This window comes from Triticum urartu, chromosome 7A (genome assembly GCF_056163025.1).
Source record: "Triticum urartu cultivar PI428250 chromosome 7A, HENAU_Tu73, whole genome shotgun sequence".
In the NCBI taxonomy this organism is placed as follows: domain Eukaryota; kingdom Viridiplantae; phylum Streptophyta; class Magnoliopsida; order Poales; family Poaceae; genus Triticum; species Triticum urartu.
In genome coordinates, this window is record NC_141879.1 from 83,822,390 (window position 1) to 83,894,478 (window position 72,089).

At 49.2% G+C, this 72,089-nt stretch overlaps 1 protein-coding gene and 7 pseudogenes across 1 annotated transcript; 7 read left to right on the plus strand and 1 right to left on the minus strand.

Moving 5' to 3' along the window:
- Positions 1-16,829: 16,829 nt before the first annotated feature.
- Positions 16,830-18,447, plus strand: LOC125530896 (3-ketoacyl-CoA synthase 12 pseudogene; annotated as a pseudogene).
- A 3,882-nt stretch (positions 18,448-22,329) lies between these two features.
- On the minus strand, positions 22,330-31,519 carry LOC147958050 (uncharacterized). Its single transcript, XM_087531933.1, has 2 exons — positions 31,259-31,519; positions 22,330-22,773 (listed from the first exon to the last, which is right to left on the minus strand). The coding sequence occupies exons 1-2, from the start codon at positions 31,517-31,519 to the stop codon at positions 22,330-22,332; spliced, it is 705 nt and encodes a 234-aa protein (XP_087388059.1).
- A 3,274-nt stretch (positions 31,520-34,793) lies between these two features.
- On the plus strand, positions 34,794-37,312 carry LOC147958051 (uncharacterized; annotated as a pseudogene).
- A 244-nt stretch (positions 37,313-37,556) lies between these two features.
- Positions 37,557-39,173, plus strand: LOC147958052 (uncharacterized; annotated as a pseudogene).
- A 1,165-nt stretch (positions 39,174-40,338) lies between these two features.
- Positions 40,339-42,455, plus strand: LOC147958053 (uncharacterized; annotated as a pseudogene).
- A 666-nt stretch (positions 42,456-43,121) lies between these two features.
- Positions 43,122-45,403, plus strand: LOC147958054 (uncharacterized; annotated as a pseudogene).
- Positions 45,404-45,783: 380 nt separating this feature from the next.
- On the plus strand, positions 45,784-48,358 carry LOC147958055 (uncharacterized; annotated as a pseudogene).
- Positions 48,359-48,514: 156 nt separating this feature from the next.
- On the plus strand, positions 48,515-50,796 carry LOC147958056 (uncharacterized; annotated as a pseudogene).
- The last annotated feature ends 21,293 nt before the right edge of the window (positions 50,797-72,089 follow it).

Consider the following 72,089-nt stretch of genomic DNA (forward strand, 5'->3'; position numbering starts at 1 on the left):
GGAACCGGTCTCACGTAAGCGTACGTGTAAGGTTGGTCCGGGCCGCTTCATCCCACAATACCGTTGAAGCAAGATAAGACTAGTAGCGGCAAGAAAGTTTACAACATCTACGCCCACAACAAATTATGTTCTACTCGTGCAAGAGAACTATGCATAGACCTAGCTCTGATACCACTGTTGGGGAACGTTGCAGAAAACAAAAAAATTTCCTACGGTTTCACCAAGATCCATCTAGGAGTTCATCTAGCAACGAGTGATTAGATGCATCTACGTACCTTGTAGATCGCGAGCGGAAGCGTTCAAAGAACGGGGATGAGGTAGTCGTACTCGACGTGATTCGAATCACCGAAGATCTTAGCACCGAACGGACGATGTCTCCGCGTTCAACACACGTACAGAACAGCCACGTCTCCTCCTTCTTGATCCAGCAAGGGGAGAGGAGAGGTTGAGGGAGATGGCACCAGCAGCAGCACGACGGCGTGGTGATGATGGAGCTGCAGTACTCCGTCAGGGCTTCGCCAAGCGCTATGGAGGAGGAGGAGGTGTTGGAGAGGGAGAAGGAGGCAACCAAAGGCGTAGGAGAAAAGCCCTCCTTCCCTCACTATATATAGGAGGGCCAAGGGGGGGGCGCCGTCCCTAGGAGATCCAATCTCCTAGGGTGGGGCGGCGGCCAAGGGGGGTTTCCCTCCCCCCCAAGGCACCTAGGAGGTGCCTTCCCCTCCTAGGACTCTTTCCCCTTGTAACCCTAGGCGCATGGGCCTCTTTGGGGCTGGTGCCCTTGGCCCATGTAGGCCAAGGAGCACCCCCTAGAGCCCATGTGCCCCCCCGGGACAGGTGGCCCCACCCGGTGGGCCCCCGGGCCCCTTCCGGTGGTCCCGGTACAATACCGATAACCCCGAAACTTGTCCCGATGCTCGAAACAGGACTTCCCATATATAAATCTTTACCTCCGGACCATTCCGGAACTCCTCGTGACGTCCGGGATCTCATCCGGGACTCCGAACAACATTCGGGTTATTGCATATACATATCCCTACAACCCTAGCGTCACCGAACCTTAAGTGTGTAGACCCTACGGGTTCAGGAGATATGTAGACATGACCGAGACGACTCTTCGGTCAATAACCAACAGCGGGATCTGGATACCCATGTTGGCTCCCACATACTCCACGATGATCTCATCAGATGAACCACGATGTCGAGGATTTAAGCAACCCCGTATGCAATTCCCTTTGTCAATCGGTATGTTACTTGCCCGAGATTCAATCGTCGGTATCCCAATACCTTGTTCAATCTCGTTACCGGCAAGTCACTTTACTCGTACCGTAATGCATGATCCCGTGACCAGACACTTGGTCACTTTGAGCTCATTATGATGATGCATTACCGAGTGGGCCCAGTGATACCTCTCCGTCATATGGAGTGACAAATCCCAGTCTTGATCCGTGTCAACCCAACAGACACTTTCGGAGATACCTGTAGTGCACCTTTATAGTCACCCAGTTACGTTGTGACGTTTGGTACACCCAAAGCACTCCTACGGTATCCGGGAGTTACACGATCTCATGGTCAAAGGAAAAGATACTTGACATTGGAAAAGCTCTAGCAAACGAACTACACGATCTTTGTGCTATGCTTAGGATTGGGTCTTGTCCATCACATCATTCTCCTAATGATGTGATCCCGTTATCAATGACATCCAATGCCATAGCCAGGAAACCATGACTATCTGTTGATCAATGAGCTAGTCAACTAGAGGCTTACTAGGGACATGTTGGTGTCTATTATTCACACGTGTATTACGATTTCCGGATAATACAATTATAGCATGAATAAAGACAATTATCATGAACAAAGAAATATAATAATAATGCTTTTATTATTGCCTCTAGGGCATATTTCCAACAGTTATTAAATAGTTGTTATCAAGAAATGACGAACTAATTAAATAGGCCGAGATATAGTTAATAATGATTGAAATTACCTGTTGACTATCCCCTTCGCGATGGTGTAGTCACTTGCTTTCTTAAGTAGTGAGTCTAGTACTTCAACTGTTCCTTCATCAACTTTAATGATTAACAAGATCCAGTGAAATCTGCATGCACACACGTTTGCATGTCTTAATTAAGCGGGCATATTTAAGCAAAAACATGTAGCTAGCTAGTAGGCAAAAACAGAATTTGTAGTACAAGACAGTGTGACTCACTCGAAGTTGTAAGGAAGTAGTATATCTTCATTATATTTGAGGCACTTGAAGAACTCTAGCATGCTTTCCTCTACACTTTTTTCGTAATATGGATCTAATTTCCATGTGTATTCATTAATGGTATTTGGGTCAACGAACCCAATGCCATAGCGTCCACCTTTTTTCATTTCATAAATCTTCATCCTGCATAATACCACAGAAAAGAATATAGTGAGGATAATTAGAGGTAATGATTGATCAAAATGATCACTACAGTTAGCTTGAGACTTAAATTACAGAAATAAATCACTTACAGACAATAGCAACTGACGATAGATTTGTCGAGTGCGTCTTGATTGTATAGCTGAAATAGTTCTGAATACTCAACGGTCACAGCTTTCTCATGGTAGTAATGATCCTTCTTGACATTCACCATGAGGGACTCTCGATTGGAAATCTTGGTAATGTCCATGTACCATTGATGCAATTCATACATTCTCGTTGGGAGGTTCTTGACCTCGTCTGGCTCGACCAAAGGTTGGCCCCAGACATATTTCCATTTTATTTCCTCCTCTCTAGTCAGAGACATGGGCTCGATATCGAGGAGTTGTCCAACAGTGATCATGATCGTTTCAGCCTGCTCAATATGCTTCTCGGTTATTACCACATCGCCTAACCCGGGAACGTTAACGGTTTGCCCACAATAATATTGGGCGTGCCTACTCTCATGTGTTGTTGGCACAACAAGCGGGGGGATTGATTGCACCGCCTGTTCTCCCAGCTGGGGAACGGTTTTACCGCTCCTTTTGCCAGCTGATTTGCTCGAGCTCGAGCTCGCCTCTTTCTGTAGACATGCTCGATTTAACTTCTTGATGTGGCGCTCATAGTCTGTGTCAACAGGCTTGGGAGCTGGTGCTCTAGCCATACGAATGAAGTGTTCAATCTTTTCCACAGGCACTTTCTCCCTTGGCGGCGGTGGCGGTTTCGGTGCAAAATGGGCTTCCACCTCGGCCTTCGATATGGTTACGTTTTCCTCCTCGGACTTGTCGCAAGGCCTCTGTGGAAGAGGCGTGAGGCTTGGACCATATTGAAATCGCTTGCCTCCGCCTGTACCTCCAGTACTACCTCGACTTGTACTGCTACGCACCATAGCTGAGGCGGCTCTCTTCCGTGATTGCTGAGGCGGAGAAGACGGCTGACGTGGCTGAGTTGGAGGAGGAGGAGTGGCCTGAAGCTGTGCCGGGCTTGGAGGAGGAGTGGCCTGACGCTTTGCCAAACTTGGAGGAGGAGGAGTGGCCTGAAGCTGTGCCGGACTTGGAGGAGGAGTGGCCTGACGCGTTGGTGGACTTGGAGGAGCAGGAGTCTGCTGACTCGGTGGCGGACTTCGACGAGGAGTCGGATGACGCGGTGTCGGTGGCCTTCAAAAGATGATGCAATCCTTTCTCCATAGGATGATACGATGGCTGGCCTCTCCCAGTGTGTGCTCATCTTCACCTCCAGGAATGTCAAGCTCTAGCCCCGAATATTGGTCCACCACCTCATCAACCAAGACACGAGCATAGCCCGCTGGAATCGGGTTGCAATGGAAGGTTGCCTCGGGGGGATTTGTAAAAGCAAGGGCGTCCGCCACCTTCATGGATATGTTCTTCATTTTGAAGTGTAGCTCGCAGTTCGTGTTCTCCATGATGTCATCCACTGGGTAGCTATCCAGCAATGCGTCGCCCGGGGCGGAACCCACGCTGCTTCTCGGCATGGATGGGACGGTGCTATCCAATGGTGGATCATCCGCTAGCTACTGAGACCCCCTTTGCTGGCTAAGTGAGTCGATCTGCTCCTGCTGCCGCTGGAATTTGACTACCAAGTCCGCGTGCGCTGATTCTAGGCCTTGAAGGCGTTCATAGTCTAGCTTCCTCTGCTCCTCCTCCATCTTCCTCTTCTTCTCCTCCGCAATCTTCTTTCTCGCACGGGTTCTGTAGTCGGCGTTCCAGTCCGAAAACCCCTCATACCACGGAATAGCGCCCATGCCTCGTGTTCTTCCCGGGTGTTCAGGATTTCCCAGGGCACGCGTAAGCTCGTCGTTCTCTCTGTTGGGCTCGAACACCCCCGATCGAGCCTCTTCTATTGCAACAAGTAGCTTATCTTTGGCTCCGTCCAGACATGCCTTCTTCGAAACTTTGCCTGTCTTCGGGTCCAACTTCCCCCATGCGCATAGAACCAAGTCTTGCACCTAGGGGGCCAGCTCAATGTTTCTGGAGTGACACCTGCATCCTCCATCTCTTTCTCAGACTTATCCCACTTAGGCATTCCCACCGCATAGCCACCTGGCCCCAGCTTATGGAACTTATCCTTTTTTGCGGCATTGGCCTTGTTTATTCTCGACCGTTCCTTAGATAATTCCGAATCCTTGAATTTCACGAAATCGTCCCAATGAGCACTTTGCTTCTCTAGTGTTCCCTCGAATACTGGAGTCTTCCTTCCTCCCTTGACGTACTTGGCCCATTCACGAATCTTGTGGTTCTTGAATGCAACCGCCATCTTCCTAAGAGCAGCGTCCTTGACTTTCTCCACATCTGCATCTGTGAAATGATCTGGTAGGGTGAAATGTTCCATGAGCGTTTTCCAAAGCAGAAGTTTTTGTCTGTCGTCGACAAAAGTAACTCCTCGACGTGGCTTTGCTGGCTCTCTCCATTCTTGAAGGGAGATCGGGAGTTGGTCCTTCACAAGAACTCCGCACTGACGAATGAACTTGTCCGCAATCTTCTTAGGCGCTGATGGTTCGCCATTAGGTTTGATGGCCTCGATATTGTACTTTACGCCCTCCTTCAACTTTTTGTTCGGGCCTCCTTTCCTGTTGCCTGAAGATTTGCTCGATCCGGATGGCTGAAAGAAGAAAGATCGATGCGTTAATATATCTTCAAGTCATTTAAAACATGTGATGATCACCAGATGCCTGCTTTTATAAATATATATACCTCGCCGGTCTTTGTTGTTTCAAGATCAACATTTTCTTCGTCATGTTCATAGTTCATGACTTCATCAATTCAGTCGTCGCGATCGAATATCATATCACCCTCCCCGGTGTTGTTTAGATATTCGGAGCCGTCATAATCTTCTTCATTCTGATCATCATCTGGCCCGCGAGGATTGCGTATGATATTGAACATGGCCTCTTCTCCCTCTCTGCCGGTATTGTTCGCCATAGGTTTTGTTTAACTAATCCAAAAGAAATATATTCAAATTACAATGCATGGATGCAATCAATTAATAAGGAAAAACTGAATCAATCATAGTACATAATAAGCATCATCGAATATAATCTCGAATACGTCGTCTCGAATAATAGACATAATCTCGAATACATCGTCTCGAATAATATATATAATCTCGAATAAATCATCTGGAATATTATATATGGAATACATCACTGGCTAGCTAGCTAGCTAATAAAGATCGAATACTAGAGAGTAATCTAGGCGGTGGACAACCAAAGTGAAGGAACCATCACTGGATCATAGCTCAGGTGATCTCCCCAAAGAACCTGCCAGGTATTGGAGAACCTGACGTCCATAGAAGCCATGTAGCGATGGACGTGCTCGTCCTCCTCCCTGACACGGCGACGTACCACCTCCGGCGGGGCCGGCTCCCTCCGCACCGAAAGTGGCCCACGCGAACGCCATCAAAGGAGATGAGGGTCGACGACGGGACCCGGGGCCGGGTTCCTCACCAAGCATCGCACCCCTGAAGGTAGCACCTCCCAGTGCCAGCCCGGCGGAGCCCAGTCCCGGACATGGGTCCTCTGAAGCAGGACGTCGTCGCGAACGGGTCGACGGGGAGGATGCGGGCCGGGCATCATCGACAACAAATACTATATGCCGCAAAAGTAAAGTAACATTTTTAAATGATGGATTGTGATTTCATATATGCAAATTCTAAATTTTATAACTAAAAATATAAGAAACAGAAAAACATCGATCATCGTCTAACAATTTGAAATTAATCTAATTCATCTAGCTAAAACTAACATTTCCAAAATTTCTAACATTTCTATATAACTAACATTTCTATAACATTTGTATAAAAAACAGAAAAAACCTTTGACATTATATATATTATAACTAACATTTCTATATACTATTTGACATTAATCTAATCTAATTAATTAATTCATCTAAAACTTTGTATGAAAAACAGAAAAACAGAAAAAACTAAAAACTAAAAACAGAAAAATTGTGTGTGTGTGCGCGTGTAGTGTGTGTGTGTGTGTGTGTGTGTGTGTGTGTGCATGTAGTGTGTGTGTGTGCGCGCGCGTGTGTGTGCGCTACGGCCGGCGTCGGCGCGCGGTGGCTTTGATCGATTGGAGGGAGGAGAGGGGCCGGGGGAGGGGCTCACAGCGCGCGCGGGCGAGGTCGAGGCGACGGCGACGACGAGGCGAGGTGCGATCCAAGGCGACGGCGGCGAGGCGAGGGGACGGCGACGGGCCGGTGCGGCGACCGGGACAGGCCGGCGACGGGGGCGCCGCGGAGTCGACGGGGACGATGCGACGAGGACGGGGGCGTCGCGGAGTCGACGGGGACGGCGCGACAGGGACGGCGACGGCGCGGGACGGGGCGGCGGCAGAGAGAAGTGGGAGATGAGAAACTGAAATTTTTCGAAGTGTTTTCTTATATAGGGGACACCTTTAGTACTGGTTGGAGCCACCAACCGATACTAAAGGTCTGTTTTGGCCAGGCGAAGCGGTGGGAACCGCACCCCCTTTACTACCAGGTCGTGGCACCAACCGGTACTAAAGGCCCCCCCTTTAGTACCGGTTGGAGCCACGACCCGGTACTAAAGGGTGTGCGCTGCCAGGCGAGGGGCGCAGAAGTTTAGTCCCACCTCGCTAGCCGAGGGGCACTCGCACCTGCTTATAAGCCCCGCCGTCGCTGCTGTCTCGAGCTCCTCTCTTAAGCAGGCCTTCTGGGCCTACCTCTGCTGCGATGCCCTGTTGGGCCTACTGGGCTAGCGGGCCTGCATCCTGGCCCAACTAGAATTTGGTTTTCTAGTCGTATGCAGGCCGCTGTGGCCCAGTAGGTGGGCTTTTTTTCTTATTTTTTTCTTTATTTATTTTTGTTTTATTTATTTTTGAGTTGTTTTTTGCTGTATTTAGAGTTTCTTTGTGAATATTTTTGCTTTAGGTACAAAAAATTACAAACTTTCTGTTAGTACCGATATTTTACAAATTTGAATAGTTTAAATTTTTAATTATTTGAAATTTGTGTGAATCACTAGTTTGTGAATAACTTAACTTTGAAAATAGTTTTTTCAGTGATTCTTTTTTCTTATGTTTAATATTAGTGTGTTTTATTATTATATTAAATTTGGTAATGCTTAGGTTATTTATAAAATGAAATGCCTTTGTAACAGATGAGTTTTTGTCCGAAACCCTAATACTTCGAAAGAGATTATCCATTTTGTACACGAAGTGCATCCAGTTTTTGCGGTAACCCTCTCTACTTTTTTGCACATGCTATGTGGGTGAAATTATGATACCATGCCAACTTTCAACCTTTTCTGAGTTCATTTAAAATGCTTTTCAATTTCAGGGTCATTTAGCTGGAAAAAATCAGTAAATGCATGAAAGAATTTGCTTGCACATAAAATTTCTTCGCGTTTCAAATGCCAAAACACATAACTAGCTACCCTAACTATTACAGAGATTCCCTCCTGGGTGTGAAACACAGAAGAAAGTGATGATAGTGAAGCCGATCACATGCCAGATCTTTGGGTGTGAAACTTTTTCTTCGCGTGTGTCCCTTTGCGCCGTAGCCATGGAAAATTTTCATCATTTAACTGGATGCTCGGGTCAACATTCACTGTGAATGGAGCAATTTCATCAAACTTTTCATAATCTCCTGACATGTCTGTCTTGTCATCCACTCCCACGATGTTTCTCTTCCCAGAAAGAACTATGTGCCGCTTTGACTCATTGTACGATGCATTCGCTTCCTTATCTTTTCTTTTTCTCGACTTGGTAGACATGTCCTTCACATAGAAAACCTGTGCCACATCATTGGCTAGGACGAATGGTTCGTCTGCATACGCAAGATTGTTGAGATCCACTATTGTCATTCTGTACTGCGGGTCTTCCGTTACCCCGCCTCGTGTCATATTGACCCATTTGCACCGAAATAAAGGGACCTTCAAACCACGTCGATAATCAAGTTCCCATATGTCTTGTATATAACCATAATATGTTTACTTTCCCGTCTTGGTTTCTACATCAAAGCGGACACCACTGTTTTGGTTGGCACTCTTCTTATCTTGGGCGATCGTGTAAAATGTATTACCATTTATCTCGTACCCTTTGAAAGTCATTATATTTGAAGATGGTAACTAGGACAACAAGTATAGGTCATCTTCAATAGAGGCGTCATGCATGGTACGTGTCTGCAACCAGCTGGCGAAACTCCTGATTTGTTCACGTGTAATCCAGTTATCAGACCGCTCCGGGTGTTTGGAGCGTAGCGAATTCTTGTGTTCATCCATATACGGAGCCACCAAGGCGGAATTCTGTAGAACTGTGTAGTGTGCTTCAGTGAGAGAATGTCCGTCCATACATATTATTTGTTCCCCTCCTAGCGTGCCTTTTCCATCCAGTCTGCCCTTATGCCGCGATTCAGGAACACCAATCGGCTTAAGGTCAGGAATAAAATCAATACAAAACGCAATGACCTCATTTTCATGGCCCTTGGAGATGCTTCCTTCTGGACTAGCACGGTTATGAATATATTTCTTTAAGACTCCCATGAACCTCTCAAAGGGGAACATATTGTGTAGAAATACAGGACCCAAAACGTTAATCTCTTCACATAGGTGAACTAGGACGTGCGTCATGATGTTGAAGAAGGATGGTGGGAACACCAACTCGAAACTGACAAGACATTGCACCAAATCATTCTCTAACCTTAGTATGATTTCTGGATCGATTACCTTCTGAGAGATTGCATTGAGGAATGCACATAGCTTCACAATGGCTAATCGAACGTTTTCCGGTAGAAGCCCCCTCAATGCAACTGGAAGCAGTTGCGTCATAATCACGTGGCAATCATGAGACTTTAGGTTCTGGAACTTTTTATGTGCCATGTTTATTATTTCCTTTATATTCGACGAGAAGCCAGATGGTACCTTAATACTGAGCAGGCATTCAAAGAAGATTTCCTTCTCTTCTTTGGTAAGAGCGTAGCTTGCATGACCCTGATGTATGCCATCTTTTCCGTGCATACGTTGCTAGTCCTCCCGTGCCTCAGGTGTATCTTTTGTCTTCCCATACACGCCCAAGAAGCCAAGCAGGGTCACACAAAGATTCTTCGTCACGTGCATCATGTCGATTGCGGAGTGGACCTCTAGGTCTTTCCAATAGGGCAGGTCCCAAAATATAGATTTCTTCTTCCACATGGGTGCGTGTCCGTCAGCGTCATTCGGAACGGGTTGTCCACCAGGACCCTTTCTAAAGACCACCTTCAAATCCTTGACCATATCATGTACATCAGCACCAGTACGGTGGCGAGGCTTCGTCCGGTGATCCGCCTCACCTTTGAAATTCTTGCCTTCTTTCTTACGGGATGCCTGCTCGGAAGAAATCGACGATGTCCCAGGTACACATTCTTCTTACAATTAGCCAAATATATACTGTCGGTATCGTCCAAACAGTGCGTGCATGCGCGGTATCCCTTGTTCGTCTGTCCTGAAAGGTTACTAAGAGCAGGCCAATCATTGATGGTCACGAACAGCAACGCCTTTAGGTCAAATTCTTCCCCCATGTGCTCATCCCACACACGTACACCTGTTCCATTCCACAGTTGTAAGAGTTCTTCAACTAATGGCCTTAGGTACACATCAATGTCATTGCCGGGTTGCTTAGGGCCTTGGATGAGCACTGGCATCATAATGAACTTCCGCTTCATGCACAACTAAGGAGGAAGGTTATACAAACATAGAGTCACATGCCAGGTGCTATGGTTGCTGCTCTGCTCCCCAAAAGTATTAATGCCATCTGCGCTTAGACCAAACCATACGTTCCTTGCGTCATCTGCAAACTCCTTCCCGTACTTACTTTCGATTTTTCTCCACTGCGACCCGTCAGCGGGTACTCTCAACTTTCCGTCTTTCTTACGGTCTTCTCTGTGCCATCGCATCGCCTTGGCATGCTCTTTGTTTTGGAACAAACGTTTCAACCGTGGTATTATAGGAGCATACCACATCACCTTGGCAGGAATCTTCTTCCTGGGGTGCTCGCCCTCGACATCACCAGGGTCATCGCGGCTGATCTTATAGCACAATGCACCGCATACTGGGCAAGCGTTCAAATCCTCGTACTCACCGCGGTAGAGGATGCAATCATTAGGGCATGCATGTATCTTCTGCACCTCTAACCCTAGAGGGCAGACAGCCTTCTTTGCTTCATACGTACTCTCGGGCAATTCGTTGTCCTTTGGAAGCATATTCTTTATCATTACCAGCAACTTTCCAAATCCCTTGTTAGATACACCATTCTCTGCCTTCCATTGTAGCAATTCCAGTGTGGTGCCCAGCTTTTTCTTGTCACCTACGCAATTCGGGTACAACAATTTTTTGTGATCCTCTAACATGCGCTGCAACTTCTTCTTCTCCAAATCACTTCCGCGGTTTCTCTTTGCATTGGCAATGGCCCGACCTAGATCATCAACGGGCTCATCCGATGCCTCTTCTTCAGCTTCTTCCCGCATTGCCGGCTCAGCTTCTTCCCGCATTACCGGCTCAGCTTCTTCCCTCATTGTTGTATCATCGTATTCAGGGAACCCATGGCCAGGATAGCTGTCGTCGTCCTCTTCTTCTTCATTGTCTTCCATCATAACCCCTCTTTCTCCATGCTTGGTCCAAACATTATAGTGGGGCATGAAACCAGACTCAAACAGGTGGACGTGAATGGTTCTTGACGTAGAGTAATTGTGACCATTCTTACAGCCAGCACATGGACAAGGCATAAAACCATCCACCCACTTGTTTGCCTCAGCCGCAAGCAGAAAAGTACGCACGCCATTAATGAACTCGGGAGAGCATCGGTCATCGTACATCCATTGCCGGCTCATCTTCAATACACAGCACCGAAAACACCAAATTAATACAATACATAAAGATCATACAACACTTAAATGCAACAAACAAATAACTCTCTAGCTAAATAATTTAAATGCAACAACAAATGCGATCAAGATCGCAACTAAGGTAACAATTGATCCAACAGCATAATGATACCAAGCCTCACTATGAATGGCATATTTTCTAATCTTTCTAATCTTCAAGCGCATTTTCTCCATCTTAATCTTGTGATCATCGACGACATCGGCAACATGCAACTCCAATTCCATCTTCTCCCCCTCAATTCTTTTCATTTTTTCCTTCAAATCCTCGTTTTCTCTTTCAACTAAATTTAACCTCTCGACAATAGGGTCGGATGGAATTTCCGGTTCAACTACCTCCTACAAACAAATATCTATGTCAACTTGATGGGCATAATTTGTCATAAACACGAAATGCAATGAATAGTTTTAAAAGAGAACATACCACATCCGAATCATAACCCGGACGAGGGCCGACGGGGACGGATATCAAAACCATGGCACTATGTATAACAAACAACGTATGGGTAAGATAATTATACGAGTAACTATATATCCAAATCACACAAACATCAATTTTTTATATAAAACTTCATGAACAAGAGGCTCACCACAAGGTGGTGCCGGCAACGGGACGTTGCGAGCGGTCGACGGTGGTTACGACGGAGATTTAGAAGGTACTAAGTAAACCACACCTACATATGCAAACTAAGTGTTATTTTTGACCTCAAATTGCATATAAATCAAATACTAGCACATATATATAATTCCTCCCAAATTACTAAACTCAAAAATCAATCACTATATAAAGCACGAGCTAATCTAGCAATGAGAGATGAAAGGACAAAGTTGCTAACCTTTGTGATCATTTGAATGGATGGGGGCCTTCAAATCTTGACAAATTTTGGGCAAAATGTGTGATGAGCTTGAGAGGAAGAGGGAAAAGAACAGAGAGGAGAGGGGAAAGGGGAAGAACAGAGCGAGCTCGGGTGGACGAAGGGTCTATGTAGGACGACCTTTAGTACCGGTTCGTGATACGACCCGGTACTAAAGGTGCTGGAGGGGCCCCGGACTGACAACATCCTGCCACCACTCACTTTAGTACCGGTTCGTGGCATGAACCGGTGCTAAAGGTTCGCCACGAACCGGTACTAATGAGAGCGGCCGGCTAGCCGTTGGAACCGGCACTAATGCACACATTAGTGCCGGCACTAATGTGCTTCACATTTGACCCTTTTTCTACTAGTGATTGCTGTTTCCAGAGGTTGGAGCTTAGGCCAGCTAGATGTTCAGAACGCGTTTCTTCATGGTGTTCTTGAGGAAGAAGTGTTCATGTGGCAACCACCAGGATATGAGGACCAAAGTGCACCACACTATGTATGTAAGTTGGATAAAGCTTTGTATGGTTTGAAACAGGCCCCGAGAGCTTGGTACTCAAGATTGAACATGCAATTATAACAACTTGGGTTTACACCATCAAAAGCAGATACCTCATTGTTCTTTTATCATAAAGATAAGATCACTATATTTGTGCTTGTCTATGTTGATGATATAATTGTTGCTAGTTCAAGTGCACATGCTACCACTTGTTTGCTTAAAGATTTGAAGTTGGAATTTTCTCTCAAGGACTTAGGTGATCTTCATTACTTTCTTGGCATAGAAGTTAATCAGATAAATGATGGTATACTTCTTACACAAGAAAAGTACACCACTGACATACTCAGGAGAGTAGGATTGGAAAATTGCAAACCTGTGAGTACACCAATTTCAACTTCAGAGAAACTTACAGTTGAAAGTGGAGAAGCACTTGGACCAGAAGATGCAACAAAATACAGAAGTGTTGTTGGTGCTTTACAATATTTGACTCTTACCCGTCCTGATATTTCTTACTCTGTCAATAAGGTTTTTCAATATTTACATGCACCTAGAACAACTCATTGGACTGCAGTCAAAAGGATTTTAAGATATCTTAAATATTCAGAAGGTCTTGGACTTCAGATTAGCAAGTCACTGTCTCTGCTTGTTACTGCATATTCTGATGCAGACTGGGCAGGGTGTCCTGATGACAGAAAGTCCACATGTGGTTTTGCTGTATTGCTGGGAACAAATCTTGTGTCATGGAGTGCAAGAAAACATGCCACTGTCTCTAGGTCAAGTACAGAACCTGAGTATAAAGCTCTGGCTAATGCTACAACTGAGGTAATGTGGATACAAATTCTGCTATATGAACTTGGAATCAAGGCTCCACGGGCTGCGAGATTATGGCGTGATAACATTGGTGCAACCTATCTCTTAGCTAATCCTGTTTTGCATGCACGAAGCAAACATATTGAAGTTGATTTTCACTTTGTCAGAGAAAGAGTAGCTCGAAAGCTACTTGATATTCGTTTTATACCAACTGATGATCAACTTGCTGATGGCTTCACAAAACCTCTTACTACAGGAAGGTTGAATGAGTTCAAGAACAATATTAACCTTGGTAAAGTTCATTCGGCTCAGATTAAGGGGAAATGTTAGAATAAGTTGTGTAGAGATAGGAGAAGTAGTTTAAACTTTGTAATCTTTCTCTCTTATCTCTTCTTCTGTTATCTCTCTCTCTGTAACCGATTGGGTTATGATCTTTCTCTCGATCGATCCCTACCTTGTAAGCCACGACATGTCTCGTATATAATACAATGCGGCCCAGACGAAGGGTTCTACGGTTCCCAATTACTTTCACATCGATCACGGAGAAGACAACCAACTCTACTTCGGCACGTGCTTCATCAAGCCCACAACATGGCTGTATATAGTGAATTGCAGGCGGGGCACATGTCTGATCGCTCATGTCTGAGCGCTTAAGAATAGTAGCAATGAAGTTTATGGTGGAATCATCAAACAAAGGCGAGAGACGTGCATGCTCGAGGAAGGTTGCCTTTGTGAGTCTTAAGTTGGAGCTTGGTCGGAAGCAAGCATAGTCAACAAGGTATACAGCTCTACGACGGAGTGCAAGGCAGACGGTAGTCGTGATGACCAATAGAATGACGGCAAGGAGTAGGTGGATGGGACATACGGTCCTATGTTGGGGCACGGTCTCAAGTGAAGCAGCTAGCCATGGTGCAACTTTCTTGAGGACGCCAGCTGCAAGTGTCATCGTGGTGACAATTCGCAGGAGGAAGGTGTTGAGAGCGCGGTGGCATAGAAATCTGAGGCTCTTGAGATGAGAGAGCAAGCTCATGGTGTTGGGTTGTTTGGTGTACGTGCATGTAGAGGTGGCCGAGGAGGATATATATATAGGAGGGAACGGCAACGGTGGGATATTTTCCTGCAAGGGCATATGCTATACTTTGTAATGTTGACGTACTTCAGAAGACTTGCAAAACTAAAGCCTCTAACTGTGCAAGTGTCAACTGCCCATGTCCTGGCATCTTATCTCGACGAACATTTCTTTGCACTCAAAATCTTTCTTAGTGTAATAAAATCGTGGGAGAAATACTTAATGTCATAGCCTCTTAGTCAATGATAGTACCATGTAGTATTATTGAGTAGATTACTGCCCAATAGTGCACAGGAAATCATAGTACGATGTAGTATTGTTCCTTAATTGCATGTCAAGCTAACTATTTCACAAATTATTATCATGTGCACATCTGTGTAGCCCATGTTTTTCACATCGCGCTGTAGGAGCACTCTCGTTTCAGAATTTCTACGCGGACGTACGAAAATAAATATTGAGGGGGACATAAGGTTTTGAATATACCAGCCAACTATGTGGGCTTAGGTTCGATCATGGTGAAGTGTAGTTTCCAATGAGTTTAATTTCTTCTTCAAAGAACATGATATATCCATGAGAGTACACCTCCTTGTTCTCTCAGTCAAATGGGATTGCCGAGCGAAAGAAACACACTCTAACAGACTTGGTTAACACCATGTTAGACACAACAGATCTTTCAAAGGAATGATGGGGGAGAGTTTAATGACTGCAAGGCATGTCATTAACAGAGTTCCCACAAAGAATAAAGATATTAGTCCATTTGAGGAATGGGAAAAGAAAATACTAAAACTCTCTTGAGATTGTTTGGTGGAAGTCAATGTGGCAATTCACATGAAGCATGAACTTGGACCAAAAACCGCCGAGTGTGTTTTTCTAGGCTATGCATTCCATGGAAAACTAATTGGTACCCCCTGCATTGCTGTGGAATTGAAAGTTTAATCTATGGATATTGCATGGAATATAGATTTGTTTCTTACAATTTAATAAAGCATTTAGGAATTTCTGCAGAAATAAATAAATAAAAGGATTGATTTTAAAAAGTTGAACATGTCACAAATTAATTTGTTGGCATAAAAAACTCAATTGGAATGCACTAATATGTGTTGCATGCTAGACTCTCATGTCAATCGAGATTAGACAGACTAGAGGCTAACGTGCGCTTCGCCACGCCGTTCTTCACTCATGGGATTAATTCTTTTATATCTAGTAGTGTGCCATAGTCGGTTGTTTTATTTGGATTTTATCAATGTTGTCTTGTGTTTTAATTACATTATGAAGGTGTTTTTTCATTTGTATATCATGTCGGGTTTTTGTTGGAGACAATATTTCCTAGAGGAGAATGAAGTTTTTTGGTGTGTCAGTTGTGGTGTCTTTACACGTGTCGGTCTCGGTACCAGTTGGTGGTGGTCGTTTGAACCTCTTGAGAGGTCCTATCCACGCTAAAATCATGGAATTGCTGCTATAACTCTCACATGGATCGGCCCACGAGCTCTCGCTCTCTTAGTTTGACTCCCTATTCCTCACAGTCGATGAGCTTTTTTCCACTCGCTCCACTGCTCGCTCAGAAAAATGGACTATTTTTTTAAATAAATATGTTAGTTTAGTTAAAATATGTCCAAGGATTTTAAAAAATATGTGAATTCACAAAACTATGAATTGTAGAAAATGTTTATGAGTTTAAAATATATTCATGAATTAAAAAACATTTGCAAATTAAACAAGTTTCAGATTTTAAAAATATTCGGAAACTTTAAAAATACCTGTGAACTTCAAAATACTCATGAATGTAATAAATATTAATGAAGCTAAAAATATAAATTATTATTTTATTTTATTTTTAATGTTTGCAAATTTTAATAAGCACTCATAATTAAAACATGTATAAGAAAATAAAGAGAGGAGGGAAAATAAAACTAAGCAACAGACAACCTTACATGCGGGTCCCACAACGACCCCACAAACCCCGATGCACCGGAGTGCTTCAAATCGTGGGAGCTTAGTATCTTTATAGATGTCTCTCACGTACAAGATTACACAGATGCTTGTGGACCAAACTAGCCAATCCCATGGGTCGACATCGGTGGTCTCATTGGCACAGTGTCATCCTTTCGTACAAGAAAGCATAATATCAGTTAGTAGTTAGCAAGAGAACAGTTAGTGCACTCCAAGAACATCCAGCTTCCCTTGGCTGCTGCCTGGTCGCTCGCAACTTCACAGTATATGTAGGCCACTCAATCGGTTCTCAGGAGCCAAATTAAGGTGTGCATCATCATCCAGCTGATATGGAGCTCCTCGTAATCCCCGTCCTGCTGGCGGCCATGGCCATTGCCTTGACCTATCTGGCCTGGACGGCCGCCTCCCGTCGCCGGTGTTCACAGTGCTACCTCCTCGATTACGTCTGCTACAAACCACCAGACGACCGCAAGGTGACGACGGATATGGGGGTCGCACTGGCCGAGCGTAACAAGCGGCTCGGCGCCCCTGAGTTACGCTACCTCTTCCGCCTAACGTCTCGCGCCGGTCTGGGTGAGCAGACCTACCTCCCCTTTGGTCCCTTGGCCGGCCGCGAGAAGTGCCTCACCCATCAGGACGCGCTCGACGAGATGGACGCCTTCATCATCGACGCCGTCGCCGGTCTCTTCGCCAATACCCGATTCGGCCCCCGTGACGTGGACGTGCTCGTGGTCAACGTCAACATGTTCAACCCGGAGCCTTGCCTTGCCTCGCGGATCGGGCACCACTACGGAATGCGCGAGGACGTTGCCGCGTACAATGTCTCCGGCATGGGCTGCAGCGCCACGCTCGTCTCTTTGGATATCGTCCAGAACGTCATGCGGGCACGGTCGCCGCGCCCCGTGCTTGCGCTGGTGCTGTCGACGGAGGTGCTCTCGCCTGGAAACTACCAGGGCACGGACAGGTCCATGATGCTGGGACTATGCCTTTTCCGCTGCGGCGGGGCAGCGGCGCTGCTTACCAGCGACCCCGCGCTGGGTGGACGCGCGAAGATGAAGCTACGTCGCCTCGTGCGTGCCAACGTGGCCGCCAACGACGATGCGTACTCCGCCATCTTTCAGCGCGAGGACGCAGACAACATAACCGGGTTCAGCATCAACAAGACCCTCCCAAAGGCTGCCGTCCGAGCGTTCGCCGCCAACCTGAAACGCCTCGTCCCTTACGTCCTCCCTGCTAGGGAGCTCCTCCGGCTTGCCGCCAGCTTTACGTGGCAGAAAATGCTGCGCCGCCAGCGAGTGAAGATCAATGTCAACTTAAAGACCGGGGTCGACCATTTCTGCCTCCACTCAGGCGGGATTGCGGTCATCGACGCCGTGAAGAAGAACTTCGGGCTCAAGGAGACAGACGTGGAGCCATCGAGGATGACGCTGCACCGCTGGGGAAACACGTCGACCAGCAGCGTCTGGTACGTGCTTGCGTACATGGAGGCCAAGGGGAGGCTCAAGAGAGGAGACAGGATGCTCATGGTGACCTTCGGGTCGGGCTTCAAGTGCAACACTTGCATGTGGGATGTGAATCGCAATCTGGCGGACAAGGGTGCGTGGGCCGACTCCATTGACAAATACCCAATGGAGAGCACAGCCAACACGTCCCTGGACAAATACAGCTGGATTAACGACACTGATGACGACTCCATGCTGTTCTAATACTCGTGGACGCCGCATAGCATAATCCGAAAAATAAAAGCATGAACAGTGGATAACTTCTCTCTGCCAGAGTGTATTGGGGGTACAAATACCGGTAAACTAGCGTGGTGTCGGTCGCAACTTGTTCTTGTTCGCGTATTGAACATTGGTGAAATATATTTTGTACTCCCTTCTCTCATAATGTAACACGTTTTTTGATATAAGACATTTTTTGACACCACACTAATGTCAAAAAATATTTTACATTATGAGACGAAGGGTGCTCATGGTGACCTTCGGACCTGGCTTCATGTGCAACAGTTGCATGTGGGATGTGAATCGCGATATGGCGGGAAAAGGTGCATAGGTAGACTGCATTGATGAGTACCCGCTGGAGAGCACAGGCAACCCGTACATGGACAAGTATAGCTGGTTGATAAATGTTTATGGTTCAAGAGCCTCTTCACACCAGCCCACGTTCTTTATTTTGACGTGCCAATCCACCCATGTCGCCGCGTCTTCTCCTTCTCTCCCTCGCTAATTGTGGCTGTGTTGTGAATGTCCATGCTTTGCTAGGAGGAAACTCCAGTTGGCTATATATGTTGTATACATTGATAAAGTACTATCTCCGTCTCGATTTATTGGTCCACTTTGTATTTTGTGCCCCACTTTGATTATAAATTTAACTAACAAAATATAAATAGTAGGTCATAAAACTTATATTGTTGGATTCATATTTGAAAGAGGCTTTCAATGATACTATTTTTTTGGTATATAACTTATCTTTTTATAATTAAATCAAAGGTCAAAGTTTTCACAAAATACAAGCAGGACTAATAAATGCAGACGGAGGTAGTAGTATTGAGTTTCAAAACAAAACAACAATAAATTTACGTGGGAAAGGAATATAGGCAACTCACTGAAGGATACAAAGCGAACCACACACACGTACGCGGCAAAACACAAGAACAAACCACAGCTAGAAACATGCACAAAGGACCTTCAAACAAACAAAATAATGACACCCTCATGCATACATATAAACCAGTATGGACGTGCCTGTGTTGATATTGTAGGTCTAAAATTCATATTGTACATTAGATTGTGCACGACAGATTACATACCCTAATATGTGTGTATGAATATTCTGATTTGTTGGCCTATTGAGGTGGACGGAAGCAGCTGGCCGTGTCCCTCGCCATTGTCATTGGTTCTCTGCCAAAGCTAGCAGGACTAGTCTATCGAGTTACATCGCTGAAGGTTGGGCGCACGTACTAATCGAGTCTCGCACTAAAATTCATCATCCAGTCTTTATCTTTACCTAATAATAAAGGACGGTAGCTTTCATAGTTCTTCATATGTCACCTTTTTATATCCGTTAATTTTGTATTATTTACAAAGATTGATGGATGAGATTTATCTACCTTTTTATTTTATATAAAATAGGGTTTGACCGGAAAAAGTATTTGCATCTGCAAAGCATGAACGCACAACCTCCACTTTTTCTCCCTCGGGGCATAACCAACCGAGCTACCACAAACTTTGGTTGGAACTATGTGTCCTTTTTTTTTAAAATAAACAGTCTCACATCGCTGGTCATATTATTTTTTTCGTTCGTCCGTCTCCCTCTGTCATGTATTGAACTACCCTCTCTCTTGGGCCTTCTATTGCTGCGCACTGCAGCCTGCTCTACTGCGCCCCAAACGGCTCGGCCTCAGCCCAAGCTCGCGCACAGAGCCATGGGTGCAATTTCTTTTTTGGGCCTTTCAAAAATCAATCAAAAAATAGTTGCTCCTGATCAGACTCTAACTCGAGACCTTATTCGGAGTCCCAAACCACAACTAGACCAGCTGACTGGAGTTAGAATAGGGCCGTTTGCACATATAAAATAGTCCCACCTCGCTGACTGGAGCTAGGAAATTCTAGCAGCTTTTATATGTTTGCGGGGGCGCTTGAAAATCAGAAAGTCACCTAAAAAGACAGAAAGGAGAGCATGAGGTGTCAGTCCGTTTATCCCAAGGAAACCAAGACGGAAATTATGCGAGTGCATGTCGATAAAGATGCAGATGCATGTGATGCGTGAGACTGGCGATGATCCTGGACAAGGTGCGTAAGGGCATCTTCAACGTTAAACGCCTTGTTGAGGCGCTTAAGCAATTAAAAGTAATTGTTTTTTCGTGTAGCGCTCGTTTAAGAGTCCCTGCCTCCAACGCTCCTAGTAATATATAGACGCCTCACAATTCAAAAGACGTACCCAAGCGCTAGCTCTCCCCAACGCAGCAAAAAAAAGTAGCGGTTGTAGTTTGTGTTGATTCCGTTGAGATCTCCATGCTAATTCTGGCTGTCAAGTTAGCGCCCGCTGCCACCTACTTCGTTGCATGCGGAAAAAAAGAGGGCAAGCGCCCGAAGACAGGAATTGCGCCGACGCAAGCCAAAATCCTGGACTCGGCTAGGAATCGAACAAAACGGCCAGGAAAATCACCCTAGCGCCCGTTTTAAGCGTCTGCATTGTAGATGCCCTAATATAAGAAATCAGCCTTCCGAGCCAAGCGGAAGCTAATCGCGATGGCCAAACCAAGGCGGTGTTCACGGTGGCCCCGCTTCAAGGAGACGGATGACCAGGCATTGTGTGAAAGAGCGCTCGCCGTGCATGAAGCTACCAAATAACTTAATATCTTCTGATTCCCTGCCTCAGATGATCTGTATACATATATTATCTCTAATACCATATCCCAAACGTTGATGTTACATGCAAACTTTATAAACCTAGATCATCTATTGCGAGTGCACAGTGTACTGAAGTAAATTATGATGGGCTAACTTGAGCTCCTCCATCAAGCTTTATTATTGCTTCAAATCTTCAACAGAAATTTTACAACAAAAATAGTATGTAGTACTACTAATTTTGACAAACTTGATGACATGAGACAGCAAGACTTCTCCTGCCCACTATGGTTATAATTTATTTTTATTTTAACAGAAGTTTTTTAGTTTGAACATCTGATGAACTATCTTGGTGATAATGATGCTATATGCTCATGTTAATGCAATATCGTATGCATCCAACTGACTACCCATTATATTCAAGCTTTTACAGGTTTCTAAGCTTGTATTTTTTTTTCATTGCAACTCACGGGCATGTTTACTACTCTCTCCGTCCCATAATATAAGATCGTTTTGCAAGCTAAAACATCTTATATTATGAGACGGAGTAATAGTACATATAACATTTCTTCTCTCAAAATTTTGGTACGTATTTTCGTCCATATGCTAGAAAGCTTCATCCATCATCCGTCTCCTGCATGAGCTCCACACGATTTCCATTTCTCCCTGCGTGAGCCGAGCTGGGTCCATCCCGAACCATTTTTATTTCTTTTTATTTGATTTTGGCATGGAGGTGAGAATGAACTACAAAAACCGCAGTCCGAACTGCATATATTTGCTAAAGCACAATTATTTTGGATATGGTTGAAAGCACAATTATTTTTTTGTCAAAATAATTGATATAGATCATAAATTAAGTACTATTTTTTAGCCTATGTTAGGGAACTCGATTGGTTACATTTTCTTCCGTCGCCATGCACGGGCATTTTTGCTAGTGTTCACCAATAGCATCAAATGTGTAAGAGTCTAGCGTCAACGCTAGGGAGAAGAGGCTTTTTTTTCCGACTATGTACAATAGGGTAAAACACCCCACTACTTAATTTTATTAAAATAACAGAGAGTCTCAAGGACAATTAACAAGGTAGAGCTTGAGGGGAGCTCTAAGAGCATCTCCAACAGCCGCCCAACGCGCGGCGCGTTAAGAACTACTTTGCAGCGCGCCCATCGCCTGGTTTGGCGCGACGGGCAGCGCTGGCTCCAGCAGCCGCGCTAAAATGCAGCGTGTAAAAATACAGCGTGCGCGACTCGCTGGCGCATGTCAGATGTTCCATTTTGGACAAAAAATGAATTTCAAACATTCAAAATGCAATGAACATGGCATAATAATTTCAGACAAACAAGTTGATGAATAAAAGTGCATGCCCACAAGTTCAAATTCATGCCCACAAGATCATCCAACCAAGTTCAAAATGCAAACCAAGTTCATGACACAAACGAAAGGTACATCAACAATCAAGCCTCGTCCTTGTCTTCGTCCTCATCTTCCTCCGATTCATCCGACTCCTTCGAAGATGATTCTTCCTCCTCCTCATCATTGTCGCGCGCCGCATCACGTGAAGCTCGGACGGTGTTGGCAAGATCTTCAATGGCATCTTCATGGGAAGGTGTGTGAGGCACCCCGGAAGACATTCCGCCAATGGCGGCCGGAGGTGCACCCATGCCTCCCATGAGAGACGCAAAACTCATGCCTCCCATGCCGGCCATGGCGTCCGGAGGTGCTCCAAAGCCACCCATGCCTTTCATGGTCTCCATGGTAGCTCCAAAGCCACCCATGGCACCCATGCCACCCGTGATAGCTCCGAAGCCACCCATGCCGCCAAGGCCACCGCCACCCATGGCGCCAAGGCCACTGCCACCCATGGCACGGATCATGGCTCTTTTTGAAGGAAATATGCCCTAGAGGCAATAATAAAGTTATTATTTATTTCCTTATATCATGATAAATGTTTATTATTCATGCTAGAATTGTATTAACTGGAAACATAGTACATGTGTGAATACATAGACAAACAGAGTGTCACTAGTATGCCTCTACTTGACTAGCCTGTTGATCAAAGATGGTTATGTTTCCTAACCATGGACAAAGAGTTGTTATTTGATTAACGGGATCACATCATTAGTTGAATGATCTGATTGACATGACCCATTCCATTAGCTTAGCACCCGATCGTTTAGTATGTTGCTATTGCTTTCTTCATGACTTATACATGTTCCTATGACTATGAGATTATGCAACTCCCGTTTGCCAGAGGAACACTTTGTGTGCTACCAAACATCACAACGTAACTGGGTGATTATAAAGGAGCTCTACAGGTGTCTCCAAAGGTACATGTTGAGTTGGCGTATTTCGAGATTAGGATTTGTCACTCCGATTGTCGGAGAGGTATCTCTGGGCCCTCTCGGTAATGCACATCACTTAAGCCTTGCAAGCATTGAAACTAATGAGTTAGTTGCGGGATGATGTATTACAGAACGAGTAAAGAGACTTGCCGGTAACGAGATTGAACTAGGTATAGGATACCGACGATCGAATCTCGGGCAAGTAACATACCGATGACAAAGGGAACAACGTATGTTGTTATGCGGTCTGACCGATAAAAGATCTTCGTAGAATATGTAGGAGCCAATATGAGCATCCAGGTTCCGCTATTGGTTACTGACCGGAGACGTGACTTGGTCATGTCTACATTGTTCTCGAACCCATAGGGTCCGCACGCTTAAGGTTACGATGACAGTTATATTATGAGTTTATGCATTTTGATGTACCGAAGGTTGTTCGGAGTCCCGGGTGTGATCACGGACATGATGAGGAGTCTCGAAATGGTCGAGACATAAAGATTGATATATTGGACGGCTATATTCGGACACCGGAAGTGTTCCGGGTGATTTTGGAGAAAACCAGAGAGCCGGAGGGTTACCGGAACCCCCCCGGGAGAAGTAATGGGCCATATGGGCTTTAGTGGAGAGAGAGAGGGGCAGCCAAAGGTGGGCCGCGCGCCTCCTCCCCCCTGGTCCGAATTGGACTAGGAGAGGGGGGGGGGGCGCCCCCCTTTCCTTCTCCCTCCCCACTTCTTTCCCCCTCCTAGTAGGAGTCCTACTCCTACTAGGAGGAGGACTCCTCCTTGGCGCGGCACAGGGGCCGGCCGGCCTCCTCCCCCTTGCTCCTTTATATACGGGGGCAGGGGGCACCCCTAGACACAAGTTGATCCACGTGATCATATTCTTAGCCGTGTGCGGTGGCCCCTTCCACCATAGTCCTCGATAATATTGTAGCGGTGCTTAGGCGAAGCCCTGCGACACTAGTACATCAAGATCGTCACCACGCCGTCATGCTGACGGAACTCTTCCCCGACACTTTGCTGGATCGGAGTCCGGGGATCGTCATCGAGCTGAACGTGTGCTAGAACTCGAAGGTGCCGTAGTTTCGGTGCTTGATCGGTCGGGCCGTGAAGACGTACGACTACATCAACCAAGTTAACGCTTCCATTGTCGATCTACAAGGGTACGTAGATCACACTCTCCCCCTCTCGTTGCTATGCATCACCATGATCTTGCGTGTGCGTAGGAATTTTTTTGAAATTACTATGAAACCCAACAGTGGCATCCGAGCCTAGGTTTTATATGTTGATGTTATATGCACGAGTAGAACACAAGTGAGTTGTGGGCGATATAAGTCATACTGCTTACCAGCATGTCATACTTTGGTTCGGCGGTATTGTTGGACGAAGCGGCCCGGACCGACATTACGCGTACGCTTACGCGAGACCGGTTCTCCCGACGTGCTTTGCACATAGGTGGCTTGCGGGTGACAGTTTCTCCAACTTTAGTTGAACCGAGTGTGGCTACGCCCGGTCCTTGTGAAGGTTAAAACAACACCAACTTGACAAACTATCATTGTGGTTTTGATGCGTAGGTAAGATTGGTTCTTGCTTAAGTCCATAGCAGCCACGTAAAACATGCAACAACAAAGTAGAGGACGTCTAACTTGTTTTTGCAGGGCATGTTGTGATGTGATATGGTCAAGACATGATGCTAAATTTTATTGTATGAGATGATCATGTTTTGTAACCGAGTTATCGGCAACTGGCATGAGCCATATGGTTGTCGCTTTATTGTATGCAATGCAATCGCGCTGTAATGCTTTACTTTATCACTAAGCGGTAGCGATAGTCGTGGAAGCATAAGATTGGCGAGACGACAACGATGCTACAATGGAGATCAAGGTGTCGCGCCGGTGATGATGGTGATCATGACGGTGCTTCGGAGATGGAGATCACAAGCACAAGATGATGATGGCCATATCATATCACTTATATTGATTGCATGTGTTGTTTATCTTTTATGCATCTTATATTGCTTTGATTGACGGTAGCATTATAAGATGATCTCTCACTAAATTATCAAGAAGTGTTCTCCTTGAGTATGCACCGTTGCGAAAGTTCTTCATGCTGAGACACCACGTGATGATCGGGTGTGATAGGCTCTACGTTCAAATACAACGGGTGCAAAACAGTTGCACACGCGGAATACTCAGGTTATACTTGACGAGCCAAGCATATACAGATATGGCCTCGGAACACGGAGGCCGAAAGGTCGAGCGTGAATCATATAGCAGATATGATCAACATAGCGATGTTCACCAATGAAACTACTCCATCTCACGTGATGATCGGACATGGTTTAGTTGATTTGGATCACGTAATCACTTAGAGGATTAGAGGGATGTCTATCTAAGTGGGAGTTCTTAAGTAATATGATTAATTGAACTTAAATTTATCATGAACTTAGTCCTGGTAGTATTTTGCAAATTATGTTGTAGATCAATAGCTCGCGTTGTTGCTTCCCTATGTTTATTTTGATATGTTCCTAGAGAAAATTGTGTTGAAAGATGTTAGTAGCAATGATGCGGATTGGATCCGTGATCTGAGGTTTATCCTCATTGCTGCACAGAAGAATTATGTCCTTGATGCACCGCTAGGTGACGGACCTATTGCAGGAGCAGATGCAGACGTTATGAACGTTTGGCTAGCTCAATATGATGACTACTTGATAGTTTAGTGCACCATGCTTAATGGGTTAGAATCGGGACTTCAAAGACGTTTTGAATGTCATGGAGCATATGAGATGTTCCAGGAGTTGAAGTTAATATTTCAAGCAAATACCCGAATTGAGAGATATGAAGTCTCCAACAAGTTCTATAGCTAAAAGATGGAGGAGAATCGCTCAACTAGTGAGCATGTGCCCAGATTGTCTGAGTACTACAATCGCTTGAATCAAGTGGGAGTTAATCTTCTAGATAAAATAGTGATTGACAGAATTCTCTAGTCACCATCACCAAGTTAGTAGAACTTCGTGATGAACTATGATATGCAAGGGATAACGGAAACGATTCCAAGCTCTTCGTAATGCGGAAATTGACGAAGGTAGAAATCGAGAAAAACATCAAGTGTTGATGGTAGACAAGACCACTAGTTTCAAGAAAAGGGCAGAGGGAAGAAGGGGAACTTCAAGAAGAACAGCAAGCAAGTTGCTGCTCAAGTGAAGAAGCCCAAGTCTGGTCCTAAGCCTGAGACTAAGTGCTTCTACTGCAAAGGGACTGGTCACTGGAAGCGGAACTACCCCAAGTGATTGGCGGATAAGAAGGATGGCAAAGTGAACATAAGTATATTTGATATACATGTTATTGATGTTACTTTACTAGTGTTTATAGCAACCCCTTAGTATTTGATACTAGTTCAGTTGCTAAGATTAGTAATTCGAAACGGCAGTTGCAGAATAAACAGAGACTAGTTAAGGGTGAAGTGACGATGTGTGTTGGAAGTGGTTCCAAGATTGATATGATCATCATCGCACACTCCCTATACTTTCGGGATTAGTGTTGAACCTGAATAAGTGTTATTTGGTGTTTGCGTTGAGCATGAATATGATTTGATCATGTTTATTGTAATACGGTTATTCATTTAAGTAAGAGAATAAATTGTTGTTCTGTTTACATGAATAAAACCTTATATGGTTACACACCCAATGAAAATAGTTCATTGGATCTCGATCGTAGTGATACACATAATCATAAATTTGAAACCAAAAGATGCAAAGTTAATAATGATAGTGCAACTTATTTGTAGCACTGCCGTTTAGGTCATATTGGTGTAAAGCGCATGAAGAAACTCCATGCTGATGGGATTTTGGAATCACTTGATTATGAATCACTTGATGCTTGCGAACCATGCCTCATGGGCAAGATGACTAAGACTCCGTTCTCCGGAGCGAGCAACTGACTTATTGGAAATAATACATACTGATGTATGCGGTCCGATGAGTGTTAAGGCTCACGACAAGTATCGTTATTTTCTGAACTTCACAAATGATTTGAGCAGATATGGGTATATCTACTTGATGAAACATAAGTCTGAAACATTTGAAAAGTTCAAAGAATTTCAGAGTAAAGTGGAAAACATCGTGACAAGAAAATAAAGTTTCTACGATCTGATCGCGGAGACAAATATTTGAGTTACGAGTTTGGTCTTCAATTAAAACAATGTGGAATAGTTTCACAAACTCATGCCACATGGAACACCACATCATAATGGTGTGTCCGAATGTCATAACCGTACTTTATTGGATATAGTGCAATCTATGATGTCTCTTACCGATCTACCACTATCGTTTTGGGGTTATGCATTAGAGACAGCTGCATTCACGTTAAAAGGGCACCATCTAAATCTGTTGAGACGACACCGTATGAACTGTGGTTTGGCAAGAAACCAAAGTTGTCGTTTCTTAAAGTTTGGGGTTGCAATGCTTATGTGAAAAAGTTTCATCCTGATAAGCTCAAACCCAAATCGGAAAAGTGTGACTTCATAGGATACCCAAAAAGTTACTGTTGGGTACACCTTCTATCACAGATCCAAAGGCAAGACATTCGTTGCTAAGAATGGATCATTTCTAGAGAAGGAGGTTCTCTCGAAAGAAGTGAGTGGGAGGAAAGTAGAACTTGATAAGGTAATTTTACCTTCTCCCTTATTGGAAAGTAGTTCATCACAGAAATCTGTTCCTGTAACTACTACACCAATTAGTGAGGAAGCTAATGATGATGATCATGTAACTTCAGATCAAGTTACTACCGAATCTCGTAGGTAAACCAGAGTGAGATCCGCACCAGAGTGGTACGGTAATCCTGTTCTGGAGGTCATGCTACTTGACCATGACGAACCTACGAACTATGAAGAAGCGATGGTGAGCCCAGATTCCGCGAAATGGTTTGAGGCCATAAAATCTGAGATATGATCCATGTATGAGAACAAAGTATGGACTTTGATGGATTTGCACGATGATCGGCAATAAATGGATCTTTAAGAGGAAGACGGACGTTGATAGTAGTGTTACTATCTACAAAGCTAGACTTGTTGAAAAAGGTTTTTGACAAAGTTCAAAGTGTTGACTACGATGAGAGTTTCTCACTCGTATCTATGCTTAAGTTTGTCCGAATCATGTTAGCAATTGCCGCATTTTATGAAATCTGGCAAATGGATAAACAAAACTGCATTCCTTAATGGATTTATTAAAGAAGAGTTGTATATGATGCAACCAGAAGGTTTTGTCAATCCTAAAGGTGCTAACAAAATATGCAAGCTCCAGCGATCCATCTATGGACTGGTGCAAGCATCTCGGAGTCGGAATATACGCTTTGATAAGTTGATCAAAGCATATAGTTTTATACAGACTTGCGGTAAAGCCTGTATTTACTAGAAAGTGAGTGGGAGCACTACAGCATTTCTGATAAGTATATGTGAATGACATAATGTTGATCGGAAATAATGTAGAATTATTCTGCAAAGCATAAAGGAGTGTTTGAAAGGAGTTTTTCAAAGAAAGACCTCGGTGAAGCTGCTTACATATTGAGTATCAAGATCTATAGAGATAGATCAAGACGCTTGATAAGTTTTTTCAATGAGTACATACCTTGACAAGATTTTGAAGTAGTTCAAAATGGAACGGTCAAAGAAAGAGTTCTTGCCTGTGTTACAAGGTGTGAAATTGAGTAAGACTCAAAACCCGACCACGGCAGAAGATAGAAAGAGAATGAAAGTCATTCCCTATGCCTTGGCCATAGGTTCTATAAAGTATGCCATGCTGTGTACCAGATCTATTGTATACCCTACACTGATTTTAGCAAGGGAGTACAATAGTGATCTAGGAGTAGATCACTGGACAGCGGTCAAAATTATCATTAGTGAAATAAGGATATGTTTCTCGATTATGGAGGTGACAAAAAGGTTCGTCGTAAAGGGTTACGTCGATGCAAGTTTTGACACTAATCTAGATGACTCTAAGTCTCAATCTAGATACATATTGAAAGTGGGAGCAATTAGCTAGAGTAGCTCCGAGCAGAGTATTGTTGACATAGAAATTTGCAAAATGCATATGGATCTGAATGTGGCAGAACCGTTGACTAAAATTATCTCACAAGCAAAACATGATCACACCTTAGTACTCTTTGGGTATTAATCACATAGCGATGTGAACTAGATTACTGAATCTAGTAAACCCTTTGGGTGTTGGTCACATGGCGATGTGAACTATGGGTGTTAATCACATGATAATGTGAACTATCGATGTTAATCACATGGTGATGTGATCTAGATTATTGACTCTAGTGCAACTGGGAGACTGAAGGAAATATGCCCTAGAGGCAATAATAAAGTTATTATTTATTTCCTTATATGATGATAAATGTTTATTATTCATGCTAGAATTGTATTAACTGGAAACATAGTACATGTGTGAGTACATAGACAAACAGAGTGTCACTAGTATGCCTCTACTTGACTAGCCTGTTGATCAAAGACGGTTATGTTTCCTAACCATGGACAAAGAGTTGTTATTTGATTAACGGGATCACATCATTAGTTGAATGATCTGATTGACATGACCCATTCCATTAGCTTAGCACCCGATCGTTTAGTATGTTGCTATTGCTTTCTTCATGACTTATACATGTTCCTATGACTATGAGATTATGCAACTCCCGTTTGCCAGAGGAACACTTTGTGTGCTACCAAGCGTCACAAGTAACTAAATGATTATAAAGGAGCTCTACAGGTGTCTCCAAAGGTACATGTTGAGTTGGCGTATTTTGAGATTAGGATTTGTCACTCCGATTGTCGGAGAGGTATCTCTGGGCCCTCTCGGTAATGCACATCACTTAAGCCTTGCAAGCAATGCAACTAATGAGTTAGTTGCGGAATGATGTATTACAGAACGAGTAAAGAGACTTGCCGGTAACGAGATTGAACTAGGTATAGGATACCGACGATCGAATCTCGGGCAAGTAACATACCGATGACAAAGGGAACAACGTATGTTGTTATGCAGTCTGACCGATAAAAGATCTTCGTAGAATATGTAGGAGCCAATATGAGCATCCAGGTTCCGTTATTGGTTATTGAGTGGAGACGTGTCTCGGTCATGTCTACATTGTTCTCGAACCCGTAGGGTCCGCACGCTTAAGGTTACGATGACAGTTATATTATGAGTTTATGCATTTTGATGTACCGAAGGTTGTTCGGAGTCCCGGATGTGATCACGGACATGACGAGGAGTCTCGAAATGGTCGAGACATAAAGATTGATATATTGGACGGCTATATTCGGACAGCGGAAGTGTTCCGGGTGATTTCGGAGAAAACCGGAGAGCCGGAGGGTTACCGGAACCCCCCGGGAGAAGTAATGGGCCATATGGGCTTTAGTGGAGAGAGAGAGGGGCAGCCAAAGGTGGGCCGCGCGCCTCCTCCCCCTGGTCCGAATTGGACTAGGAGAGGGGGGGCGGCGCCCCCTTTCCTTCTCCCTCCCCACTTCTTTCCCCCTCCTAGTAGGAGTCCTACTCCTACTAGGAGGAGGAATCCTCCTTGGCGCGCCATAGGGGCCGGCCGGCCTCCTCCCCCTTGCTCCTTTATATACGGGGGCAGGGGGCACCCCTAGACACAAGTTGATCCACGTGATCATATTCTTAGCCGTGTGCGGTGCCCCCTTCCACCATAGTCCTCGATAATATTGTAGCGGTGCTTAGGCGAAGCCCTGCGACAGTAGTACATCAAGATCGTCACCACGCCGTCGTGCTGACAGAACTCTTCCCCGACACTTTGCTGGATCGGAGTCCGGGGATCGTCATCGAGCTGAACGTGTGCTAGAACTCGGAGGTGCCGTTGTTTCGGTGCTTGATCGGTCGGGCCGTGAAGACGTACGACTACATCAACCAAGTTAACGCTTCCGTTGTCGATCTACAAGAGTACGTAGATCACACTCTCCCCCTCTCATTGCTATGCATCACCATGATCTTGCGTGTGCGTAGGAATTTTTTTGAAATTACTACGAAACCCAACACTTTTTTGGATCAAGACTTCTTCACGGGCAAGATTGACATACTCCTTTTGTGCCTCATTGAGGATAGATGTGTCCAAGAAGAACAAGTGCTTCTCCCAATCCAACAATCTAGATCGCTCCTCCATGCTCACCTTCCTCTCCTCCAAAGCCACCTTCCTTTCCTCGGCCACCACCCTCCTCTCCTCGGCCGCGGCATCTTGGTTCCTTGCCATTTTCCTCATCTCGTTGGCTTCTTTTCTTGCCTTCACAATAGCTTCCATAGCATTTTGAGCTCTTCATCTCCTTTTCTCTTCTTCTTTTCTTTTACGTCTTTCTTGCTTCCATCCAGTCGTTTTGGCTTCGAGTATGAAACCGAGTTGAGTGTGGGGCTTCTCTTGCCATCATCACTTAATGCCTCCTCCTCTTCATCATCATCCAACTCAATTGTTCGCTTGCGTTTATTGCTCAAATCCAAATCATCTATATCATCACACTTATTCCATTTCTCATCATCCTTCAATAAGTCATAGCAATGAGGCAAGGTAAATGGCCTTCCTTTCTTGATCTTTCCCTTCTTGGTCCTCTTCTCCTCTCCTTTGAACAAGTTTTGTGCAATATTGTACTACATGAAAACAAAATAAGTTAGCACTCAAACACCAACAACAAGCATGATGAACATGGATGAAATGGCACTTACTCTATCGTCCTCATTAGTGCCACTTGGGTTCAACTTGTCAACCGCCTTTTGTGCGGCCGCCCACTTTTGACAATCCTTGTTTATTGTCGACCACCGGGAGCGAAGAGATCGATCGGAGCGGTCAGTTCCACTCCCGTTGCGAACATCAAAGTATTCCTTCATCTGAAGCCAATAAGCATCTCTACTTTGATCACCTCCAACAGTTGGATCCCTCGACACTTGCAACCAAGTATTGCATAGTAAGATGTCTTCAACGTTGGTGTAATTCCCTGCTCTTCCTTTCGGTGCGTCGACAATGCCCTCACCATCCTCGTCCACCTCGAACTCATGGTCATCGAAATGCATGTCATTGGTTTCAGACCAATGGGAATTGTTGGAGCCAACACCCATAGTTGACATGTATGCATCATCGTTGAGAGTACAAAGTATATAGAACAATGCAAATAAGCTATCTATATGTATGCATTTAGAAAATAACAACAACAAAAAGTTGGGGAAATTTTCTACCTTTGGGGCATTCCCTCGAACAAATTGTGCGCGTCGGCTGCCGGCTCAACAAGTGAGCTCGCTGGCGCTTAGGTAGCCGCCGCGCCCGTCACACGCCCTGCAAGCTTCTTCCTCGACTCCTTCGAGGTGCCGGAGCCGTCCGCCACCTTGTTCTTCTTCGTGGATGCCTTGCCCTTCTTCGGCCGCGTTGCATTTGGGAGCTTCGAGGAGGGGGGGGGCACGTGCCTTCACGACGGGCGCTAGCACGACGCCACCCGCCGTCGAAGTCACCCGCGGTGGCATGAAGAGGCCGCGCGCGAGGCCGATGCTCGGAGGAGCTCCGGCGGAGGCGAGGCCAAAGCTCCTCGCGCTAGGGTTTGCGGCGGCAGCGGCGGTGGAGGGGTCGTGGCTGTAGGAAGGAGTGAGGGGGTGCCGGCATGGGCGTCCATCAGGTCAATTCGCCGGCGCCGGCGTGTACGGGGCGAAGGTGGCACGGCGGAGAGAGTGCGGTGCGAGCGCTCGTGTGTGCCGGGCGCGGAAGCGGGCGCCCCAAATACACAGCGCGCGATGGCGATTCGGATAGACTATATGCCGCGCGCGCGGTTATTGCGTGACCGCTGGAACTCCTCTACGGATTGCGCCCATGCTAAAAAGGGAAAATGTGCGGCGCGGCGCTTATTAGCATGGCTATTGGAGATGCTCTAAGGAACTAAAACTAAGACTAAAACAAGAAAAACAGCTCAACCCAAAAAAACAAGAGCTGCAAAACTAAAAAAAGGAAAATTAATTACATCAAAGCATCCAACTATGCATTAAAGGGTGGGGCATGCTTCTGCTTCATTATATATCTGAGCCACCTAAGCTCCTCTTAAGTAGATTTGCTTCCATCTCTGGAATGAAGGACCAATGCCTTCAAAGATTTGTTATTTCTGGTGATCCAGATAGCCTATGATCCAAGTACTATGATTTCCATGAAGAATGGCAACTGTAACTTGTCTTTTAAATCTTGAAAAGCCTCCAGTACAGATAGATTGTGTGTTGGAGAGGAGGCTTCTCCGTCTTGTTTATAATATCAGACCATGTGTATCACGAATTAATTAGGGTAGGATCCAGGAGGCTTGATTTGTAGAGAACAAACTCACCGCCGGTTAGATCAACGTAAAGGCAGCGATTGCAATTTGGAGAAAATAGTGTATGTAGATGAGGAGAGGAGGAAGGCGAGTCACGTGGGATGGACAGGGAATCATACTGCTATTGTTAATTGTACTTGTACAACCCAAAATCCACCCCCGATGAAGCCATCGGTGAGCAGCATAAGCACCTTGTAGTAAATTGCCTTGTGAGCGTCATCTTTGTATGGGCTGTCCGCTATAGGGCTATGCCCCGCACTCCTCTCGCTGAGGGTCTCCTTACCCGACGAGTTGGTCCGCCATATCACCAAGCCAACCGCCGCCTCGAGGGCCTGGAGCAGCTTGTAGAATAGGATTGCGCTATCCACGGCTTGAAACACCCCTGCACGCCGCCATAGTCCGTGCATCAAGCCCGGCCCATCTCATCGGGTCGGGTCCTATGAGATGGGGAGCGCCAACATGTCGCCAAGCTACGCGGCGCGACCACCCTCTTCGACCAGCCGAGCTGCTCCATGTTATCCGCACATTCAAATACGACGGCAACTGCTGCATCTCCGTCGTCGAGGTCGTGCATTCCATTGTTGGCGACGAGCCCTAGCTTGCTCTTTGCGCCGGTGCCCAACTCCCTCTCGCTCTTTCTCTCACTCACACAAGCGAAGGTAGAAGAAAGAGAAGAGACGGGACACGGTGGTGTTTTTCCGGCGCACGTACGCCTGCCGCAACAACGGCCTTTTCCTCAAGCAACAACTCGAGCCACACCACACTTATACAACAAGCTAGCACACGGACTACACCACTCGAGTTCCACGAACCACACGAACTCACAGCGCTACGCGCGGCTACATTTTGCTCTGGCCCCTGTCACTTGGCCGCACAGCCGAGTACACTTTACATAGTACACCAATGCACACAGGCCAGTCGCCAGTGGCCACACACACCACTAACTCACGCACGCATGCACCACATAACCCGGCCACTAACCCACCAGCTACATGTTGGGTCAACCTGGTCTTCGGATGGTCTTCAGCATGCATGTAGCGGCACAGCTTGCATGCAACGGCAGTAGTAGTTATTACTTAGCTATAAGTGATAGAAGGTAGTAGTAGCTGCATGTCGGCAGTAGTAATTTCCTGAGCAGTAGAGGAGGCATGGCTTAGTAGCTAAGCTTTACAAAGTAAGTCATGATGTCATTTAGGCACTGGATGTTAGCACATGCGTTCTATAGTCGGTTTGTAACCCCTATAAAAGGAGCACTACTCCATCGATGTAAGATCATTCCACTCCGATCAATTCAAGTAGTATCTTTTCTCAAGTGTAGCTCCATCGGTGCATGCTTCGCTGGTGTGTGTGTGCGTACTAGCCTAGAGAGCCTGAGCGTACCATCACTTTGCTCTTTCACCGGTCATTTATCAGTATACTCGAGTGCTAGCGAGTAGTTCTGGCTAACAATTGGCACCAGAGCCTCAGGTTGCAGTAGCCATGGCCGGTGCAAAAGGAGTGCAGCAGCGCACCATCTCGGGTGGTTCCCAGTCGCGGCCATCACAGGACGCCTCCCAGTCGCCGGCTCCGGAGGAGCGGCGAGGGCGCAGCCGGTCCAGGCGCGACCATCACGGTGAGGTCATGGTTAGGGAGATGAGGCGCGAGACCGCAATCAGCGGTAGCGTGCCCATCACCTTCCCGATGCTCACGCGCTCAAACTACAGCAAGTGGGCGTTGATCATGGAGTGCAACCTTCATGCGGCGAGCCTCTGAGCTCCCATGGAGGACGACCTGGTCGAGAGAAAGGAGGACAGGAAAGCCGTGGCGGCCCTCATGCGCGCCACGCCGCCGGAGATGCACGGCATGCTCGCGGCGAAGGCAAGCGCCAAGGAGGCGTGGGAAGCCATCCGTACCCAGCGCCTCGGCAGCAACCGCGTGTGCGAGCCGAACGCGCAAAAGCTGCGGGCGGACTTCGAGAACATCGCCTTCAAGGAGGGCGAGCTCGTCGACAACTTCGCCATGTGGATCTCCAGCGTTGCGTCACAACTCCGAGCGCTCGGCGACACCATGGATGATGCGAGAGTCGTGCGAAAATTTCTCCGCGTCGTGCCACCTTGCTTCGCTCAGGTAGCGGTCTCCATCGAGACCTTGCTTGACCTGAGTGAGCTCTCCATCGAGGAGCTCACGGGCCGGTTGCGGGTGATCGAGGACCGCTTTGACGACGGCCGCGAGAGCTTCGGCGGCGGACAACTCCTATTCTCAAAGAAGTGGGAGGCGAGGAAGCGTTAAGGACGTGGTGGCGGTGCCCAGAGCAGTGGAGGCGGCACCGACGGAGGCGGCGGTCGCACCCAGGGCGGAGCCGGATGAGGTGCCGGCAACGACGACCGGGACAAGTGCCGATATTGCAGCATCAAGGGCCACTGGGCCCGTGAGTGCCGCAAGAGGATGGCTGACGAGGATGTCGCGGCTGCAGCGAACCTCGTCGAGGCTGAAGAGGACGGTGGGCCAGCAATGATGATGGCTTGCGTCGAGACCATGCAGGAGGGCGCAGCGCCTCCGGTGACCATGGTCCCGACAAGCATCGAAGCCGTGCAGGAGGGTGTAGCACCTCCGGCGACCACGGTGCCGACAACCGTTAAGTCCGTGCGGGAGGCATGGAGCTCTTCAAGTAATCCCCTCCCGACATCGGGAGCGCTCTCCCCGACAACAATGTTCTCGGGAGACTATGATTGGGAGGAGATGAAGACCCGGGTGTGGGGGAGCCACGCCCCGGCAACCACGTCCCCTGCGACGCTGGTCAAGCACGTGCAAGTTGGCATGACAAAGGCGTACCCGACATCCTTGGGACCAGACAAGCCCGTGTCAGGAGGCACGGCAACGACGCATCTAGTGGGCCACGTCCCGACCATGATGCTGGCAACCAGTGAGCCCATGCAAGAGGCACGACACTCTCAGGTCGACCACACCCCGACAACCAGGTTCTCGGGGTTCTGCAAGCCCGTGTGGGTGACACGGCACTCTTCGACAAGCCTCAACATGGAGGCAATGAGAGACAAACATGGGGCGGCAAGGCCTCGACCGAGACTATGGCGACCATTAAGTCCATGCAGGAGGCACAACACTCTCTGGTCAGCTATGCCGCGACCCCAATGCGCTCGGGGTCCATCGAGTCCGTGCAGGAGGCACGACTCACAACTATTAGGGGAGACCCGACAAGCAAGTCTGATGGGAAGAGCGATAAGGAATCCACTACCTTGGGAGAAGCCACACCGGGTAGTGCGTTGTCCGACAAGTCATCCCCGGGAAGGGAGTTCCCGGGTATCATGACGTCTGACACATCGACCCCCGGAAGGGAGTTCCTGGGCAGTGTGATGTCAGGAACTACGACTCTAGCAACACTGACGCCTACGAGCGAGGTGGTTTCTGGGCAGTTCATGTTCCCGCCAACAGCGCGGTCAGACTTGTTCGATGCCGACAACAATGTTGGCACTCCACACAGGTTCCGACGCCTAGGGGGATATTCTCGACGAGCCTGCGGGACGATCGCAGCACTGCGCGTTCAAGAAGGACGATCACGGCGTACGGGCTACCCAAACCACGAGAAGGCAGACATCCCAAAGAAGACACTTGGTCGAGTTTGGTTCCAGGCACCATGCGAGAAGATCGGGATCATGGAAACAAGCTCCTTCGACAAGGTTGAGGAGGAGATTGTTGGGTCAACCTGGTCTTCGGATGGTCTTCAGCATGCATGTAGCGGCACAACTTGCATGCAATGGCAGTAGTAGTTATTACTTAGCTATGAAGTGATAGAAGGTAGTAGTAGCTGCATGTCGGCAGTTGTAATTTCCTGAGCAGTAGAGGAGGCGTGGCTTAGTAGCTAAGCTTTACAAAGTAAGTCATGATGTCATTTAGGCACTGGACGTTAGCACATGCGTTCTATAGTCGGTTTGTAATCCCCTATAAAAGGAGCACTACTCCATCGATGTAAGATCATTCCACTCCGATCAATTCATATAGTATCTTTTCTCAAGTGTAGCTCCATCGGTGCATGCTTCGCTGGTGTGTGTGTGCGTACTAGCCTAGAGAGCCTGAGCGTACCATCACTTTGCTCTTTCACCGGTCATTTATCAGTATACTCGAGTGCTAGCGAGTAGTTCTGGCTAACAATTGGCATCAGAGCCTCAGGTTGCAGTAGCCATGGCCGGTGCAAAAGGAGTGCAGCAGCGCACCATCTCGGGTAGTTCCCAGTCGCAGCCATCACAGGACGGCTCCCAGTCGCCGGCTCCGGAGGAGCGGCGAGGGCGCAGCCGGTCCAGGCGCGGCTATCGCGGTGAGGTCGTGGTTAGGGAGATGAGGCGCGAGACCGCAATCAGCGGTAGTGTGCCCATCACCTTCCCGATGCTCACGCGCTCAAACTATAGCAAGTGGGCGTTGATCATGGAGTGCAACCTTCATGCGGCGAGCCTCTGAGCTCCCATGGAGGACGACCTGGTCGAGAGAAAGGAGGACAGGAAAGCCGTGGCAGCCCTCATGCGCGCCACGCCGCCGGAGATGCACGGCATGCTCGCGGCGAAGGCAAGCGCCAAGGAGGCGTGGGAAGCCATCCGTACCCAGCGCCTCGGCAGCAACCGCGTGCGCGAGCCGAACGCGCAAAAGCTGCGGGCGGACTTCGAGAACATCGCCTTCAAGGAGGGCGAGCTCGTCGACAACTTCGCCATGTGGATCTCCAGCGTTGCGTCACAACTCCGAGCGCTCGGCGACACCATGGACGATGCGAGAGTCGTGCGGAAATTTCTCCGCGTCGTGCCACCTCGCTTCGCTCAGGTAGCGGTCTCCATCTAGACCTTGCTTGACCTGAGTGAGCTCTCCATCGAGGAGCTCATGGGCCGATTGCGGGTGATCGAGGACCGCTTTGACGACGGCCGCGAGAGCTTCGGCGGCGACCAACTCCTATTCTCGAAGAAGTGGGAGGCGAGGAAGCGTTAAGGACGTGGTGGCGGTGCCCAGAGCAGTGGAGGCGGCACCGACAGAGGCGGCAGTCGCACCCAGGGCGGAGCCGGATGAGGTGTCGGCAACGACGACCAAGACAAGTGCCGATATTGCAGCATCAAGGGCCACTGGGCCCGTGAGTGCCGCAAGAGGATGGCTGACGAGGATGCCGCGGCTGCGGCGAACCTCGTCGAGGCTGAAGAGGACGGTGGGCCAGCAATGATGATGGCTTGCGTCGAGACCATGCAGGAGGGCGCAGCGCCTCCGGTGACCATGGTCCCGACAAGCATCGAAGCCGTGCAGGAGGGTGTAGCACCTCCGGCGACCACGGTGCCGACAACCGTTAAGTCCGTGCGGGAGGCATGGAGCTCTTCAAGTAATCCCCTCCCGACATCGGGAGCGCTCTTCCTGACAACAATGTTCTCGGGAGACTACGATTGGGAGGAGATGAAGACCCGGGTGTGGGGGAGCCACGCCCCGGCAACCACGTCCCCTGCGACGCTGGTCAAGCACGTGCAAGTTGGCACGACAAAGGCGTACCCGACATCCTTGGGACCAGACAAGCCCGTGTCAGGAGGCACGGCAACGACGCATCTAGTGGGCCACGTCCCGACCATGATGTTGGCAACCAGTGAGCCCATGCAAGAGGCATGACACTCTCAGGTCGACCACACCCCGACAACCAGGTTCTCGGGGTTCTGCAAGCCCGTGTGGGTGACACGGCACTCTTCGACAAGCCTCAACTGGGAGGCAATGAGAGACAGACATGGGGCGGCAAGGCCTCGACCGAGACTATGGCGACCATTAAATCCATGAAGGAGGCACAACACTCTCTGGTCAGCTATGCCGTGACCCCAATGCGCTCGGGGTCCATCGAGTCCGTTCTGGAGGCACGACTCACAACTATTAGGGGAGACCCGACAAGCAAGTCTGATGGGAAGAGCGACAAGGAATCCACTACCTTGGGAGAAGCCACACCGGGTAGTGCGATGTCCGACAAGTCATCCCCGGGAAGGGAGTTCCCGGGTATCATGACGTCTGACACGTCGACCCCAGGAAGGGAGTTCCTGGGCAGTGTGATGTCAGGAACTACGACTCCAGCAACACTGACGCCTACGAGCAAGGTGGTTTCTGGGCAGTTCATGTTCCCGCCAACAGCGCGATCAGACTTGTTCGATGCCGACAACAATGTTGGCACTCCACACAGGTTCCGACGCCTAGGGGGATATTCTCGACGAGCCTGCGAGACGATCGCAGCACTGCGCGATCAGGAAGGACGAGCACGGCGTACGGGCTACCCAAACCACAAGAAGGCAGACATCCCAAAGAAGACACTTGGTCGAGTTTGGTTCCAGGAACCATGCGAGAAGATCGGGATCATGGAAACAAGCTCCTTCGACAAGGTTGAGGAGGAGATTGTTGGGTCAACCTGGTCTTCGGATGGTCATCAGCATGCATGTAGCGGCACAACTTGCATGCAATGGCAGTAGTAGTTATTACTTAGCTATGAAGTGATAGAAGGTAGTAGTAGCTGCATGTCGGCAGTAGTAATTTCCTAAGCAGTAGAGGAGGCGTGGCTTAGTAGCTAAGCTTTACGAAGTAAGTCATGATGTCATTTAGGCACTGGACGTTAGCACATGCGTTCTATAGTCGGTTTGTAATCCCCTATAAAAGGAGCACTACTCCATCGATGTAAGATCATTCCACTCCGGTCAATTCAAGTAGTATCTTTTCTCAAGTGTAGCTCCATCGGTGCATGCTTCGCTGGTGTGTGTGTGTGTACTAGCCTAGAGAGCCTGAGCGTACCATCACATTGCTCTTTCACCGGTCATTTATCAGTATACTCGAGTGCTAGCGAGTAGTTCGGGCTAACAATTGGCATCAGAGCCTCAGGTTGCAGTAGCCATGGCCGGTGCAAAAGGAGTGCAGCAGCGCACCATCTCGGGTGGTTCCCAGTCGCGGCCATCACAGGACGGCTCCCAGTCGCCGGCTCTGGAGGAGCGGCGAGGGCACAGCCGGTCCAGGCGCGGCCATCGCGGTGAGGTCGTGGTTAGGGAGATCGTGCGCGAGACCGCAATCAGCGGTAGCGTGCCCATCACCTTCCCAATGCTCACGCGCTCAAACTACAGCGAGTGGGCGTTGATCATGGAGTGCAACCTTCATGCGGCGAGCCTCTAGGCTCCCATGGAGGACGACCTGGTCGAGAGAAAGGAGGACAGGAAAGCCGTGGCGGCCCTCATGCGCGCCACGCCGCTGGAGATGCACGGCATGCTCGCGGCGAAGGCAAGCGCCAAGGAGGCGTGGGAAGCCATCCGTACCCAGCGCCTCGGCAGCAACCGCGTGCGCGAGCCGAACGCGCAAAAGCTGCGGGCGGACTTCGAGAACATCGCCTTCAAGGAGGGCGAGCTCGTCGACAACTTCGCCATGTGGATCTCCAGCGTTGCGTCACAACTCCGAGCGCTCGGCGACACCATGGACGATGCGAGAGTCGTGCGGAAATTTCTCTTCGTCGTGCCACCTCGCTTCGCTCAGGTAGCGGTCTCCATCGAGACCTTGCTTGACCTGAGTGAGCTCTCCATTGAGGAGCTCACGGGCCGGTTGCGGGTGATCGAGGACCGCTTTGATGACGGCCGCGAGAGCTTCGGCGGCGAACAACTCCTATTCTCGAAGAAGTGGGAGGCGAGGAAGCGTTAAGGACGTGGTGGCGGTGCCCAGAGCAGTGGAGGCGGCACCGACAGAGGCGGCGGTCGCACCCAGGGCGGAGCCGGATGAGGTGCCGGCAACGACGACCGGGACAAGTGCCGATATTGCAGCATCAAGGGCCACTGGGCCCGTGAGTGCCGCAAGAGGATGGATGACGAGGATGCCGTGGCTGCGGCAAACCTCGTCGAGGCTGAAGAGGACGGTGGGCCAGCAATGATGATGGCTTGCGTCGAGACCATGCAGGAGGGCGCAGCGCCTCCGGTGACCATGGTCCCGACAAGCATCGAAGCCGTGCAGGAGGGTGTAGCACCTCCGGCGACCATGGTGCCGACAACCGTTAAGTCCGTGCGGGAGGCATGGAGCTCTTCAAGTAATCCCCTCCCGACATCGGGAGCGCTCTCCCCGACAACAATGTTCTCGGGAGACTACGATTGGGAGGAGATGAAGACCCGGGTGTGGGGGAGCCACGCCCCGGCAACCACGTCCCCTGCGACGCTGGTCAAGCACGTGCAAGTTGGCACGACAAAGGCGTACCCGACATCCTTGGGACCAGACAAGCCCGTGTCAGGAGGCACGGCAACGACGCATCTAGTGGGACATGTCCCGACCATGATGCTGGCAACCAGTGAGCCCATGCAAGAGGCACGACACTCTCAGGTCGACCACACCCCGACAACCAGGTTCTCGGGGTTCTGCAAGCCCGTGTGGGTGACACGGCACTCTTCGACAAGCCTCAACTGGGAGGCAATGAGAGACAGACATGGGGCGGCAAGGCCTCGACCGAGACTATGGCGACCATTAAGTCCATGCAGGAGGCACAACACTCTCTGGTCAGCTATGCCGCGACCCCAATGCGCTCGGGGTCCATCGAGTCCGTGCGGGAGGCACGACTCACAACTATTAGGGGAGACCCGACAAGCAAGTCTGATGGGAAGAGCGACAAGGAATCCACTACCTTGGGAGAAGCCACACCGGGTAGTGCGATGTCCGACAAGTCATCCCCGGGAAGGGAGTTCCCGGGTATCATGACGTCTGACACGTCGACCCCAGGAAGGGAGTTCCTGGGCAGTGTGATGTCAGGAACTACGACTCCAGCAACACTGACGCCTACGAGCGAGGTGGTTTCTGGGCAGTTCATGTTCCCGCCAACAGCGCGGTCAGACTTGTTCGATGCCGACAACAATGTTGGCACTCCACACAGGTTCCGACGCCTAGGGGGATATTCTCGACGAGCTTGCGGGACGATCGCAGTACTGCGCGATCAAGAAGGACGAGCACGGCGTACGGGCTACCCAAACCACGAGAAGGCAGACATCCCAAAGAAGACACTTGGTCGAGTTTGGTTCCAGGAACCATGCGAGAAGATCGGGATCATGGAAACAAGCTCCTTCGACAAGGTTGAGGAGGAGATTGTTGGGTCAACCTGGTCTTCGGATGGTCATCAGCATGCATGTAGCGGCACAACTTGCATGCAACGGCAGTAGTAGTTATTACTTAGCTATGAAGTGATAGAAGGTAGTAGTAGCTGCATGTCGGCAGTAGTAATTTCCTAAGCAGTAGAGGAGGCGTGGCTTAGTAGCTAAGCTTTACAAAGTAAGTCATGATGTCATTTAGGCACTGGACGTTAGCACATGCGTTCTATAGTCGGTTTGTAATCCCCTATAAAAGGAGCACTACTCCATCGATGTAAGATCATTCCACTCCGGTCAATTCAAGTAGTATCTTTTCTCAAGTGTAGCTCCATCGGTGCATGCTTCGCTGGTGTGTGTGTGTGTACTAGCCTAGAGAGCCTGAGCGTACCATCACATTGCTCTTTCACCGGTCATTTATCAGTATACTCGAGTGCTAGCGAGTAGTTCTGGCTAACAATTGGCATCAGAGCCTCAGGTTGCAGTAGCCATGCCTGGTGCAAAAGGAGTGCAGCAGCGCACCATCTCGGGTGGTTCCCAGTTGCGGCCATCACAGGACGGCTCCCAGTCGCCGGCTCCGGAGGAGCGGCGAGGGCGCAGCCGATCCAGGCGCGGCCATCGCGGTGAGGTCGTGGTTAGGGAGATCGTGCGCGAGACCGCAATCAGCGGTAGTGTGCCCATCACCTTCCCGACGCTCATGCGCTCAAACTACAGTGAGTGGGCATTGATCATGGAGTGCAACCTTCATGCGGCGAGCCTCTGGGCTCCCATGGAGGATGACCTGGTCGAGAGAAAGGAGGACAGGAAAGCCGTGGCGGCCCTCATGCGCGCCACGCCGCCGGAGATGCACGGCATGCATGCGGCGAAGGCAAGCGCCAAGGAGGCGTGGGAAGCCGTCCGTACCCAGCACCTCGGCAGCAACCGCGTGCGCGAGGCGAACGCGCAAAAGCTGCGGGCGGACTTCGAGAACATCGCCTTCAAGGAGGGCGAGCTCGTCGACAACTTCGCCATGCGGATCTCCAGCGTTGCGTCACAACTCCGAGCGCTCGGCGACACCATGGACGATGCGAGAGTCGTGCGGAAATTTCTCCGCGTCGTGCCACCTCGCTTCGCTCAGGTAGCGGTCTCCATCGAGACCTTGCTTGACCTGAGTGAGCTCTCCATCGAGGAGCTCACGGGCCGGTTGCGGGTGATCGAGGACCGCTTTGACGACGGCCGCGAGAGCTTCGGCGGCGGACAACTCCTATTCTCGAAGAAGTGGGAGGCGAGGAAGCGTTAAGGACGTGGTGGCGGTGCCCAGAGCAGTGGAGGCGGCACCGACAGAGGCGGCGGTCGCACCCAGGGCGGAACCGGACGAGGTGCCGGTAACGATGACCGGGACAAGTGCCGATATTGCAGCATCAAGGGCCACTGGGCCCGTGAGTGCCACAAGAGGATGGTTGACAAGGATGCCGCGGCTGCGGCGAACCTCGTCGATGCTGAAGAGGACGGTGGGCCAGCAATGATGATGGCTTGCGTCGAGACCATGCAGGAGGGCGCAGCGCCTCCGGTGACCATGGTCCCGACAAGCATCGAAGCCGTGCAGGAGGGTGTAGCACCTCCGGCGACCACGGTGCAAACAACCGTTAAGTCCGTGCGGGAGGCATGGAGCTCTTCAAGTAATCCCCTCCCGACATCGGGAGCGCTCTCCCCGACAACAATGTTCTCGGGAGACTACGATTGGGAGGAGATGAAGACCCGGGTGTGGGGGAGCCACGCCCCGGCAACCACGTCCCCTGTGACGCTGGTCAAGCACGTGCAAGTTGGCACGACAAAGGCGTACCCGACATCCTTGGGACCCGACAAGCCCGTGTCACGAGGCACGGCAACGACGCATCTAGTGGGCCGCGTCCCGACCATGATGCTGGCAACCAGTGAGCCCATGCAAGAGGCACGACACTCTCAGGTCGACCACACCCCGACAACCAGGTTCTCGGGGTTCTGCAAGCCCGTGTGGGTGACACGACACTCTTCGACAAGCCTCAACTGGGAGGCAATGAGAGACAGACATGGGGCGGCAAGGCCTCGACCGAGACTATGGCGACCATTAAGTCCATGCAGGAGGCACAACACTCTCTGGTCAGCTATGCCGCGACCCCAATGCGCTCGGGGTCCATCGAGTCCGTGCGGGAGGCACGACTCACAACTATTAGGGGAGACCCGACAAGCAAGTCTGATGGGAAGAGCGACAAGGAATCCACTACCTTGGGAGAAGCCACACCGGGTAGTGCGATGTCCGACAAGTCATCCCCGGGAAGGGAGTTCCCGGGTATCATGACGTCTGACACGTCGACCCCAGGAAGGGAGTTCCTGGGCAGTGTGATGTCAGGAACTACGATTCCAGCAACACTGACGCCTACGAGCGAGGTGGTTTCTGGGCAGTTCATGTTCCCGCCAACAGCGCGGTCAGACTTGTTCGATGCCGACAACAATGTTGGCACTCCACACAGGTTCCGACGCCTAGGGGGATATTCTCGACGAGCCTGCAAGACGATCGCAGCACTGCGCGATCAAGAAGGACGAGCACGGCGTACGGGCTACCCAAACCACGAGAAGGCAGACATCCCAAAGAAGACACTTGGTCGAGTTTGGTTCCAGGAACCAAGCGAGAAGATCGGGATCATGGAAACAAGCTCCTTCGACAAGGTTGAGGAGGAGATTGTTGGGTCAACCTGGTCTTCGGATGGTCTTCAGCATGCATGTAGCGGCACAACTTGCATGCAATGGCAGTAGTAGTTATTACTTAGCTATGAAGTGATAGAAGGTAGTAGTAGCTGCATGTCGGCAGTAGTAATTTCCTAAGCAGTAGAGGAGGCGTGGCTTAGTAGCTAAGCTTTACGAAGTAAGTCATGATGTCATTTAGGCACTGGACGTTAGCACATGCGTTCTATAGTCGGTTTGTAATCCCCTATAAAAGGAGCACTACTCCATCGATGTAAGATCATTCCACTCCGATCAATTCAAGTAGTATCTTTTCTCAAGTGTAGCTCCATCGGTGCATGCTTCGCTGGTGTGTGTGTGTGTACTAGCCTAGAGAGCCTGAGCGTACCATCACTTTGCTCTTTACCGGTCATTTATCAGTATACTCGAGTGCTAGCGAGTAGTTCGGGCTAACAATTGGCATCAGAGCCTCAGGTTGCAGTAGCCATGGCCGGTGCAAAAGGAGTGCAGCAGCGCACCATCTCGGGTGGTTCCCAGTCGCGGCCATCACAGGACGGCTCCCAGTCGCCGGCTCTGGAGGAGCGGCGAGGGCACAGCCGGTCCAGGCGCGGCCATCGCGGTGAGGTCGTGGTTAGGGAGATCGTGCGCGAGACCGCAATCAGCGGTAGCGTGCCCATCACCTTCCCGATGCTCACGCGCTCAAACTACAGCGAGTGGGCGTTGATCATGGAGTGCAACCTTCATGCGGCGAGCCTCTAGGCTCCCATGGAGGACGACCTGGTCGAGAGAAAGGAGGACAGGAAAGCCGTGGCGGCCCTCATGCGCGCCACGCCGCTGGAGATGCACGGCATGCTCGCGGCGAAGGCAAGCGCCAAGGAGGCGTGGGAAGCCATCCGTACCCAGCGCCTCGGCAGCAACCGCGTGCGCGAGCCGAACGCGCAAAAGCTGCGGGCGGACTTCGAGAACATCGCCTTCAAGGAGGGCGAGCTCGTCGACAACTTCGCCATGTGGATCTCCAGTGTTGCGTCACAACTCCGAGCGCTCGGCGACACCATGGACGATGCGAGAGTCGTGCGGAAATTTCTCTTCGTCGTGCCACCTCGCTTCGCTCAGGTAGCGGTCTCCATCGAGACCTTGCTTGACCTGAGTGAGCTCTCCATTGAGGAGCTCACGGGCCGGTTGCGGGTGATCGAGGACCGCTTTGATGACGGCCGCGAGAGCTTCGGCGGCGAACAACTCCTATTCTCGAAGAAGTGGGAGGCGAGGAAGCGTTAAGGACGTGGTGGCGGTGCCCAGAGCAGTGGAGGCGGCACCGACAGAGGCGGCGGTCGCACCCAGGGCGGAGCCGGATGAGGTGCCGGCAACGACGACCGGGACAAGTGCCGATATTGCAGCATCAAGGGCCACTGGGCCCGTGAGTGCCGCAAGAGGATGGCTGACGAGGATGCCGTGGCTGCGGCGAACCTCGTCGAGGCTGAAGAGGACGGTGGGCCAGCAATGATGATGGCTTGCGTCGAGACCATGCAGGAGGGCGCAGCGCCTCCGGTGACCATGGTCCCGACAAGCATCGAAGCCGTGCAGGAGGGTGTAGCACCTCCGGCGACCATGGTGCCGACAACCGTTAAGTCCGTGCGGGAGGCATGGAGCTCTTCAAGTAATCCCCTCCCGACATCGGGAGCGCTCTCCCCGACAACAATGTTCTCGGGAGACTACGATTGGGAGGAGATGAAGACCCGGGTGTGGGGGAGCCACGCCCCGGCAACCACGTCCCCTGCGACGCTGGTCAAGCACGTGCAAGTTGGCACGACAAAGGCGTACCCGACATCCTTGGGACCAGACAAGCCCGTGTCAGGAGGCACGGCAACGACGCATCTAGTGGGACATGTCCCGACCATGATGCTGGCAACCAGTGAGCCCATGCAAGAGGCACGACACTCTCAGGTCGACCACACCCCGACAACCAGGTTCTCGGGGTTCTGCAAGCCCGTGTGGGTGACACGGCACTCTTCGACAAGCCTCAACTGGGAGGCAATGAGAGACAGACATGGGGCGGCAAGGCCTCGACCGAGACTATGGCGACCATTAAGTCCATGCAGGAGGCACAACACTCTCTGGTCAGCTATGCCGCGACCCCAATGCGCTCGGGGTCCATCGAGTCCGTGCGGGAGGCACGACTCACAACTATTAGGGGAGACCCGACAAGCAAGTCTGATGGGAAGAGCGACAAGGAATCCACTACCTTGGGAGAAGCCACACCGGGTAGTGCGATGTCCGACAAGTCATCCCCGGGAAGGGAGTTCCCGGGTATCATGACGTCTGACACGTCGACCCCAGGAAGGGAGTTCCTGGGCAGTGTGATGTCAGGAACTACGACTCCAGCAACACTGACGCCTACGAGCGAGGTGGTTTCTGGGCAGTTCATGTTCCCGCCAACAGCGCGGTCAGACTTGTTCGATGCCGACAACAATGTTGGCACTCCACACAGGTTCCGACGCCTAGGGGGATATTCTCGACGAGCTTGCGGGACGATCGCAGCACTGCGCGATCAAGAAGGACGAGCACGGCGTACGGGCTACCCAAACCACGAGAAGGCAGACATCCCAAAGAAGACACTTGGTCGAGTTTGGTTCCAGGAACCATGCGAGAAGATCGGGATCATGGAAACAAGCTCCTTCGACAAGGTTGAGGAGGAGATTGTTGGGTCAACCTGGTCTTCGGATGGTCATCAGCATGCATGTAGCGGCACAACTTGCATGCAACGGCAGTAGTAGTTATTACTTAGCTATGAAGTGATAGAAGGTAGTAGTAGCTGCATGTCGGCAGTAGTAATTTCCTAAGCAGTAGAGGAGGCGTGGCTTAGTAGCTAAGCTTTACAAAGTAAGTCATGATGTCATTTAGGCACTGGACGTTAGCACATGCGTTCTATAGTCGGTTTGTAATCCCCTATAAAAGGAGCACTACTCCATCGATGTAAGATCATTCCACTCCGGTCAATTCAAGTAGTATCTTTTCTCAAGTGTAGCTCCATCGGTGCATGCTTCGCTGGTGTGTGTGTGTGTACTAGCCTAGAGAGCCTGAGCGTACCATCACATTGCTCTTTCACCGGTCATTTATCAGTATACTCGAGTGCTAGCGAGTAGTTCTGGCTAACAATTGGCATCAGAGCCTCAGGTTGCAGTAGCCATGCCTGGTGCAAAAGGAGTGCAGCAGCGCACCATCTCGGGTGGTTCCCAGTTGCGGCCATCACAGGACGGCTCCCAGTCGCCGGCTCCGGAGGAGCGGCGAGGGCGCAGCCGATCCAGGCGCGGCCATCGCGGTGAGGTCGTGGTTAGGGAGATCGTGCGCGAGACCGCAATCAGCGGTAGTGTGCCCATCACCTTCCCGACGCTCATGCGCTCAAACTACAGTGAGTGGGCATTGATCATGGAGTGCAACCTTCATGCGGCGAGCCTCTGGGCTCCCATGGAGGATGACCTGGTCGAGAGAAAGGAGGACAGGAAAGCCGTGGCGGCCCTCATGCGCGCCACGCCGCCGGAGATGCACGGCATGCACGCGGCGAAGGCAAGCGCCAAGGAGGCGTGGGAAGCCGTCCGTACCCAGCACCTCGGCAGCAACCGCGTGCGCGAGGCGAACGCGCAAAAGCTGCGGGCGGACTTCGAGAACATCGCCTTCAAGGAGGGCGAGCTCGTCGACAACTTCGCCATGCGGATCTCCAGCGTTGCGTCACAACTCCGAGCGCTCGGCGACACCATGGACGATGCGAGAGTCGTGCGTAAATTTCTCCGCGTCGTGCCACCTCGCTTCGCTCAGGTAGCGGTCTCCATCGAGACCTTGCTTGACCTGAGTGAGCTCTCCATCGAGGAGCTCACGGGCCGGTTGCGGGTGATCGAGGACCGCTTTGACGACGGCCGCGAGAGCTTCGGCGGCGGACAACTCCTATTCTCGAAGAAGTGGGAGGCGAGGAAGCGTTAAGGACGTGGTGGCGGTGCCCAGAGCAGTGGAGGCGGCACCGACAGAGGCGGCGGTCGCACCCAGGGCGGAACCGGACGAGGTGCCGGTAACGATGACCGGGACAAGTGCCGATATTGCAGCATCAAGGGCCACTGGGCCCGTGAGTGCCACAAGAGGATGGTTGACAAGGATGCCGCGGCTGCGGCGAACCTCGTCGAGGCTGAAGAGGACGGTGGGCCAGCAATGATGATGGCTTGCGTCGAGACCATGCAGGAGGGCGCAGCGCCTCCGGTGACCATGGTCCCGACAAGCATCGAAGCCGTGCAGGAGGGTGTAGCACCTCCGGCGACCACGGTGCCGACAACCGTTAAGTCCGTGCGGGAGGCATGGAGCTCTTCAAGTAATCCCCTCCCGACATCGGGAGCGCTCTCCCCGACAACAATGTTCTCGGGAGACTACGATTGGGAGGAGATGAAGACCCGGGTGTGGGGGAGCCACGCCCCGGCAACCACGTCCCCTGTGACGCTGGTCAAGCACGTGCAAGTTGGCACGACAAAGGCGTACCCGACATCCTTGGGACCCGACAAGCCCGTGTCACGAGGCACGGCAACGACGCATCTAGTGGGCCGCGTCCCGACCATGATGCTGGCAACCAGTGAGCCCATGCAAGAGGCACGACACTCTCAGGTCGACCACACCCCGACAACCAGGTTCTCGGGGTTCTGCAAGCCCGTGTGGGTGACACGACACTCTTCGACAAGCCTCAACTGGGAGGCAATGAGAGACAGACATGGGGCGGCAAGGCCTCGACCGAGACTATGGCAACCATTAAGTCCATGCAGGAGGCACAACACTCTCTGGTCAGCTATGCCGCGACCCCAATGCGCTCGGGGTCCATCGAGTCCGTGCGGGAGGCACGACTCACAACTATTAGGGGAGACCCGACAAGCAAGTCTGATGGGAAGAGCGACAAGGAATCCACTACCTTGGGAGAAGCCACACCGGGTAGTGCGATGTCCGACAAGTCATCCCCGGGAAGGGAGTTCCCGGGTATCATGACGTCTGACACGTCGACCCCAGGAAGGGAGTTCCTGGGCAGTGTGATGTCAGGAACTACGACTCCAGCAACACTGACGCCTACGAGCGAGGTGGTTTCTGGGCAGTTCATGTTCCCGCCAACAGCGCGGTCAGACTTGTTCGATGCCGACAACAATGTTGGCACTCCACACAGGTTCCGGCGCCTAGGGGGATATTCTCGACGAGCCTGCTGGACGATCGCAGCACTGCGCGATCAAGAAGGACGAGCACGGCGTATGGGCTACCCAAACCACGAGAAGGCAGACATCCCAAAGAAGACACTTGGTCGAGTTTGGTTCCAGGAACCATGCGAGAAGATCGAGATCATGAAAACAAGCTCCTTCGACAAGGTTGAGGAGGAGATTGTTGGGTCAACCTGGTCTTCGGATGGTCTTCAGCATGCATGTAGCGGCACAGCTTGCATGCAACGGCAGTAGTAATTATTACTTAGCTATGAAGTGATAGAAGGTAGTAGTAGCTGCATGTCGGCAGTAGTAATTTCCTAAGCAGTAGAGGAGGCGTGGCTTAGTAGCTAAGCTTTACAAAGTAAGTCATGATGTCATTTAGGCACTGGACGTTAGCACATGCGTTCTATAGTCGGTTTGTAATCCCCTATAAAAGGAGCACTCCATCGATGTAAGATCATTCCACTGCGATCAATTCAAGTAGTATCTTTTCTCAAGTGTAGCTCCATCGGTGCATGCTTCGCTGGTGTGTGTGTGCGTACTAGCCTAGAGAGTCTGAGTGTACCATCACTTTGCTCTTTCACCGGTCATTTAACAGTATACTCGAGTGTTAGCGAGTAGTTCTGGGCTAACACTACATGCATCAACTAGATAACGACCTTATGCATGCACTCCAGGACTCGGCAGCTCCACCGGACGCCCCGCTCATCACAGCCGTAGGACTCGGCTGCCAACGGAACCACGCACGTCAAGATTAGTGCTAACATTCCCCCTTTAATCTTGACTCGCCTAGACGTTGCCTTGAACGCCTGACGCAGCGCCGCTCTTCGTCTTCAAAGCCGTCGCACGCTCATTGTCATCAAGGTTTACGTTGCTGCTCTCATTTTCGTCGTGACCCATCCTGCGGATCCGACCTGACGCACCGACGCTGGTCGCACCATCACGGACCTGATGTGGCGCACGGACGCTGGTCACACCATGCTCTGTCACAGCTCCAACGACATACGCCGTGCTCCTTCGCCGTCGGTGACACACGCCTGGAGTCCTTCGGCGCCCCGCACGTCCCGCGCACATCCGACTTGCCCGATCGCAGCAGTGCGTCCCGCACGTACTGTGCGCACCCGACACGCCCGACGAGCCCGATCACACCACACATCGTGGACTCACCGCATGCCGCCTCCGCGTTCGCCATGGCAGCCGCAGCGCCTCGCACCTCCACGAGCCGACACAGAGCTCGGAGCTTCACCGTGCAGCCGCCGGCGAACGCCGCCACCACCCGGCACCCTCGGACAAGGCGACGACACCCAACATGAACCAGGCTCATGATACCAAATGTTGGTGCTGAGCCCTAGCTTGCTCTTTGCGCCTGTGCCGAACTCCCTCTCACTCGCACAAACGAAGGTAGAAGAAAGAGGAAACACTGGACACGGTGGTGTTTTTCCGCCGCACACACGCCTGCCGCAACAACGGCCTTTTCCTCAAGCAACAACTCAAGCCACACCACACTTATACAACAAGCTAGCACACAGACTACACCACTCGAGCTCCACGAACCACAGGAACTCACAGCGCTACACGCGACTACATTTTGCTCTGGCCCCTGTCACTTGGCCGCACAGCCGAGTACACTTTATATAGCACACCAACGCACACAAGCCAGTGGCCACACACACCACTAACTCACGCACGCATGCACCACATGACCCGGCCACTAACCCACTAGCTACATGCATCAACAAGATAACAACCTTATCCATGCACTCCAGGACTCGGCAGCTCCACCGGACGCCCTGCTCGTCACAGCCATGGGACTCGGCTGCCGACGGAACCACACACGTCAAGATTAGTGCTAACATCCATTACGACCTTAACCATAACGACAATGACTACATTGTCTTTGCTAGGACGGCCTGGCGAAGGAAGACAGAGATGAGGAGGAGTCGGTTCGTGTTCACGGTGGCGACGGCAGCGTATACACATCCTTCGTCTCTGTTAGGACTATTGGAATAAGCCATGGCGTCTGGTGCGATCGGGCTCGTCAGGCGCGTCGGGTGCACACGGGACATGGCGGGCACACCGAAAGCGTGGCATGTGTATGTGTGTGTCCAGGCATTGTATGGCCCGCATGCGTGTGTGCATGCGTGTAGGAGTCTAGGTTGAGTCAGACTGTGGCTGAGCCTGCGATCGTGTGGCGAGGTAGGCATGATGCAGCGGTAGCACGATGGCATCAGGTCTTGCGGAGGAGCGGGCTGCTCACGTTTGAGGGAAGACCGGGATACTATGGACACCGTGAGCGCTACGTATTGTTAGCTAGAAAGCCGGCTGTAGGTTTCAGTCTGTTAGTGCGTGCGTGGGTGCTATGTTTTTGTTGGCGACAAAACGACTGTAAAATCTTAGTCCGTTGGAGCGTTGGTTAGTTCAGTTTAATCAGAAAGAGAAAAGGGCGTTTGAGCGCCGGTGGCGTACGTGGCTAGAAAGCTATCCTCTTGTGTTCGTTCGTCTACCTCCAAGAGAGAGCTGATCCAACAAGGACGGTCTGGTGAAGGAAGACGGAAGGAGGAGTCCATTCGTGTTCATGGCAGCGGCGGCGTATACGCATCCAGGAGAACATGATCGTATTTGTATTCTTTTTTTAACCATACTCGTATTTTTTAATATAAGATCAGCCCAGCGGGCGCTGTAAGCATCGAGGCTCTTCTTTTTAGGGGTAGCATGGAGACTCATGTCTTTCCTTTTTATATAAGGTCACAGCCCAGCCCATGCGTTTCTCCTGCAGGCTGAGTCCCAAATAATGTGGCAGCGAGTCATTTTTTCTTCAAAAACAGAATGCGGATTAACCGTACAAATTGTTAGGGAGTTTTTTTTTATAAAATTACATGACGGACTAAAAATACCTATTCTTTTTTTTTGCGGGAAAAACTTTCAATCTATTCATCTTCAATCATGGTAGTACAACGAACACTAGAAATAATAAAAATTACATCCAGATCCGTAGACCACCTAGCGACGACTACAAGCACTGAAGTGAGCCGCGCCGCTGTCATCGCCCCTCCATCGCCGGAGCCGGGCAAACCTTGTTGTAGTAGACAGTCGGGAAGTCGTCGTGCTAAGGCCCGTAGAACCAACGCACCAGAATAGCAACCGCCGCGGATGAAGAGTGTAGATCAAAAGGATCCAATCTGAAAACACAAGAACGAAGACGAACGACGAACGGATCCGAGCAAATCCACCAAAGGCAGATCCGCCGGAGACACAACTCCACACGCCCACCAACGATGCAAGACACATCACCGGAACGGGGGCTAGGCGGGGAGACCTTTATTCCATCTTCAGAGAGCCGCCACCGTCTCGTCTTCCTGAGCAGGACGCAAACCCTAACAAAGCTCGAAAAAAGATGTAAAAACGGAGCCCTCCCACCGGCAAGGGCCGAGATCCACTCCGCCTCCATGGCCATAGGGTCACCGTAGACGGGATGGACCAGCGCTGGCGCCGGCGCCGGTGGGAGGCAGAAAGCTAGGGTTTTTGGAGGCGGCGGCCTTAGCCACGGGCTGAGAGATACTAAGAATATATATTCCAAATTTATATGGTAGTATAGCGACCGGAAATGTTAAATAAAATATGAGATGGGCAGAAAATATTTAGTAAAGTTTTAGTTTGTGGGATAATAATAGCATACAAGTAATCCCCCAAAAAAACTGCTAGCTGTGGAGCACCAGCTACACAGCTACTCAAAAGTCCTGGCTAGTGGCTAGTGAGGAAACACATATTTCACATACAAATATACTAGTAAGATGCATGTGCATTGCATCCATGAGCTTTTGTAACTAAATTACTAATGAATGCCACATTATAGTATGTAAATATGTAAGCTTAGAGTTATATATGCATGATGTGAATGTTCATTTAATTCTTGTGGTAGTTCATCCCAATCAAAATCAAATTAATACTACAAAATATCAAACACCATGGTATAATACTACACAAATCTCATCTGAGTATATATGTAGTACATTTGTCTCTAGGAATCTTGTATTGCACCTTTTTATTTCTTAATTTTTTTACTAGAGGATTGCCTCTTATACCACACACCAATAGTAATTGGTTCAGTTTTTTTTTTCACTTATGAACAGATTGGTCTGGCTACTAGTGGCGTGTCCTTTACATGGCACACCACTAATAAGATGTAGTTAGTGGGTTCCATTTAATACCGCACGTCATTGGTATTTTGTGTAGTTACAAGTGGTGTATGCAACTATTGTTGTGCCACAAATAACTCCCAAGAAGCTCAAACAATCACCACCGGGCTGACACCAAGGCCAAAATGTGCAAAAGCTTCACAACCACATATCAAATAACTCCTCTCTTCTCTTAAAAAAATAATACTCCAACATCAATCCAACACGATATATGAAAAAAAACCAGCACCAATACAAAATTAAAACACAAAGCCAACACAGGTAAATTCAAAACAAAACAACTTATCACAATAATCTATAGCTATAAAAAAAAGTTATTTTCACAAGTGAAGAACGGCACGGCGAAGCGTGCGTTAGCCTCTAGTTGAGATAGATGCCATCTTAGAGCATCTACATCCGGACTTGGCAAATACACCCCCTATACGTCCGCTGACGCGTCCGGACACGCCCGCGTGCGCATCCGGACAGGCCCTCATATCTCGTGCCCGGCATCCACATATCTCAAATCTGGACTCTCAAATCCATTGCACGTCAATCATACACGCCAATATTACACGTAAATAACAAATGTTGGTACCGAAAATACAGTGTTGACATATAATGTATTTTAAGTGCACAACTCAAACATCAACTCTTTGGTTTTTGTTGTGTGTGTCCACATATGCTCCATAATATCACTGAGTAGATGCGCGTGCACATGATGATCTCGAACATTCAGATGCATCTGTAGAAACTTCATAAGCTGAGTTGCATCTTGATCTTCCTGGATTTGAACTGGTTCTCCAGGCGCTTCAAAATCATTGGTTTGGCCAACACCATCACCCTCATCCTCGACAATCATATTATGCAAAATAACACAACATGTCATGAGCTGCCACAAAGTTTCTGATTCCCACATCATTGCAGCCCCACGAATAATTCCCCAACGAGTTTGAAGCACTCCAAATGCCCTATCCATATTCTTCCTAGCTGCTTCCTGCATTGTTGCAAAATGACTTTGTTTCTTGCCTCGTGGTTCGGATATGGTCTTCGCAAACGCCACCCACTGAGGATAGATGCCATCGGCAAGATAGTATCCCATGTTGTAGTCACAGCCGTTGACGGTGTAGTTGCACGGCGACGATTCCCTATTGCAAAGCCTCCTGAACACCGTGTTAGAAGTATAATTATGTCTAGTTAGAAATTTGGAGTTAGAGATAAGATAGGTTTAAACCATATAGGACTTGTCCTCTACTCCAAGTCTCTCTCTCATATTATACTCTATATATACCATGCACAAGGGTTAGACCAAAGCAACGAATATTGTAGGTTCTATACTTTCTACATGGTATTAGAGTGGTTAGTCTCACGACGCTGATCCTAGGTCTCCCCACCACTTCCGCAGCACGCCGCCCCCGGGGAGATTAATCTCCTCTCCCGGGGGCGCGGCAGCCGATCAATTAAAGATCAGATCGGTCTTGTAGTTCAGATTCAATTTCGAGTTCCCTATCATTAGATCCATAGATCAATTCCCTGCTAGATTAGTTTTCAGTCGCAACAAATAAATCTCAACGACCCTCAAATTCTGGTGAAAATCAGTGCAAGATTGAGCGGCGATCACGGTGCCACGGTCATCTCCATTGCGCTCCGCCGCAAGTGGTCGGCTTCAAGATCCAAACTACACCAGCGAGCGACATCCAGAACTCCATCGACAACAACAACAAAAAAGCAGCGACAGATCGCTGGGCACGCGGCGGACACGTACGTACGCCCTGGAGCAAGAATGGGCGCTGGCGTTCCAAAGACACAGGCATGGCCGGGCGCTAGAGCAGCCGGCCGATGCAATGCAACTGCTCGCATGCGTGGCCCAGGCAGTTCTGTGGAGTGGCGCCATGCGCTCACGCGGTCAAGCCCTCCACACCAATCGCGCCGTCTCCAACTCCGCTCAAACACAACGACATGCCGTGATTGCGGGAGGGATCCGAATTTTCCGCATGACTCGACTCCACGTGCCCAGCCAACCTGTCGATGCGTGCGACTGCACCGAGCCCAGCCAACCTGCCGCGACGACAACCAACACCATGCACGCTCGGGCTCTACATCGCCAAACTGCCCAGCCACACGCACGAACGACACCGCGGGTGGATAGGATGGTTACAAGATGCATGCGTGATGCCTCATTACGTGAGGTACAACAGCCTGTGAGTCTTCTACGCCTCCATCTGCTTCACAAGATGCGCGTCTTTCCCGGATCGGCATGACTGCACAGCTCGAATCACGGGAGGAGCGAGTTCCTGCAACATCGACGAGTGCGCGACCAGCTACACCGAGCAGACTCGGCATCTACGAGCAGGCGCTCGACTACACCGAGCAGGCTCCCGACATATCACCGGCCGCACCTGCACAAAGCACTCGGCGATCGACGACTCCACCGAGCCCTGCATCCCAGCACCAAGCTACATCATCTTCTGCATGGCTGCATCGACCGCCGCCGCCGATCCGTACTGCACGGTTAGACCGATGCCTCTGCATCGAGCCGAACGACATCAAACTGTTCGACTATGCCAGGCTACGAGCCAACGTACTTCTTCGGCAAGGCACGACATCAACACTTCGTCGCCGTAGAGGGACGCCTTCAAGCGACGCATCATCGTCGACACGCCGCTGCGACGCCATCGCCGACACTTCATCGTCAAGGTCTTCATCAACGTAGTCTTCATCATCATCGTCAACACACCGGCGCCACCTCGTCCACAAGATGGACACCTAACGTTTTCTGATAAACTTTTCTGCAAGACACGACCTCAACAACGGCAATGACCACGTCATGACGACGGCATCGACCGCGTCATCCATGACGGCATGACTGCATCGACACAGTGTCCCTATAATGACGATCCTACACGGCCACATGGTTCTGGCAAAATCGATGTGTGCTCATGGGTTACCTCCGGTCTTGGCAAAACCGGTGGACTCATCGCCGATGGCACCCTCAGACTTTCCCAAGGTGCATTTTGTCCACATCTGCAGCTCCGTCATAGCGCATTTTTTTGCGTCTCCGGCTTAATTTGTGCGGCTTCATCATCCACGACGACTACACCATGGACCACGGCTACATCACCATGATCGGCTACCTCAACATAGACGTTAATCGCTTGGTCTACAACAAAACATCAGCAAAAACTCCAGTCAACAGCATCCGTGTCGTCACTAGTGTCCACGTCACTTCCGTTGTGACTACGGGGGGAGGGGGGATAGAGGAGTCAAGGGAGGCACCAGAAGGGGACGTAGTCACTACCCTAGGTGCCAACCCATCAGAGACGCAATTGATGATGGTGCAGCGGAGAAGACGACGAAAGCGCAAGACTTCAAATTCAGTCATAATCGTCCGCTTCACTCCCGCTAAGACTGAGGGGGAATGTTAGAAGTACAATTATATTTAGTTAGAGATTAGGAGTTAGAGATAAGATAGGTTTAAACCATATACGACTTGTCCTCTACTCTCCCTCATATTGTACTCTATATATACCCTGCACAATGGTTAGACCAAACCAATGAACATTGTAGGTTCTATACATTCTACACACCGGAGATCGTTGAAGCACGTTGATGTCGGTGTGAGAACCCGACATTTCAAAGAAAGAATGTCAAATCAATAAGTCATGTGATGCCACTACTTCTAGTATGATGATGGCCTCTTTGGAGTGACCTTGATACATTCCCCGCAGACCTTTGGGCGGTTCTTCTATTCCCAATGAATGCAATCAATTGATCCGGATGGAAACCCTCTGGCATCTTCAATAGCCAACAATTTATCTGTGTCCTGCGCATTTTGGTCCCAATGCATGCAATCAATTGATCTTAGCATTCCTGGAAACCCTCTGGCCTCTCCAATAGCCAACAACTTCTCTTTTTCCTGCGCATTTGTTCTCTCAGATACTTTGCTCCAAACACTTGCACCACGGCACGGGCAAACTTTACAAGAGTCTTCGTGCATGTGCTCTCCCCATCCTGATCATATCCCACCAACGGCATCTGCGGTAGTACCAAGTGCGAGCATCCTCAGAGCAGCCATGCAGTTTTGCTTAGCAGAGGAAGAAAGTTGACCACAATAATCCCTTGTGAGCTTGAAGTAGTCATCGTGTGCCTCCACTCCGTCCACAATGCGCTATAAAATGGTTTCTGCATGCGAAAATGACGACAAAACCATGGAACATCCGGAAAGTTGGGTTCGAAGCAAAGTAATCCTTCTGCAGTAGCCGTGCTCCATACACGCAGTTCTGATTGATCGCTCTTCTCCCTTTGATTGAGCCCTTGAAGTTGAGAATATCCTCCACTTGCAGGTCCATTTCTTCTTGCATGCTCATGAGCATTATCATGTCCACTTCTATTTCCGAAACTGAGGAATTGAAGAAATCATCTTGAATCATTTGATTAAGCTCCATCAGTCCATACTCCTCGTCCGAGGAACCAACGCAATTCATCTTCTTCCCTAAAAATCACAAAAAACTAGATCGGACAATGTGTCGAACACATAGAGTGTAAGGGGGGCGGGAGTTATCGGGCGTACCGCGGTGGCGTCCGGGCCGATGACAACGTCCCGACGGCGAGGACGAGAGAGAGGAGTGTTGTGCCGGTGCTGGCGGTGTAGAGGCTCGGAACGGCTGCGGAGCACTCATTGCAGCGGGGTTGCGAGATGGACGTCGCGGTGGAGGAAGAAGTGAGGAGAGAGCAAATAAATCCGGTAGGTCGCGGGAGTGGATTTGGTGCAATTTGCGGTGGGATAGGTCTGTTGAGTCTGACATGGCGGGCACGCTTTGGCACCCCCATACCCACCCCATATTTGGGCCGGATATGAGGGGTGTCGGTTCGCTCGGGCGTTTGAGGCACTTTCGAGGCGCCCATCTGGGATGCTTTTTTGTGACCGGTCAGTGACCGGGCCGCCTGCCTGGGCATTTGAGGCGGGTTTCGGGTGCCCGGCTGTAGATGCTTCGATAACCTATGAACAAAAGGAGGCCCTAATAAAAATAACCGAAGGGACAAAATTAATAAGATGTTGTGCTTGGGCTCTAGTTCTACTCCCCTCTATCCAGGTGTGTTGGGCGTCTAAGAAGAAGCACCATAATTTTATGCGGAAGGAGATTGGGCTAGGCAAATAATTCGAATTGTACGTGGGCGTATGTGGGGTGCGGGCGGCGCGACGACACGGGCTGGCAGCGGTGGCTGCTGGGCATACGTGGCGTCATCCTCTCCTGGGACAGCGGCGGGGTCTGATGTAGGTCTCTCCAGTGGCGTGACTGTGGCTTGCAGGCAGCCCTGCTGCTCGCGTGGCGCGGTTTCTGGTCAGGCGGCATCAGCGGCTTGGATCCTACTTCCAGTCCCGGGTAGAGATCGGCGATCCGTACACCAGACTTGATGGAGGTTGTTCGAATAGATTTGGCTGAAAACCTTGCGCTCGGCTAGATGCCAAGGCCAGCGATGGCGACGCTCATTTGTGTCATTCTCTTCTTGAAGACATTGCCGTGGAGAAGTTTTAGACCTCTATCTGCTACCTCCGGGAGAAACCCTATATCGGTAGATCGAATGACGGCGGCGCTCTTGTGTCGTTTCCCCCTTGGGGGAGTCAGTCCTGGAGGGGCGCATGGGCTCGAGGGACTAGCGGACAACATCTTTGGTTGAGCAGTGTTTCATCTTACGCATCAATGACTGTGGATCTCAACGGCATGGCATAGTGGAGTCTCGGCGTTCGATGTGTGTAGATGGACTCATGCAGGAGGATGGGCTATCTGGCGTCATGGTGGCGTCGATGGCAGACATGGCAATGTCTTAGCGTCAGTATCTGCTCTGAAGATGAATCGATGGAAGACGGCGGCGGCGTACTTTGAGAGTGCGTCGGAGCGGTGTGTGCCCCAGACCAGGTATATGGCCTGGCTGGGGCCTCCGGGTTTAGATGTTAGGCTTACGTGCGAGGTTTGTTTGGTATTAGGCTCGGACTATCGACACTCCTTCATCAAGTGGATAGAAGTAGCGACAAATGTTGTCAAGGTGGTGGCTTCGGACTTACTGATGTACTACTTTGTAAGGTCTTTATGAATATTTAATAAAGTAGCTGCATGCATCGCCTAGATGCAGAGGCCGGGGGTCTTCCTCTTTTTCAAGAAAAAGAAATCGAATTGTAATGGAAGCCAACCATCACGCAAACCCCTCCTTCCAAAATGCCGCAATAAATCCCCACACTAGATATATCAACGCCTAATTAATATTCCCTTTGTCTCAAAATAAGTGTCTCAACTTTGTACTAAAGCTAATACAAAGTTGTAGTAAGGTTGAGATACTTATTTTGAGACAGAGGGAGTAGATGTTAAGAGCATCTCTAACAACTCACATATCTCTAAAATAACCACCATTTAGGGGAAATGAGAAAAAAAACATCTCCAATAGCTCCGTAAAGTGGCCATAACTTTACAGAATCCTCAAAATTTGCCTTTTTCCACAAGTTTACAGGAAAAACCATCTTCTTGTAAAGTTATAGACATTTTATGCGAACTGTTGGAATGATTTTTTGCCCCAACTTTCCATACACTTCGCTGCCACCAGTGCTGCCCGCCGCCGCCGATCGCCAAACTGCCTCGCATCTGCGCTGCTACTCGCCACCGCGTCGCCTCGCACTTGCCGTCGTTGCACCGTTGCCGGTGGCCACCACATCGCCCGTTCTCCACTAGTACAAAAGGGGGCAAAGGTCCAGGCCGGGTCAGCCCATTAGTCCCGGTTCAGTCCAGAACCGGGACCAATGGGGGCATTGGACCTGGTTCGTGAGCCCAGGGGGCTGGCCGGGCCACGTGGGCCATTGGTCTCGGTTCGTCTGGACCTTTTGGTCCCGGTTGGTGGGACGAACCGGGACCAATGGGCCTCACTCCTGGCCCACCACCATTGGTCCCGGTTGGTCGCTTGAACCGGGACCAAAGGCTCCCCTTTAGTCCCGGTTCATGCCGCCAACCGGGACCAATGAGGTGCCTATATATACCCCCTCGCGTAAGAGCAGAGCACCCCAGTGCTCTGTTTTTCTCTGGCCGAGGGGGAGAGGGCTTGGTGGTGCTCTAGCTCACCTCCTATGCACACAAGGTGTTTGATGGAATGCCCGAGCCACACTACTTAAGCTTTCTCCTCTCCAAGCTCGATCTCCAAGCTCCATTTTCCTCAATATTTATCTAGGTTTAGCGGCCCGTCACGCCCCGTCCCCGTCTTCACCGCCGTCGATCACCCGCGCCGAGCTCATCGCCGGCACCACCGTGGTGAGCCTCTTGTTCTTATCTTCTTTCTGAAAGGAAAAAATATTCTTACTTGTATGTTTACATAGATACTTGTATTATTTTCTTAATTTTATTATTTCATCTTATATAGTGTGATGGTTTTGGTATCCGCCCCCGTCGGCCCTTGTCCTGTCTATGATTCGGATGTGGTATATATATTATCTTTATAACTATTGGTTCATTTATTGTTTATGAAAATTATGCCGACCAACGTGACATAGATTTTATTTATCTAGGATGTATGTGAATCGGAAATTCCAACCGGCCCTATTGTCGAGAGGTTAAATTTAGTTGAAGAAGAAAACAATTTCTTGAAGGAAAAAATAAAAAAATTGAGGAGGAGAAGATGATATTGGAGTTGCATGTTGCGGATGTCGTCGATGATCACAAGATCAAGATGGATGCAATGCGCTTGAAGATTAGAAAGATTAGAAAATATGCCATTCATACCGAGGCTTGGTATCATTATGCCGTTGGATCAATTGTTACCTTGGTTGCGATTATGATCGCATTTGTTTTCGCATTGAAATGTTTTACATAGTTTCAATGTATGGTTTAATTAATTAGATGCTCTGGAGAGCTATATGTTGTTAGATGAGAACTATGTATGTACTTTGGTTTTAATGTGATGATGAACTTCTATTAATTTGGACACTTAATTATATATAATGCACGCAGATGAACCGGCAATGGATATATGGTGACAGACACACCTCCGAGTACATTAAGGGCGTGCATGAGTTTCTCGATGCGGTTGAGGCAAACAAGCAGAATGGTTTTATGTGTTGTCCATGCACTGAATCTGGGAATACGATGTCTTACTCTAACCAGAAAATCCTTCACTCCCACCTGCTTTATAAGGGTTTCATGCCACACTATAATGTTTGGACGAGGCACGGAGAAATAGAGGTTATGATGGAAGACAACGAAGAAGAAGAGTACGATGACAACTATGTGCCCCTTGAATACAGTGATGCTGCAACGGGGGGAGCTGGTGAAGATCAAGAGGAACCAGACGATGTGCCCAATGATGCTGCAACGGGTGAAGCTGCTGAAGATCAAGAGGAACCAGACGATGTGCCCGATGATGATGATCTCCGTCGGGTCATTGTCGATGCAAGGACGCAATGCGAAAGTCAAAAGGAGAAGCTGAAGTTCGATCGCATGTTAGAGGATCACAAAAAAAGGGTTGTACCCCAATTGCGAAGATGGCAACACAAAACTCGGTACCGTACTGGAATTGTTGTAGTGGAAGGCAGAGAATGCTGTGCCTGACAAAGGATTTGAGAAGCTACTGAAAATATTGAAGAAGAAGCTTCCAAAGGATAACGAATTGTCCGACAGTACATACGCAGCAAAGAAGGTCGTATGCCCTCTAGGATTGGAGGTGGAGAAGATACATGCATGCCCTAATGACTGCATCCTCTACCGCAGTGCATACAAGGATCTGAATGCATGACCGGTATGCGGTGCATTGCGGTATAAGATCAGACGAGATGACCCTGGTGATGTTGATGGCGAGCCCCCCAGGAAGAGGGTTCCTGCGAAGGTGATGTGGTATGCTCCTATAATACCACGGTTGAAACATCTGTTCAGAAACGGAGAGCATGCCAAGTTGATGCGATGGCACAGTGAGGACCGTAAGAAAGACGGGAAGTTGAGAGCACCCGCTGACAGGTCGCAGTGGAGAAAAATCGAGAGAAAGTACTGGGATGAGTTTGCAAAGGACCCAAGGAACGTATGGTTTGCTTTAAGTGGCATTAATCCTTTCGGGGAGCAAAGCAGCAATCACAGCACCTGGCCCGTGACTCTATGTATGTATAACCTTCCTCCTTGGATGTGCATGAAGCGGAAGTTCATTATGATGCCAGTTCTCATCCAAGGCCCTAAGCAACCCGGCAACGACATTGATGTGTACCTAAGGCCATTAGTTTAAGAACTTTTACAACTGTGGAATGGAAACGGTGTACGTACGTGGGATGAGCACAGGCAGGAGGAATTTAACCTAAAGGTGTTGCTGTTCGTGACCATCACCCGCTCTCAGTAACCTTTCAGGACAGACAAACAAAGGATACCACGCATGCACGCACTGTTTAGATGACACTGAAAGTATATACCTGAACAAATGCAGGAAGAATGTGTACTTGGGCCATCGTCGATTTCTTCCGACCAACCATCAATGTCGAAAGAAAGGCAAGCATTTCAAAGGCGATGCAGATCACCGGAAGAAGCCTGCCATGCATACCGGTGATCACGTACTTGCTATGGTCAATGATTTACACGTAATCTTTGGAAAGGGTCCCGGCGCACTAGCTGTTCCGAATGATGCTGAGGGACACGCACCCATGTGGAAGAATAAATCTATATTTTGGGACCTACCCTACTGGAAAGACCTAGAGGTCCGCTCTGCAATCGACGTGATGCACGTGACGAAGAACCTTTGCGTGAACCCGCTAGGCTTCTTGGGCGTGTATCGAAAGACAAAAGATACACCTGAGGCACGGGAGGACCTGCAACGTTTGCACGAAAAGATGACATGCCTCAGAAGCAGTATGAAGGTCCTGCCAGCTACGCTCTTACGAAAGAAGAGAAATAAATCTTCTTTGAATGCCTGCTCAGTATGAAGGTCCCGACTGGCTTCTCGTCGAATATAAAGGGAATAATAAATATGCCAGAGAAAAAGTTTCAGAACCTAAAGTCTCATGACTGCCACGTGATTATGACGCAACTGCTTCCGGTTGAATTGAGGGGGCTTCTACCGGAAAACGTCCGATTAGCCATTGTGAAGCTATGTGCATTCCTCAATGCAATCTCTCAGAAGGTGATCGATCCATAAATCGTACCAAGGCTAAGGAGTGATGTGGCGCAATGTCTTGTCAGTTTCGAGCTGGTGTTCCCACCATCCTTCTTCAATATCATGACGCACGTCCTAGTTCATCTAGTCAACGAGATTGTCATTCTGGGGCCCGTATTTCTACACAATATGTTCCCCTTTGAGAGGTTCATGAGAGTCCTAAAGAAATATGTCCGTAACCGCGCTAGGCCAGAAGGAAGCATCTCCATGGGCCATCAAACAGAGGATGTCATCGGGTTTTGTGTTGACTTCATTCCTGGCCTTAAGAAGATAGGCCTCCCTAAATCGCGGTATGAGGGGAGACTGACTGGAAAAGGCACTCTTGGAAGTGACTCAATAATATGCAGGGACGGATATTCTTGGTCTCAAGCACACTACACAGTTCTACAGAACTCTACCTTGGTGACCCCGTATGTTGTTGAACACAAGAACAGTCTGCACTCCAAACACCCGGAGCAGTGCGACGACTGGATTACATGTGAACACATCAGGACTTTCAGCAGTTGGTTGGAAACACATCTCAGAGGGAACAACACTGTTTGTGATGAGCTGTACTTGTTGTCCAGGGGACCATCTTTGACTGTATTGACTTACAAAGGATACGAGATAAATGGGAATACATTTTACACGATCTCCCAAGATCAAAAGAGCACCAACCAAAACAGCGGTGTCCGCTTTGATGCAGCAACCGAGAGGGAAAATGACACATATTATGGTTACATAGTGGACATATGGGAACTTGACTACGGACATGATTTTAAGGTCCCTTTGTTTAAGTGCAAATGGGTCAATCTGTCAGGAGGCAGGGTACAGGTAGACCCACAATACGGAATGACAACAGTGGATCTGAAAAATCTTGGGTACACTGACGAACCGTTCGTCCTAGCCAATGATGTGGCACAGGTTATCTATGTGAAGGACATGTCTACCAAACCGAGAAAAAGAAAAGATAAGGAAGCGAATACATCATACGATGAGCCAAAGCGCCACATAGTTCTTTCAGGAAAAAGGGACATCCTGGGAGTGGAGGGCAAGACATACATGTTTGAATATTATGAAAAGTTTCATGAAATTCCTCCCTTCAATGTCAAGGCTGACCCAAGCATCCTGATAAACGATGAAGATTATCCATGGTTACGGCGCAATAAGCAAATGACACAAGCGAAGAAAAAGTGAATACTTTCTCCCGCAACTATTATGCTGATATCATGCCAACTTTTATAACACACGAGTATGCTATGCCAACTTTTTCAGAGTTCATTTGAAAACTATGAATTTAGGTCGAATTTTCTCTATAGGTGCATCTATGTTCATTTTTTAGTAAAGTTAATCACAAACTTGTGATTCACACAAATTCCAAAGAATTCAAATTTTAACTATTCAAATTTGAAAACTAATGGCACTAACAGAAAGTTTATAATTTTTCTAAAACTAATGGCACTAACAGAAAGTTTATAATTTTGCTAACCTAAAAGCAAAAATAATTAAAAAAATAAAGCAAAAAACAAAAGAAAATAAATAATACAGAAAACAAAAACTAGAAAAAATAAAAATAGTAACAATAAGTATTTTGTTGTAAGTAGAAACAAAATAAAATAAATAAAGCAACAAAGAAAACAAAAAAACTAAAAAAGTTTTTTCAAATTTGAAAACTAATGGCACTAACAGAAAGTTTATAATTTTTCTAAAACTAAAAGCAAAAAAGAATTAAAAAATAAAGCAAAAAACAAAAAATGCAGAAAACAAAACAAAAAAACTAGAAAAAAAAAGTAGGGCTCGCCCCTGGCCCATGACCATTAGTCCCGGTTTGTGCCACAAACCGGGACTAAAGGGTTGGTCCTCGTTGCGCTCAGAGTTTAGTCCCACCTTGCCAACCGAAGGGCGCCCACACCGGTTTATAAGCCCGTCCCTCTCTGCCTTGTTGAGCTCCTCTCAAAGTGAAAATAGATGCCCCTATACAGGGAATTTGACCTAAATTCATAATGAATTTCAAAGAAATTCATAGAAATTGATTATGAATTTAGGTTGAATTTTCTCTATAGGTGCATCTATGTTCATTTTTTTAGTAAAGTTAACCACAAACTTGTGATTCACACAAATTTTAAAAAATTCAAATTTAAACTATTCAAATTTTAAAACTAATGGCACTAACAGAAAGTTTATAATTTTTATGACCTAAAAGAAACAAGAAATCACTAAAAAATTATAAGTATTTAGTTCTAAGTAGAAATGAAAAAATAAATAGCAAAAAAGGAAAAAAATGCCTATAATATTTGTTATGACTAATTAAAATTACCAAATTGAGTATAATGATAAAACACAGTAATATTAAATAGCAGGAAAAAGAATGACTCAAAAATCAATTTTTATAGTAAATTTATTCATAAACTAGTGATTCACACAAATTTTAAAAAATTCAAATTTAAACTATTCAAATTTTAAAACTAATGGCACTAAGAGAAAGTTTATAACTTTTGTGACCTAAAAGAAAAAAGAAATCACTAAAAAACTATAAGTATTTAGTTCTAAGTAGAAATGAAAAAATAAATAGCAAAAAAGAAAAAAATGCCAACTACTGGGCCAGCACGGCCTGAATACGACTAGAAACCCAACCATGGGCCAGGATTTAGGCCCGCAGCAGGCCCAGTAGGCCCACAGGCATTGTAGTGTCCCATTAGGCCCGTAAGCCTGCAGTTCAGAGGAGTTCGAAAGAGAACACAGAGCAGGGCTTATAAACAGGTGCGGGAGCTCTTCAGCTAGCGAGGTGGGACTAAAAATCCCACCGCACCGCACCGCGGCGCAGACCATTGGTCCCGGTTAGACGCACGAACCGGGACCATAGGGGGCATTCGTACCGATTCGTGGCACAAATCGGTACGAATGCCTACCTATGGTCCCGGTTCGTGGCCTCTGCTTCCCGCCCTTTGGGCTGCCGAAATGAGACCTTTGGTCATGGTTGGTAGCACAAACTGGGACCATAGGGGGCATTGGTACCGGTTCGTGCCACGAACCGAGACCAATGCTTCATGTATATATACCCACCACTTAGCGGTTTCAGTTTACATTGCCCATTTCCTCCCGACGCCGCCGAGCTCATCGCCGCCAGGCTGTCTCGCCGTCGCCGCCCACGCCGTTGCCCCTGCCCCGCCCCGAGCCCACACCGACGCCGTCCACGCCGTTGCCGTCCGCCGCCCCCGAGCGTGCCCTGCCGCACCCCCTGCGCCCCCGAGCCCGTCCGTCGCCCCCGAGCGCGCCCTGCCTCGCCGTCGTCGCCGAGCGCACCCCACCGTCGCCCTCGCCGACCCCGAGCCCGTCCTCGTCGTCGTCGCCCCCGATGCCGGCCGCCCGCGTCTCCTCCCCGATCCCGCCAGGAGAGGTAGCTACCGCCCCATCCTCCCCCTTCCTTCCTTCCCCTGCTCCTTTGCAAAATATTGATATGATGAAATTTTTGTTCATATATACTGTAGAGTTGGGGAGAATATAGCTCCTTTGCAAAATATTGATATGATGAATGAGGGGGGTCATGTGTGTGTATGTATGTGTGTATGTATATGTAAATATTGATATGATGAAATTTTTGTTCATATATACTGTAGATGTATGTATGATGAATTTTGATATTTTTTTTGTTCATATATAATGTATGTCTATGTATGTATGGAATGATATCGATGGATGTATGTATATAGAACATTCGTAGAAAACATGACGAATCCGATATGACCAATGTCCCCCTCCGGTTCACTCAGGAACACTAACTCTCTCGGAGAAAAAAAGTTATCAGGGAGAAAAAAAAGTTCTAGGATCGTCAAGGGGTCGAGAGGGGGTTGAGGGTCGCCGAGGGGTCGAGGGTCGAGAGGGGGTTGAGGGTCGCCGAGGGGTCGAGGGTCGAGAGGGGGTCGAGGGTCACCGAGGGGTCGAGAGTCGAGAGGGGGTCGATGGTCGCCGAGGGGTCGAGGGTCGAGAGGGGGTCCAGGGTTGCCGAGGGATCGAGGGTCGTCGAACATGAGAGTAATAAGAGGATAAAAAAAGAAGAGGAAGAAGAAAAAAAAGAGGAGAAGAAAGAATAGAGGAGATCTTCCTCTTTTTTTATCGGGAACGAGGGTTGTCGAGGGTCGCCGAGCGGTAGAGGAAACCCTAAATAGCAAGTATCGTCGGTGTGAGATACATGTGGTCGTCGGTGTCGGACACTACATCCACGTCCCACAAGTGATGCGGACGTCAACGCCCACGTCACTTGTGGGACATAGATGTAGCGTTCAACGCCGACGCCACACGTATATATGTTCTCTCTCTCTGTGTGTGTGTGTGTGTGTGTGTGTGTGTGTGTATATATATGTTCATGTATATATGCAAAAGATAGATTATCGGGGAGGGGGTATATCGACCCCCCCCCCCCCACGTGTCGAAGAAAAAAAAGAAAAAAAAGAGTAGAAGAAGAAAGTAATAGAGGAGAAGAAGAAAAAATAGAGGGGGGTCGATATACCCCCTCCCGATAACTTCAACACGAGGGGGGGGGTCGATATACCGCCTCCCCGATAATATTATTTTCCCATGTACGTATGTCGTGTCGATATAAACTCCCGATAAGTTCAACACGTGGGGGGTGTTGGGTAACGTAGCATAAATTCAAAATTTTCCTACGTGTCACCAAGATCTATCTATGGAGTCATCTAGCAACGAGGGAGGAGTGGATCTACATACCCTTGTAGATCGCACGCGGAAGCGTTCAAGAGAACGGGGTTGATGTAGTCGTACTCGTCGTGATCCAAATCACCGATGATCCTAGCGCCGAACGGACAGCACCTCCGCGTTCAACACACGTACGGAGCAGCGACGTCTCCTCCTTCTTGATCCAGCAAGGGGGAAGGAGAGGTTGATGGAGGATGGCTCCAGCAGCAGCACGACGGCGTGGTGGTGGTGAAGCTGCAGTACTCCGGCAGGGCTTCGCTAAGCACTATGGAGGAGGAGGAGGTGTTGGAGAGGGAGAGGGAGGCACCAAAGGCCAAGGTGAGAAGTCCTCCATCTCCTCCACTATATATAGGGGGGCCTAGGGGGGGGCACCAGCCCTAGGAGATCCAATCTCCTAGGGGGCGGCGGCCAAGGGAGGAATCCCTCCTCCCCAAGGCACCTAGGAGGTGCCTTCCCCTCTTAGGACTCTTCCTTAGGGTTTCCCCCACCCTTAGGCGCATGGGCCCTAGGGGGAAGTGGTGCCCCAGCCCACTTTGGGCTGGATCCCTTCCCACTTCAGCCCATGGGGCCCTCCGGGATAGGTGGCCCCACCCGGTGGACCCCCGGGACCCTTCCGGTGGTCCCGGTACAATACCGGTGACCCCGAAACTTGTCCCCATGGCCGAAATAGCACTTCCTATATATAATTCTTTACCTCCGGACCATTCCGGAACTCCTCGTGACGTCCGGGATCTCATCCGGGACTCCGAACAAATTCGGGTTACTGCATATACATATCCCTACAACCCTAGCGTCACCGAACCTTAAGTGTGTAGACCCTATGGGTTCGGGAACCATGCAGACATGACCGAGATGACTCTCCGGTCAATAACCAACAGCGGGATCTGGATACCCATGTTGTCTCCCACATGTTCCACGATGATCTCATCGGATGAACCACGATGTCAAGGACTTAATCAATCCCGTATACAATTCCCTTTGTCTAGCGGTACGATACTTGCCCGAGATTCGATCGTCGGTATCCCAATACCTTGTTCAATCTCGTTACCGGCAAGTCTCTTTTACTCGTTCCGTAACACATCATCCCGTGATCAACTCCTTGATCACATTGTGCACATTATGATGATGTCCTACCGAGTGGGCCCAGAGATACCTCTCCGTTTACACGGAGTGACAAATCCCAGTCTCGATTCATGCCAACCCAACAGAAACTTTCGGAGATACCTGTAGTGTACCTTTATAGCCACCCAGTTACGCTGTGACGTTTGGCACACCCAAAGCACTCCTACGGTATCCGGGAGTTGCACAATCTCATGGTCTAGGGAAATGATACTTGACATTAGAAAAGCTTTAGCATACGAACTACATGATCTTGTGCTAGGCTTAGGATTGGGTCTTTGTCCATCACATCATTCTCCTAATGATGTGATCCCGTTATCAATGACATCCAATGTCCATGGTCAGGAAACCGTAACCATCTATTGATCAACGAGCTAGTCAACTAGAGGCTTAGTAGGGACATGGTGTTGTCTATGTATCCACACATGTATCTGAGTTTCCTATCAATACAATTCTATCATGGATAATAAACGATTATCATGAACAAGGAAATATAATAATAACTAATTTATTATTGCCTCTAGGGCATATTTCCAACAAGGGGGTCGATATACCCCCTCCTGATAACTTCAACACGTGGGGGGGGGTCGATATACCCCCTCCCGATAACTTCAACACGTGGGGGGGTTGATATACCCCCTCCCCGATAATATTATTTTCCCATGTACGTATGTCGTCGTTGTCGATATACCCCAAACCCTTGAAGCGTTGTCGAGGCCACCCGAAACCCTAGAGAAGCAGCGTCGAGGCCACTAATTAATATTAGTTCTATGTTTGCCACTAATATATCCATCTGTCATGTTTGCATAATAACTGCCATGTTGTAAATATTTGTAGAAACTATGGACACCGCCCGAGACGAAGTACAAGAAGAGTTGTTGGGGGACATAATCGCACGAGGAAGTGATGCCGTCTACTCGTTGCTTCTCAACGACACCGATGGTCTGGAAGCAGCTGGCTATGATTATGATGGCTCCGGTGACCCAATGCCGGTGCAAGAAGGAGACCATGAGGACGGCTCCGGTGACCCAATGCCGGTGCAAGAAGGAGACCGTGATGACGGCTCCGGTGACTGAACCGAGTTCGGCCAGGTATATATATTAGTTAAGCCTGTGCTGACTAGCTAATTGATGCATTCATTGTTTTGGTATGTACACATATTAATTAAGTCTTTGTTCTTTTTTCTAGCCCCCCGGATCGAGCACAACTTCGGTAAAGAGACGAGGCCCGAAGAAAAAGTTGAGCTCGGATGAAAGGTTTGAGATCATAGCAATCGCGCCCGACGGCCAACCGATTGAACCCATCCGGACAAAGAACGCATTTGTTGCTCAGTGTGGGATTCTGGTTAGGGACAAGATCCCGATCAGCATCCAGCAATGGTTAAAGCCGGCTACA

Bases quoted from the DNA above. Each gene is read 5' to 3' on its own strand.
- LOC147958050 (XM_087531933.1), bottom strand. From the start codon at position 31,519: ATGGAAGCTATTGTGAAGGCAAGAAAAGAAGCCAACGAGATGAGGAAA. The intron at 22,774-31,258 runs GTTGGGTTTCGT...TATTGCCTCTAG, and splicing joins AAGTCTTGATCCAAAAAAGT to GGCATATTTCCTTCAAAAAG.